The sequence below is a fragment of the Lissotriton vulgaris genome, chromosome 6 (genome assembly GCF_964263255.1).
Source record: "Lissotriton vulgaris chromosome 6, aLisVul1.2, whole genome shotgun sequence".
Lineage (NCBI taxonomy): Eukaryota > Metazoa > Chordata > Amphibia > Caudata > Salamandridae > Lissotriton > Lissotriton vulgaris.
This window is the reverse complement of record NC_141694.1, coordinates 1,637,681,226-1,637,753,314: the sequence shown is the minus strand read 5'-3', so window position 1 is coordinate 1,637,753,314 and position 72,089 is coordinate 1,637,681,226.

The following is a 72,089-nucleotide window of genomic DNA, read 5'->3' as shown; positions in this document are numbered from 1 at the left end:
TTTGTCTGGCACTCAAGGGGAGGAGATCAAAAAACTTTCTAAGGCTTCTGATGATACCAAAACATGTACCTGCTACTTCCTTGGCCTGCTGATCGAAAGTAAGGGCGCTGTTAAATTTTATTCCAAGATTTCGGGCAGCAATGATAGTGTTGGGAGGGGGTTCTGCTTTTTCGGGCCACCAGTCTTGGGGCGTGAAGAGGTTATTGGGGCCGAAAGGGATGATCTCAGTTTTGGAAGAGTTACATTTAAGATGATTAAGAGACATCCATTTGAAGGTTGCTGACAGGCAGTCTTTAAGGACTTGCTCTGCGTTGGTATGATTTTTGTCGAGAGTCAGAACAAGCTGAGTGTCGTCGGCATTAGCGACAGTACTAATGTTAAAAGATGTTATTACTTTAAGCAAGGGAACCATATACAGGTTAAATAAAGTAGGGCTCAAGCTCGAGCCCTGAGGAACTCCTGTTTTTATCAGCTTTTCTTCTGAGGAGTAATCGCCCAGCCTGACAATCTGACGCCTATTGGCAAAATAGTTTTTAAACCACTCGAACACGGTTCCTGCTATGCCAGCATTTGTAAGGCGATGTAAAAGGATAGCATGGGATACCGTGTCGAAAGCCGCAGAGAGATCTAAAAGGATCAGGACAGCCAGTTTGCCCTGATCCAAGGCAGCACGTATAGTTTCAGTAGATGATAAGAGCGCCGATTCTGTGGAATGATGTGTCCTGAAACCTGCTTGACAAGGATGGAGTATGTCATTGTTTTCCAGGAATGCCATCAGTTGTTTGTTGGCAAAAGTTTCCGTGATTTTGCAGATGGCGGGAAGTAAAGAAATGGGGCGTAGATTAGATAAGATGGTGTGTTAAACCCAGCTCCCTCCACCCTTAGTCTCACATTCCCCCCAAAAAACGAAGTACATCAGAGGTTGGAGATTGGAAGGGGAGGGTCGCGAGTTGTTCCTAGCCTTCCTGTTCCACTCGTCACTTCCAGATTCAGTTTCACACAGCATATTCATCTCAGAGGGCTTTTGTCTCTATTAACAGCACTGTGAGGAAGGAAGAGCTGTGAGTCTGTGTCTCAGCAGGCATCCAGACACTGCCACCCAGTGTCTATTTTTTTCTGGGGCACAGACACACAGTTCTGTGCGCTAGCAAGCAACCAGATGCTGTTTTCTTTTATTAGGCTATTAAACATCAACTTTGTGTCTGGGTCCTTTCTGGGAACAGATACACAATTCCATGCCTCGTCGAGGAGCCAGGGGCTGTTTGGACTTGATCTTAGCCTAAGGAACTATTCAAACAACATCTGGCTCTTTGCTGGGGTACAGGTACACAGGTTTGTGCCCCAGCTAGGATCTAGATATTTTGTGGATTTGTCCTACTCTTCTTTTGTTTTCATTTTACGTCTCAGCTACATTGACTCACCTATTGATACTATTGATACAAAACAAATGCTCAGAGTTGACTGTGGGTAAGCTTTTTGTTTGTTATTGAATGGCTAAATTGTCTATCTTAGTTGTCTGCTCTTGATTCCATGACTTTCCACTCATATCTTTTGGTTGTCCTGCCTAGGGCCATTTTAGTTTCAGTGTTCTGACTGGTTTTGTTGTATCCTTCCATTGCTTATTTCAGTATTTGGTATTGAGCACTCCATGGGAGTACATGCATCCCCTTGCTGTCTGCCCTTGCTATTTCTTATGCTTCCCTCGCTGTCCCTGTGCACTATCTTTTCACTTCTCCCCTTGCTGATGCTCCCTGCTCTGCTCTCCAGCCATCTCCAAATCTTGCAATATATTTATTTACTTATTTTTACAGGGGCTCGACAGCAAAGCACTCATGGGACACTTTTTTTTAGTTGAGCGCACACTCCTTTTTCACTTTTAAAACATTTTAATTTGCTGTGTTAACATGCCCATCCACCATGTCAGAAAGGTATTTTAAAAATAGCTGCCTTGTGTAATCAAACCTGCACAAAAATGTCACGATGCATATGTTCTCTTTATGTATGCATACATGTGCATGAACAGTCATCGTCAAATGATTTTCTTTAATAGAAAACCTATTTTATTGCCAACCATGCATGTACATCCATCTTGATGCATGCATTTGCATGCCATTGTCAGAAAGCATTAGCAAATTCAATTACTTGGAGTTTCTAGAGACCTCTTGGCTTAGGCATAGTGAAGAATGCCTGGTCTTCAAGTAACCCAGTGGTTCCTGTGTTTAGGAGATATTTATAGCGACTACGCTTCTTCCTAGGGCAGGCTTGGGCTCAGTTTGACATCTGTAAGAATTCTCTGATGTGATCTACCCTGAAAGACACTTCAGGATCTATTTACAATAAAAAACAGAAATATACAGGCAGAGATCATCGCTTTCACCTAAGTGTACATTTCTGTTTTTCTCTAATCACAAACAACCCATGGACTACACCTGGAAACCTATGTCAGGCAGAGGCTTCCAGGTGTGCTTTTGGGAACCTGAAGAGATTTTTTGAGATGGCTCTTATTCCCTCTGTGTGAAGTTCTCGACAACGAAGAACTCTACGCAGTTGGAACTAGCCTCCTGTGCAAATGTACTTTTTTCTGGAGAAAGCAGCTCTTCCCCGGCACAACCCCCAAATATAAGGGCTATCCATTTCCCATTACATTCTTGACTGGGTGTTATTCCAGCCCTTGGCTGGAGTAAATCTCTAGCCAATGCCAGGGTGGAAAGAGGCAGAGAACAGTTTGGGAATGCCGATGTGTGACTTTCTCTGTGCCCGTGGCTGCTCTGGGTTTGCTCAGCTTAGGCCTCAGCTGATATGGCCGAGGCTGCAACGCTACTGCTCTACGCTGCTGTAGGAAACTTGTTCTGCTGCTTCACATAATTTACTTGCACCGCTGCCTGGGGTACCCCTGCATATGAGTGGGAATCCTACACTCCTTAGTCTAACGGTGCAAGAGGAAAGTTTTGCTGCTGCCTGCCCCAATCAGTTGCTGGTTCCGTTGGGCTTGTACTCTTATTTTCATTTCTCAGTAGGTTACCACTGCTGCTCACAATGCCCTTGTTCTGTTAGTACAGCAAAGCTTGCCCTGCTGATCAGTGGTGGCTGCTCGGGATCCGAAGTTGCGGGTGAGAGGGGAAAATACAAAAATAAGCACATTCAAAAAAATAAATATAAATTATACAACTTTACTTACCTGCCACCGCAGTCGCCTCATTGCTCCTTTCCCGATTCTCGACTCCAGGGCTGTTGCACACTGCACAGGCTCCCAGATGCCAATCCTAATCCTGCTCTCATCATGAGAGAAGAGTTTGGATTGGTCTGAGATGGACAGTGCCTGGAGCTTGTGGCTTTTCTCCCCCCAGCTGTACCACACAGCCGGGTGGATGAATGCTAAGTGCGCATTGTGGTTTGGCAGGCCTAGGACGGACGGCCAAATTGTCATGCACACTTAGTAGTGCCCATCACCGCTCCTCCCCACTGTTGCAAATAGATTGCATGGCCCCACCTTATGAACCGGCTCACTGGCAGCCTAGCCTGCAGGAGGTAAGAAGAAAAATAAAATGATAATAAAATTGGTTTATTATCATTTTATTTTTCATATATTTAAATGTGCTGTCACCTAGTTGGGCGTCGCTCTTCCACCATAATGGAGGAGCCGCCCCTGCGGGCTCATGCACATGTCCTGCGTGGGGATTGGTGACGTTACAACGCAGGCTATTACAACGCCTGCTGTTACAACGCGGTTTTTACATCGCATACCATTACAACGCATAGTGCTTTTAAGCGCTGGATAGTGAATTATTTAATTTACTATTCCAACTCCAGTCCCCGTGGATAGTAGGGAAGGTGTTGGATAGTAAATTAAATATATTCCCTATCCTAGAGCGCCCCCCAGCGCAATGCGTTGTAATGGTTTGCGTTGTAATGGTTGCGTTGTAATGGTAGTGCGTTGTAATGAATGCGTTGTAAGTGATGTTTCCCCCTGTGTGGACAGTGCTGTTGAATGAGTTAAGTTTTTCCAAGTGTTGTACTGCAGTTCTGATACCAATGCCATACCAGTTTCAAAACGCAGTGAAGTGATGCACTGCTGATGCCTCTGCGGATCCTGTGCAGGAAAAACTTGCCCTGTTGATGGCAAAGTGATACCTGGGGGCAGATTTACAATAACTGTTGCATCCCTGCAGATCAGCAGGAATGCGCCAGTTATGTTGCGTGACGGTAGGAACCCCTTGCGCCACCATGGATGCGCCGTGATGCAAGGAGAGACAGATGCGTGACGCATCTGTCAGCATATAGGTGACACAGTGCTGGAGTCGGGTCGCAAGCGCGACGCAACTCCAGCAATGCTCAGGGGCTACGTCACCCCTTACGCCAGCTACAGGCAGGCATAAGATTTTGACGCAGCAAGGACGTAAAAGTGACTCTGTGAAATCTTGTAGATTTCACTGCGTCACTTTTATGAGGCTTCCTTGCAACAGAACGCCCACCCTGCATACATTAAACCTGATACAGATATAATGTAGCGCAGGGCTTTACAACATGACGCATCTCACTAGATGCGTCATGTTGTAAATCTGTTGATTAGTGGCGCATGGTTTACCATGCCGCTGCGTCACAAAAGTGAAACAACAGTGTCATAAAAATGTCGCAACAGGCTTGTAAATCTGCCCCCAGGTCCGCGTAGGAAGGAATAAATCAGCTGTGATTCTTTCTGGTTCCTGTTCTGTGTGCGAAGGAAGCCTGGCTTGCTGCATGATCAATTATTTCATAGAGAGAGGAACAGGGACTGATACAACGAATCAAAGCTGCCCACATAGGGCTGATAGCCAAGAAAGGCTTAAGAGCCACTACAATGTTGGTCTATGGACCATTGTGTGCATACCCTCATAATGACTGTCCTGGTCATCCATCACCTGTGCTACACGCTTCATTAGCCAGTCCTTCACCTTTCACCTGCCCATTCGTGACTTTGCAAACACCTTGCAGTACACACCTATGGGAATGCAGCTTAAAGTGATACCTCTTGTCTGCTTCCTGTGTGGATTTGTTCCCCTTTAGTGTTCTCTATGTGTCTGAATGTGTGCAGTAGGTACCTGAAGTGTTGTCGCAGCAGGTGTGCACTAACTAACAGATGGATAATCCTATTCGTTAAACTTGTGTGTGCAACCTAACCGAATCAAGATACTTGCATGCACTCTGTAGATAGGCATGGCCACGTAAAACATAACCAAAACACACAGCAACTATTAGAATTCTACTATGTATTTCCTATGCTCACATTTACTCACCATCTAAAAATATTTCACTAATTTCATCTCTTGCCGACACATAAGTGCATCTCTCTACATGCACATACTTATCTCGTACTATTTATACTTTTCTGACTAAACACAAATAAAAGACAGATTGTCTTAGGCTGTTTCATTGACAGGTGTTACACAATGTAACACAATTTATTAGGAAGGAAAGGGTGAACAGGGGGACAAGCGAGCGGTGCAGTGTTAGCCTTTGCACTTTGCCATGACATTGAGTGAGCATGGGAAATCTTCCTCTGCATTATTGTATATTTGATGTCTGACCCTGAATTGCCCTTTGTGACAGCTCAAAACACATTTATATCAACTTCTGTTCCCATCTGGAAATGTATGTTTTGGTTTAGTTTGGTTGCTTGACTTTCAGAAAGAATGGTGTTTAGGATGCATTTGGGAAGGGATTAGTTGTCAGCTTCAGGCATGTCAGCAATGGCGATGCAGGAGAACAGTTTGACAATTCCGTGAAAAAAGATTCTCACATTGGATAATCTCGGAGGCCGTTTACCCACTCACATTTTATTTTCTAAACCACATCGAACAGGAAAGTCCATTTTCAATATTTGAAAAGTCATAATAATCCTAAATATACATTTTGAGACATTATAAACACTATATTTTCGTTATTATAATATGCATTAGTGTTGCTAATAATATAAAAAATATTGAGTTCACGTAAATGAGTTAATGGTAGTTGACTGTGGCTATAAATTATATGTAAAAAATAGTTCATTGTCAAACCCAGTAGACTTTGGTGAATAATAACAGAAATCAGCAAACAATGATTTCTGTGATATGGAGCAAGCTGCAGGTACTGCAAATGACACAGCCAATTCATCCACAGAGTAGCTGACAGTAGTTTATGAATCGAGGAAAATTACTATAGAAATGACTGCTTAAATATCAGATGGGAAATTGAGCATAAGAGTAAACTCAAAAGATACATAAACACAAAATCACAATCTCCCACTCCCTTACACAAAGAAAAGGCACAAGTTATGAATTAGCTTACGCCTATCAAAAGGCCAAACATACAGCATTTGCAGACAAACACAACATAAGCCAAGGAATGAACAAATCGATGCTTGAGGTCATCACCAAGTTGAGAAGTGATCTACCCTGGTTCTGTTGCACGTTGTGTACTGTATGCCAAGTATCGAGACACTTATGAAGAACCCGATTAACCAACTTACTTAAATGAGTTAATGGTAGTTGACTGTGGCTATAAAGTATATGGAAAAAATAGTTCATTGTCAAACCCAGTAGACTTTGGTGAATAATAACAGAAATCAGCAAACAATGATTTCTGTGATATGGAGCAAGCTGCAGGTACTGCAAATGACACAGCCGATTCAGCCACAAAGTAGCTGACAGTAGTTTATGAATCAAGGAAAATTACTATAGAAGTGACTGCTTAAATATCAGATGGGAAATTGAGCATAAGAGTAAACTCAAAAGATATATAAACACAAAATCACAATCTCCCACTCCCACTCTCTTACACAAAGAAAAGGCACAAGTTATGAATTAACTTATGCCTATCAAAAGGCCAAACATACTGCATTTGCAGACAAACACAACATAAGCCAAGGAATGAACAAATTGATGCTTGAGGTCATCACCAAGTTGAGAAGTGATCTACCCTGGTTCTGTTGCACGTTGTGTACTGTATGCCAAGTATCGAGACACTTATGAAGAACCCGATTAACCCACTTACTGGGTCTCATGGCGGGGGAACAGCCCAAGCCTTCCATGCCCTTCAAACGTAGTAAAAGAAGACACAGGAGCCTTCGTCTGAGTCCCAAGCTCGTCAGAAACAAGACAGAGGAGGCTGCTGCTTTACTCTGCAGCTTACAAGCCTTTTATACTTTTTCATCTCAGTCTTTTGGCTGTTAGTTCATTGTTCAATCAGGGCAGTGTTTGCAGTTGATAACCAGATCCAGATGACGTTTGTAGATGGTGACCTGGTCAAGGCTTGGTACACAAATCATTGTTCACTCGGCTTGATCAAGGCTCAGTCTTTCAGGTCATTGTTTAATCACCTTGATCAAAGCCCGGTCTTTCAGGTCATTGTTTAATCACCCTGATCAAGGCCCAGCAGTCAGATCATTGTCCAGATAACCTGATCACAGTGCCAAGGATGTTTACCAGGCTGAGAGCAGGAGATGGAAAACAAATCATTTACGCAGGGTGTGAGTGTCTCGTGGCTTTCTGGTAAACTGCAAAGAACAGGGGGGGGTTGGGTGTGTGACAGTTCCTGGGCAGAAGTCCTGGCTGTAAGATGGTTTTTGTCGTGTCAGTTAGAATTTCCTAAGGCATCAGCAGAAACGACCAGGTGGGTCGTGTGGAAGTGTTTGACATGAGATGGCAATGAAAAAGCAATGGAGTACAAAGGATGCCGATAGGAAGAACACTTTTCCTCAGACCCTCCTTTTGCCATTGAGTGGCAAATACTTTAAGAAATGTAGACTAACATATTGTTTCTGGATTCGGGTATTTTGGACTGCAGCCATTGTGCTAAGCCAGGGACCTCTAGTGGCTGTCTGTGATTGGCGGTTGCTTCACTGGGTGCAGGTGCCAAGGAGTCCTATGGCGTACCTTAGTCTGACACACCAGCACTACTCCCAGCCAGGAACATCACAGCCCTGCAGCCTATAGGCACTTGGCGAAGTCAAGGGCAAGCCTTCCCTCGAGGGTGCAAGTAGTATCGGTCGGAAGTCGGGACAGTATGGTTGGGAAACAATTATTCTTGGTGTTGAGCAGAGTTAAGGAAGGGTTTCACCCTTCCTTTCAGTATGCTGTCAATCTCTGCTTCCGTAGATGTAAAATGTAGTCTGGCATCGCTGAATGGGACAAACATCGGGACTGTTTCTGTTTCTGAGTCTCCTTGTCCTTCCCTCACCCACTGATCATAGGGGAGGGGCAGAGGCACATGCCTGCAGTGTGACAAATGTACCCAAATCATCCGACCTTCTACTTTCACTGTGGTGCGGGTGGCCAGAAATACCTGACGGGGCTGTGTCCAGCGGGGCTCGAGGCTCTTAGTCCGTTGAAAATTGTTCACCAAGACCCAATCCCCAGGTTGGATGATGTGTCCTGGGCCCTCGATTTTGTCAGGTATGGCCTCATGCACCTGGTGATAAAGAGTACGAAAGGTATTAGTCAGACTGTACAAATAATCAGTTAATACAGGGTATTCAATGTCAGCCAGTTTCTTAGGCCGTGGGACACCCCATACATTGGCAGGCCTCCCGAACACAATTTCCTGGGGGGATAGCCCTATTCTGGTGTGGGCTGTTGTTCTTGTGGACAGTAGGGCTAAGGGCAGAGCATCAACCTAAGTGACACCTGCATCGGCTACTATTTTGGCCATTTTAGTTTTTAGGATGCCATTGTAAACCTCCACTAGACCTGCTGACTGAAGGTGGTTAGCTGAATAAAATGTTTTGTTTTATACCCAATGCTGTACAGACATATTCCATAATTTGAGCCGTAAAGTGGGTCCTGTTGTTTCTCCAGACCAAGCGGGGCAAACCGAATCGTGGGAAGTACTCTTTTAACACCTTGGCTGCTTGGCTTATTCCTTGCTGTGCTGGACCATAATAGAAAAGGGTGTGGTCATGACGAGCTCAGCTCATCATGAGCACACGAGCACCATGCCTCATGACGAGCTGAGCTCGTCATGAGCACGGAAGGGGTTAATAGCACTTTGGCGGTAGTGATAGCGGTACAGTCTTTGATGGGGTAGGCCTCCACCCATCAGCTAAAGGTATAGACCACCACTAGGGCATATTTCAAATTGTTACATCGGTCCATCTGGATGTAATCCATTTGGAGGACTTCAAAAGGGAAGGTAGGAGGAGAGAATCCTCCCTTAGGAGTAACTGTGCCTTTTCCTGGGTTATACATTAGGCAAATCATGCATGTTTTAACCCGCTTGTCAGCATATGATGGGATCTTAGAGTTGTACCATGTAGGTTCCAACAGTTAACATATCCCTTTTGCACTGATGTGAGCAGGACCATGGGCTATCGTAACTACTGGTAGCACGTGACTGTCAGGTAACATCCATTGTCTTTCCATAGTCGTACGGGCCCAAAAACCATCAATTCCCTCCTTTGTTAATTGCTCCTTTCACGCCCTTAGTTCCTCAGGAGTAGTATGGGACTGAATATCAATCACACTCTGTACTGTGTTTTCCACCATGCCCTCGTCTGCCACCCTCCTAGTGGGACCTCCTACATACATTCCTTCCCTTTTCCTAAGAGCTGTTTTGCCGTCTGATCAGCCAGGGCATTGCCTTTCCCAACATCATCAGTCACTTTCTTTTGTGCCTTACATTTTATAATGGCCACCTTTCTGGGGAGTGTCAGGGAGTCTAACATTCATTGAATTAGGGGGCCATGTTGAATCTTGGTCCCATGGGAAATAAGGAAATTCCTTTCTTTCCATAACCTCCCAAAGTTGTGGGCCTCCCCGAAGGAATATTGGCTGTCAGTATAAATATTTACCGTCATCCCTTTGCTTAACTCACAAGCTCTAGTGAGAGCCACTAATTCTGCTGCTTGAGCTGAGCACTGCGGAATCTGAGGTGTTTCTACTACTCGCCCTAATGTCGTGAGGGAGTAGGCGGCTGAGGTGTTACCATCTGACCCTCTGAGACATTTTCCGTCCACATAAAGTGTACCTTCTGGTTCTGCTATCAGGGTGTCCTGTAAGTCAACCCGTACCTTCGTCTCCTCCTCTGTCCTTAATATGCAGTCATGTGGGTCTAGGCGGGCATCCTGAGTATCCAGTGGGAGTACTGTGGCGGGGTTTAGTACAGTGCATCTTTTGATGTTAATGTGGCTGGCAAAGAGTGTCAGTTCATATCCTGTGAGTCATGCGCTAGTGAGGTACTGTGTCTTGGTGTTATTAAGGAGGGTATCTACAGAATGGGGGACCATCAGAGTCAGGGGGAGTTCATGACATTCCCCACACTCTGACGGACCATGAGGGTGGCCGCAGCGGTCGCCCGTAGGCATCCTGGGAGAGCCCTTGCAACAGGATCTAAGGTGGCAGAAAAATAGGCACATGGCCGATGGTGACCTCCAAAAATCTGGGTCAAGACAGCGCATGCACAGCCGTCTGTCTCATGTACAACAAGAAAAAATTGTTTGGTATAATCAGGAGTACAGAGGACTGGAGCAGTACACAGAGCCTTTTTTTAAACTTGGAAGGACTGTGCATGCTCTCTAGTCCATGGAAAGGAACTGTCTGATATGTCTTTAGTGGTGAGGGCAGGAAGAAGTTTGACCATGGCCGAAAAATTGGAAATCCACTGTCTACAGTAGTAGGTTAAGCCTATGAAGGCTCGCACCTGCTTTTGTGTTCGTGGAGTCGTCATAGCATTGATAATGGCTACACGATCAGCGGTGAGCTGCCTTCCCTCCTTTGAGAGGAGATGACCTAAATAGGTCACCTTCTCTTGAAAAAATTAAAACTTTTTTAAAGAGACTTTGTGATTATGGTTTGCAAGGTGGCGTAACAAACAGAGGGTAGCTTCTTTACGTGCTGGGGCAGAATTTGCAGAAATGAGGAGGTCATCTACATATTGTAATAGTGTGGAATTATCATGGAGTTCCAAGGAATCTAGCTGACTTTTTAGAGCTTGACTATAGATACTGGGGGTCTCGGTGAAACCTCGACGGCTGCGGCAGAATCTAAAGCTTCACCCACCAAGGGAGAAACCCAGAAAATATCTGCTGTCAGGATGTATAGGAATGCTGAAAAAAGCATTCTTCAGGTCTATGACAGAAACGTGCGTGGCGTCAGAAGGGACCATCGTTAACAGGGCTGTAATGTCAGGGACAACAGGATATTGGGAGTTTGTTATTTTGTTAAGGGCTCTCAGGTCAATCACAAATCTGTATATTTTAGGGGAGAGAGCATCTCCATTGGTCTTTTTAAGAACAGAAATAATGGGACTGTTACAGATATTGCCACGTGTCTCCTCCACTACGCCCTTGTCCATTAATTCAGATATTATTGTTAAAAGGGCAATTTCTCCTTCCGCGGGCAGTCGATACTGCCCGAGACGGGGGAGAAGTGCACCTGGCTGGATGCGAAACACATGAGGGGATATGGTGAGACACCCTACATCAGTATCTGATGATGCCCAGAGGGAGGAAGGTAAAGACTGCAACTCTGGTGGGAGGGGACCTGATAGATACATATAGGAAGCTGTGGTGGGAGAAATTGTTAGGGATACACCTTGGGGACTACATGATATGGTCGCATACAGAACTTTCAGTAAATCCATGCCTAACAAGTTTTCACTGCAACCTGTAGTAAGGACCAAGGGAGCATCAACATGTGCAGGGCCAATATCGAGAGGAATGGGTTCAGAGACAGGGCTGGTCACAGGTGTTCCTGAAAAACCCACGGAGACATTCATATTGCCAGAAAGGGGTACCTCCTGGACTAACAGACGTGCAATAGAAGACCTGGTGGCCCCAGTATCCAAAAGAAAATTCTGGTCATTCCCCACAACTGACATTTGAACAGACGGGCCCGTTTGATCCACTGGAATTTGCACTCTGGTAATATTCCTTTCCTGGCTGTCCTATGCTTGATAGGACCCTGTCTCATCAACTTCATCATAATCATCATTGTAATAAGTGTGTGTTGCTTTGTACACATCAAACCTATTGGCCGGGCGCTGCCGATGGGAGCATCATCCCTGGGCCTGCGTTTTTTATCCTGTGGATGGGGCGGGCCATGATCCCTAGTAGGCCTCCCCTCCCTGGGAGCGTGAGGCCGAGTCTTCCCCGATCGGATGTTTTCAGCTAACACGGGACACTCATCTATCCAATGGCCGTACCCCTTACAATAAGCACACTGATCTGTTTGGAGGGCTCCCGTACGTTGAGGGCTAGAGGGGGTAGACTGGCGAACCCTCGGAGGGGGTAGGGGTTGAGGTCTGAAATTCCTGTGGGCATCGGGACCTCGGGGAGAGTAAGCCCGCTGCAGAAGTGCCTTGGTCTTAAGATCCCTAACCTTCTTACTTTCCTTGTCTTTATCTTCATTCTCTCTATTATCGTGATATTGTGCCATAGGCAAGATACCAGTCATAGTTTGGGCAGACCACGTACTTTCAACTTTCCTAAGCCTGGCGGAGATCTCAGGAAGCAAGTTGCTGACAAACTTATCAACAAATACTGGGCCAGAACCTGGAGTCCGGGGATCCAAACCACTATGTCCCTTGTGTTCTGTCACACAACAGGTAAAGAAGTCAGCGACATTCTCATCTTTTCGCTGCCTCAGGCGTTTGCTTTATCCCAGTTAATGACAGTGTCCGGCAAAAGTGTTTTCATTAACGTCATTATTTTTACCGGGCAAAGTCAGGATGACAGCTTCTGGTTTAGTCCGATTTACCTCCCAACGCTACCTCACGATCAGTATGTCGAACTTTGTCCCAAATTTCAGTGGGGACAACTGTACCAAAAAGTAAATCTATATCCTCAAGAACGAGAGTACATGCAGATATAATCTGACCTAATTCTCTGTATAAGGCAGCCGGATTCTTCCGGGGATCTGGTAATTGTCCTTTTAGCTGCATTACTTCTGACCTTTTCCAAGGAACATGAACCCAAAGCCTGCGCCAGTGTGCCTCAACAACCACTCGGCCATTATTTTGGGCATCTGTAAGTGCGTTAACAAAGACAGGGGCCGCCTCTCCCATTGACATAGCTGTTTCTAGAGGAATGTTGGGAAAAGCAGTCATATCACAGTAAGCTATTAAAGCAGACATAGTGTTGAACATCCCCTCTCCCTGAACATCGCCTCTTTTTATTTGCGACCTAAGGTCCATTATTCCGGTGGGTGTCTGCATAAGCGCATTCTCAAACCTTTGCATGACCAGGGTGCACAGGTATTCAGCCCAGGTGGTCTGTTCCATAATCATCCACTGGGAAAAGGTGGACCATATTTCTTTAAAGGCATAAATATAACTGTTACTTATCCAACATTCACACTGTTGCCTCTGTAGGTCATTTTCTCGAAGGAACGAAAAGCTGACTGCAGAGCGCAAGGAGGCCTGTCGGGGTGAATTCCACAATTTATAAAAATCCTGCTTAACTGTAGACCACGGGGAAGCAGGAAAAGGGTGTGTAGGGGTAAAGCTATAGGGGTTGGGTGGATGGAGACTTGTTGTCATTCCCGCAGCTACGACAGGGTTAGCGGGCGTGGTCGGTGTCATAGGAAAAATCAGGAGGGATGGTGTTACAGGGAGAACAGTAAGAGGGGTAGTGGGGGCAGGAGTGGGCGGTGGCGGGGGGACATGCGGGATGTTAGGCGTCAGGGCTGGGTACATTGGGGCATATGCAGGAGTGCTTTCTAGCATGGTATCAAGCAAGGAATCACCTTCTTCTCCACTTTCCATATGGCCCTTTCCTTTCTCCTCACAAGCTGGATAATATTTTTGTACCAGGGCCCCATGCTCCCTATCGGCTATTTCTACTGATTTTGTCATTTGATTTTGTAAATTTTCTCTGGCGTGGTCGGCAATTGACATACGTTCTTGTTTTCTTTCTTGAGCCTTCTGCTTTCTAGCTCTCTGCTGTATCCCTTTCCTCCAAAATCGGACAAATTCAAACATTGACAGGCGCGTTTTTCTTTTCATTAATTGTTCCTCTAAGTTGGCGAGAACTTGGGAATTAAAGGAGCCATAAAGTGGCCACTGTAATTCCGCGTTACTTTGTTTCGTATATATTTCCCAGAATGAGGAAAACATTGTGGCAGAAGGGCCATGTTTAACATACATCGTATGGCCAGGGGTCCCCTTCTGGAGGAAGCGGACAAGCCGCCTCCAGCTGGGAGTCCTGCGTACACATACAACAACATAATCTCTTGAACTTACTACAGACTGGCATGCTTGAAAACAGATAACAGACACCAGCGGGTTTTAAAACTCACCTATCTTGCTTGGCTTTTGCAAAGGTCAGTAACAGCAGAATCATACAGAACAGACACCAGTGGGTTTTAAAAACTCACCTCACTTGCTTGGCTTTGGCAAAAGTCAATAAAAGCTTGGCTTTTGCGAAAGTCAATAACAGAATTATACAGAGTTGGTGGGTGAACAGTCCACCCTTACCTTACAGGGGTAGTTGTCTTCTGCAGACGTAGGGCTGTATCCTGCTCCAGAAATTATTTGCTAGGGGACTCCAGTGAGAACGCGGTCATGTGGCCCAGAACGGGTGGGGAAGAACAGCGGGCGAGTCGTTCAGCTTACCGGATTGCAAGAATCACTATGGTAGGGTACCTCCGTCGGAGTCTCGCTGTGCACCTCCTCACTTCCACCGGGCCTGACCTTCGTGCTCGTGGAGTCCCTGTTTAGGCGCCATTTAAAGAAACGGATTAACCATTTACTGGGTCTTGGCGGCGGGGGAATGGCCCAAGCCTTCCATACCCTTCATACGTAGTAAAAGGAGACACAGGAGCCTTCGTCTACAGGAGGAACCCAGATTTATTCAAATAGCCCGGGCTATGGAACAGAGTCCCAAGCACGTCAGAAACAAGACAGAGGAGGCTGCTGCTTTACCCCGCAGCTTACAAGCCTTTTATACTTTTTCATCTCAGTCTTTTGGCTGTTAGTTCATTGTTCAATCAGGGCAGTGTTTGCAGTTGATAACCAGATCCAGACAACGTTTGTAGATGGTGACCTGGTCAAGGCTTGGTACACAAATCATTGTTCACTCAGCTTGATCAAGGCTCAGTCTTTCAGGTCGTTGTTTAATCACCTTGATCAAAGCCCGGTCTTTCAGGTCATTGTATAATCACCCTGATCAAGGCCCAGCAGTCAGACCATTGTCCAGATAACCTGATCACGGTGTCAAGGATGTTTACCAGGCTGGGAGCAGGAGATGGAAAACAAATCATTTACACAGGGTGTGAGTGTCTCATGGCTTTCTGGTAAGCTGCAAAGAACAGGGGGGTTGGGTGTGTGACAGTTCCTGGGCAGAAGTGCAGGCTGCAAGATGGTTTTTTCGTGCCAGTTAGAATTTCCTCAGGCATCAACAGAAACGACCAGGTGGGTCGTGTAGAAGTGTTTGACACGAGATGGCAATGAAAAAGCAATGGAGTCCCGGTACAAATGATGCAGATCAGAAGAACACCTTTCCTCACTTATTACAATGATAAATATGCTATACAATGTTTTGACAGTGAGAAAATCTTTAAATAAACACCTAGCTATTGTCAACTATTTTTTTTCTTCACTTGGAATCCTACCCTCTAAGAAGTAATGTTTCTGTTAATATTTTAAGGGTATTGACCTGAATGGTTTATGCAGAGAGTTAATCTAAGTGCTAAGGAAATGTTCTTTGTCTCCACACCATAGGAAGCAGTACTATGTTATATTTCCTACTTCCTATAGAGTGATTGATAGATAGAACTCTTAGTAAATCACTAATCTGTGTCATGCAGTGGAGATGGGTCTGGGTAACTGTTCTACTTTTCAAAAAGTGTCAGTGTTGGTGAGAAGATAGCCACCGTTCACAGCCTGAGATAGGTAAGTCCTAATGTGCTTATCAAAAACTGCAAAATCACAATAGACATTATCTTAGAACCTGCCAAGGTAAATGTTCAAGGTTGGCTGACCACCTTCATTGCCAAAAATAAGAAGAATTCAAAGTCAATCAAAGTAAAATGAGCCATAGTGGAAGTTTTATTTAATGACATATCCTCTCCTCCCACTTTATCATATATGAGAATGAAGCTGCAAATAAATGGAAATGAAGCTGTAGGAAACGGGGTTTCGCTGCAGTAACCACCCACTTTTTGGCTCGTATCTGGTTCAACTTTGACTGAAAGTGTGTTTGTTTCCTGCTAACCAGGTCCCCATCACCAGTTTTCTTTCCTTAAACTGTACTTTTGTTCCACAATTTGCACCCCTTTAGGATCCATACAAGGCCGTAGTGAATGGAACCCCTGGTACCTAGGGCATTGAACCTAGAGAAGGTCCCTAAGGGCTACAGCACAAATTGTGCCACCCTAATGGACCCCTCAGCATGCTCATGCAAACTGCCATTGTAGCGTGCGTGTCTTGATGCAGGGAAAACCGAAGAGTTGGCAATGCACACATCCCTGTGTGCCATGCCTACCCAGCACTGCATCATGTGGTATTGGTACATCACCCCTACAGCAGGCCTACCAGCCATTATGGAGGGTGCACCATAACCATGTGGTGGCATATCTGCAGGAGTGGATGTGTCGCAGTGGCATCTAAGTTCACCTTTAGAAGCCACCAGTGCACAGGAAAGCTATTCTGAGTACATAGTCTGGTTACTGGGTATTACAAGTATCCACGCTAAATTATGGCTTCATTGTACCTTAAGGTGTTTGATACAAAACAAATTGTCTTAATAAACCCACATTTATTAATAAATGCACCCAGGCAGCACCTTAGAGGTGCCCTCTAAAAACCTATGGACTACTAGTGTGTCAACTGACTGGTCTCGACCAGCCAAACACCATAGACAGGTTTCTGACCTCCTCAGGTGAGAGCCAATACTCTCGGAGACCAGGAACAAAGCCTGCTCTAGGAGGAGATGCTCACACCTTCACGCAGGATGTGTATTATAGGGCGGGAAGCTTCAAAGGCCCTGCCGCCTTTGGTATGCGAACCAGGCCTCTCCAGATAGTGGAGATGCCCAGCCCCCGTCCTAACCCCACTTTTTGGTGGCAAGGCAGGCGGGAAAGTTAGTATGATTAGGGGGTGTGTCCACATTTTTGTTGTGTGGCATTTTGTTGCGGTGGTGATGTGTTCTGTTGTACTTTTGTGATGCTGTGGTTCTGTGCTATATTATTGCATTATGATTTTGTTTTGTTGTACTGCACTTTTGTTGCTCTCTGTTTCAAATATTTAGTTGTAATGTGCCATCTATGATTTATTTGTGGTGTAATGTTGTTTTGTATACTGTTTCTATTCTGCTACGTCTGTTGTTTACTAAATACGCTATCTAATGCTGCTACATTTCTTGCCAAAAGCTGCACGTCTTGAAAGTGATAAAATAGAGCTACTCCAGATCTTCAACCACCTAAGACTCTAGTCAGTCTGTCAGTCAGTCAGTCAGTCAGTGGCAGACTGTGGACTACGTCGCAAAATGGCGAGCACTACAAGAGCTAACATTATGCCTGTGCCTCAGTTCTGGCCGGACTGGTTTCTTAAGTATTTGAAGAAGGCCAGCAGCACTATTTTACCACCTTAGACAGGGGTAAATGGTTGCTTGTCACAGGACCTTTAAAGCATGCGTTGCTTCTGGCTGGAAATATAGCAGTGCATGTTGATATATCTAAGGCAACATAGCATAACACAATACCGTACGCAATTAAAACATGGCACAACATATGGCAACAAATAACTTAAGCAGATGCAACACTATACCCGTAGTACAGCACAACTAAATCACATTATAGTAATGGAACAGAAAAACACAGCAGCAAAAAAACAACAGAATACACCCTCACTACAACAAAATTGCATACATTAAACGTACACAAATGTTCTTGTCACATTTTACCATCTCCAGAATAGGAGAAGTGTGTGGAGCAAGCATGTCCTTAAATTACCACCAAGGGCATGAAATAGGTCAGCAAAATAGGTTTTGTGATCTGACTCCCTGTCCTAAGGTAGCGCACCAGGGGCCTCATTTATGAGAAATGACGCATCGCTGCGTGAAAGCAGCGATGCGTCACTTCTCAGTGGGCACTCCTTGCGACATTCCTGATGCGTCATATTTAATGTATGACGCATCATGTCGCTAGGAGTTACAGATACATCAGTATTTCTGACGTATCTGTATGGCGCAAAAGTGACGCATTGCTGGAGTGTGTCATAAAAGTGACGCAACTCCAGCAATGCGTCCTTTTACATGGGGCAAGCCCCATGTGAAAGGGCCTGCGTCAGTCTTACGCCTGCTGTGAGGCAGGCGCAAGATTTTGACGCAACAGCATCCTAAAAGTGATGCAGTGATATCTCATAGATTTCACTGTGTCACTTTTACGACCCTTCCTTGCGTCAATACGCCCCCCTTGCACACATTATACCTGGTGCAGGTATAATGTGGCGCAGGGGTTTACAAAGTGATGCATCTACCTAGATGCGTCACTTTGTAAATATGCCGCAACAAGGCGCATTTTTTACGCTGCTGGTGCGTCACAAAAAGTGACGCACCAGCGGCGTAAAAGTGAGGCACAGCCTCATAAATGAGGCCCCAGTTGTGCGATTTACGTGATACAGCACGTGCACTTTACCAACTAACTGCCGCCTTCTCTATTGTTCATAGAATTGATATGCATAAATGAACTGAAATCAGTTGCATTTTGATTCTTGCGCAGTAATGAATGTTTTTAGTACAACTGATAAGAAAATCCATTATTTATTACTCATGTGGGCCTCTTCGTTTCTTAAAATGAGGCTGGTTATGACTAATGTATTAATCGGAAAGGAACCACAGGATGTAAATGTTTGAGAAAACGTTCAAGAGAACACAGCAGCCCCCGGAGTGGACTTAATCTACAATGCGAGGCTTGCATCATGTGCGCAGCTTTTCTAAAGTGAACTATGATAATATCACATCTTGTGACGCACATGTTTCGTAAAATACCATTCCATGCTGCTGTTTGTGTGTTTTTAATTTAATTAGTAGACAAAATATGTGGCTTCTTATCTTATCAGTCGACAGCCATGAATGATATGTTATCTTCAAAAATGTTTGCCAGATATATTACTGTGCTGATAGCAAGCTTGTATAGAAAATGCATTGCAGCCTCCTTAAGATTTGAACTTAATTTACCCTCTCTCTAAAAGAAACATTCTGAATAGGATGAATTCTGAAATCAGGGAATGCCGTATCCCATAACAACCTGTGAAATACTGTATGATACCAAGTTTGTGGATAATATTTTGTGGAATACCGAGGCAGCCGGGTAGTAGCATATTTAGCTGGACTGTACCTTGTGGGGCAATTTAAAAATGCCTAAACCAATTGCTAAATCTAGCAGAATAGTTTTATATAAACGAACCACAATTATGGACGTAAAACCAATCATGGGCGAAAAATGTTACAGTAATGAAAAATAGGCAAAAATGTTTTGCTAGCCTACGTGCAAGTTGCAATTCGGTTTGCAAAGAATTCAAAATGCTCACCCAGTGTGGACTAGAGAACCAGGGGGCATATCACCAAGCAATAGCGATAACGCTATTGCTTGGTTAGCGAGAAACAATTATCGCTGAGCTGCGGGAAATAATGCATGAATATCGCTGAAAAGTCAGCGATATTCAGGCATTACCGAGCTAATGCTCTTAGCCATGTTATCCACCTCCCATTGGATAACATGGCTAAGAACTGCTCAGGGGCAGGTGTTAGCTTTTGGAGATATTCGTGCTTAGCGCGAATATCTCCAAAAGTTGTTAATAGGAGATAGCGATGTTAGCGACTGTTTCCAGTCGCTAACATCTTGGAACGCCCACTTTGCATGTCATTAGTGATAAATATCGCTGACATGCAAAGCGGGGCCCAAGATGGTCGCTATCTCCTACTAGCTGTCGCTAACTGGTGTTAGCGACAGCTAGGTAATAGGGAGATAATTGTATCTCCGCTTTCTTGGCTTTTAAAGCCAAAAAAGCGGAGATAAACCCCCTTGATAATATGCCCCCAGGTGTAGGTCTGTAGGGTCACATGTACAAAGCATTTTGCTTCGGAAACGGCGGATAGGGCCGTTTTCGCCCATAAAAATGCTTTTACATAAGTACAAAATACAAATTGCGATTAAGTAACATTTTACCGAATCGCAATTTGTGTTTGCGATTCGTTATTTGGAAAGGGCATGTTTAGGGCGTTGCTTCCAAATACCGAATCTGAATGACATGTAGGAATGTTTTGTGACAGAATTACAGTTGCAAAACAATCATATTTTACTGTCTGCTTGAAGGATTGGTAACCCATTTGCCAAGTGACTCCTTCCCTTTTGAGGATAGAACACAAATATTTTTTTAAGAGCACGATCATAGACCACTGCCTACTCTTAAAAAATGAAATTGCGAAGTTTTTTCGCTTCTTAAGTGCATCCAGTTTTCCTTTAAGGAAAATAGGCTGCATTTGAAGAAGGAAAAAGATTGCTGTATTAAAAAGCAATCACAGACATATTGGTCTACCGAATTCAGCAGGCCACCATCCCTTTGATGGCTGCAATTCCTAATGGATCGCAAATTGTGATCCACCTCATTAATATGCATGAGGTAGGTCTATTTGTGAACTGTTAGGAATCACCAATGAAACTCAAAAGCAATTCATACATAAAGAATACCGATTCGGGCTGAGAGGGCGAAAAGAAAAGTGATCAGTATCTTTGGTATTTTTTTCGTTTCGTTGAGGGTGCAGTTTGACTCCTCATTTTTAACCTCTCTACCTGCCACAAGGAAGGATCACAGAACGCTGCTTACGGAGGGCGCATTGTCACTTGACTTGCTCAGGAAGGGTCGTGCCGCTGGTGGGAGCTTCTCCGCAATCGGTGGACAGCCTGCACGCTCCCAGCGTGCACCAGACTCCAGGGCTACCTGTTGGCTTCACCGGGGGACTGCGAGGACCAGCAGCCCCTACATCTAACAGCTGGTGCCTCTTCCCCCGGAGGCCACGCCCCCCTCAGACGCCTACTTACCTTTCGCGACACCCGCTTCGCGGGTGCCGCTCATTTTTAACCTCTCTACCTGCCACAAGGAAGGATCACAGAACGCTGCTTACGGAGGGCGCATTGTCACTTGACTTGCTCAGGAAGGGTCGTGCCGCTGGTGGGAGCTTCTCCGCAATCGGCGGACAGCCTGCACGCTCCCAGCGTGCACCAGGCTCCAGGGCTACCTGTTGGCTTCACCGGGGGACTGCGAGGACCAGCAGCCCCTACATCTAACAGCTGGTGCCTCTTCCCCCGGAGGCCACGCCCCCTAACTGGCTCACTATAAACTGACTAGCCCCAAACGCGACGCGGGACGCGTGCGGGGAGAAGCGCGGGCGAAGCCCGGGCCAAGGGCGGGCCCGTTTAAGCCCGTTCAAGACCGGGCAGGACTGGGCCACCCTATTTGCAGTCTGTGCTTTAATATCCTTTAATATCCTGCCATTGTCATTTCATCTATTAAGGATCTGTTAACTTATTGCAATTGGCCTTAGAAAATTCATTGTATCTCACTATTGTAACAATTCCTACGGCACAATGTCCCCGAGAACCACTAGAAATACAGTTAAAAAGCAGGCTCAATCTGCTGGTGAGATCATTGGGCCAATTGACCAATTTATAACTAAAGCTAACGATGCTATTGAGCAGGGCATTATCCTACTAGACCGGAGGATTTCACAGGACTTGATGATAGCCAGACGCTCTTCGATGGGCCTACTGGCCACTGCAAAAACCTCCTTACGTCCTGTTGATCTACCTCCTCCAGTGACAGTGCATGCAGAAACGCACACTGTTCCCTGCACAGTGGACCTCTCTGCATCTTTAGACTTGTCTGAATCCCATCTCTCCCTTGAAAAATCTCCCGCCATTTTTGTCACTCAACTAGATAACACCCCTTCTTCCCCATTGGCAAGGGGTATACGAGAAGGAGCAATTCCCAAAAAATTAAAGAAGAAGACAACCACTAAACCCCACCTTTTCACCATTCCTCCTGCTACAACTATCCCTGTAACTCCTCTTGCCTCTAATCTACCCCCGCAAATCCCTAACCCTTCATCCCTCCACCAATCTCCTTCACTGTCAAATGTACAAATAGTGGATTCTATCTCTGCTAACCCGAATATCAGCTGCACTAGTTCAAGTAGCAACGACAGCGAAGGAGATATGGTAAATGATAACCTTACAACTAATGCATCTAGTAGTGACAGCCTACTGCTCACCAGAATCGGTGATTTATTTAAATCTCACTTGGAACCCATAGAAAAGGCCCTACACATGGTTCAGACTCAACTTACCCAACTGTCCCTTGTACTATCCCAAAGTAAAGGAAACAAGAAGGATTCCAATTTGGCGAAAGGCAGGTCCACTACTTCAAACACTCCAAACGCTAAAGCGTCAAAACCTGGAACCTCTGCGCAGAACCCCAATTCCAACAAACAAAAAGTCCCTGAGAAGCCTATTCAAAATTATTCCTTAGTATCTACAAACAAGCCGCAACCACTTCCTAAATCCTCTAACCCTTTACCACCCCGCCCCGTAACCAATCCTAAACCAACAGCACCCTCCCTACCAAACCCTCCTTCTTCCCTTCCCACCTCTACAGCCCCCACTCCCGCTCTTGCCCAATCCAATAACGCTACTGGATTCAACACCATTCCTAATAATCGTAAGAGAAGGACTCCCCCTATCCATCTCCCACCTGAGGCCTCTCCATATGTAGTAATAATGACTGGGGTTCCGGAACTCCCCCCAAACCAAGATGAACCGGTTTGGTCTCTAAAAAATAAAGTAATATTCTGGTTGTCCAACAATAGGCCGCTTCCAATCTTTATGGACAACAGAGTTACTACAGTGCGCAGAGTGCCTTGGTTAGGCAACCTACCAAAAAACACACAGGGCGACTGTATTATAGTAAATTTTGAAGATCCAAACACAGTTGAGCATATTTGCTCCTGGGGTGATCAAATCTCTACTGAAGGGATAGCTACCCATAATCTGTCGTATTTCTATCCCCCCAATACACGACGTAACGCGGGTCCTCCGTGGTCCTGGACGAGGGTAGGAAACTGGGGTGGAATCAGAGACCGAGACCAGTGGTCGGGGTATGGCTTTAGCAACCCACCACCTGGCCACTTTAGCAATTGGAGAGGTCCACCACTATCCAATCAATACGATTGCCTGGATATGGTGGACTGACTACCATCTCGACCCATAACAGACAGCAGTTACAACAGCGTCTTTCCCAACCCAAAAGACCCCTGTAAGAGCATTCGGACGGCTGGCTCCCTCTCGCCATCTTTGTATGGTACCCAGCTCGAGTCTTGCCCTCCCCAGCACACCCTGACCCAACAGCAGTCATCTTCTCCCCACCAGGTCGCGTGTCACACCACGTCAGCTACCCCAGCAGACCCGCTTCCAAACCTACAATCTATTACTCCTCAACTCAGTGAGCCTAAACCTAACCTTCCTCCTTCTGTCATAACCACTCAGTCCCCGTCCCAACTCCCACACTCCTCAGCTGAACCTCAGCCTCCAAACTCTACTTTTTCATCAACCCAGGACCTTCCAATTTTATACTGGAACGTAGCTGGCTTAAGATCGAAAATCCATCTTCAGTCCTGGGTGGAAGTAACCAATAAATTTAAGTTAATCTGCCTAGAAGAAACTTGGGCAATTGACCCTATTCATATCCAGGGTTTTAAAACATTTCACCTTCCTTCCTTACCGTCCACTCATGGTAGATCCAAGGGCGGCTTAGCCATCTATGTTTCCAACTTAATTCCCTTTACGATCATGGAAGTTCCGTTAGTCTCGTCAATTTCTCAAATCCTCAAAATTGTTCCAGACAATAACTCCTGTTATTATCTCATCAATATGTATAATAACTCTTCACCCAGCGACTGTGTAAAATCTCTGTCGGAAATTACTTTGTATTTACAAGACCAAAAAGCTATGAATCAACAGTTATATTGTCATATTGTGTGGGGTGGGGATTTCAATGTGTATTTGTGTAACAACTATAACAAAGGTATTTGCGGGCTTTTAGATGAGCACGATGTCCCTCTGGCCCACTTCACCCACAGTACAGTGGGTCATGCACTAAACACTTGTATTTTTGCACTAGAACTTGAATTCGCGAACATTTTAGTGAGTCCTGCTGTAGAGTTCAAGACGACTTTTCACGGTAGAGGAGCCACCACAATCATCGATTTTATTTTATGCTCCCAATCCCTAAACAACCGACTGAAGCAATTTACAACTGGCACCGACCCCTCAAGCGACCACTACTCAAATAGCATAACCATAGTATTAAATACTCCATCCTCAGCCTGCCCAAAAACAAGTCTCTTAGCGCAGCACTCCCTGGAGATGAGTAAAATTAACGGTTATACTGTTAAGTGGTCGACGACCAACCCCACAGAGATCACCAGTAAGATCATCCAAAAAACCCTTCCTTTAATCCACCACTGTCTGGAGACGTCATCTTCTCCCCAGTTGATCCTCTCCAGCTTTGTCAAAATATTAGAAGTCATCAGACAAGAGCTTACTCGTCCACATAGGACTCACGACAATGATAAGGACTCCAGAGGGTGGTTTGACTCCCGTTGCCGTAAAGCGCAGCGTGCACTGAAAAATGCTCTACACAATCAGACCAGGGACCAGCCCCAAATCGCCTCCTTAAGGAAAAACTATAAGATGGCACAGCAATCCCGTAAACGGGAAATAAAAAATTATCTCTGGGCCCAACTACATCAGAGCACTCTAACCAAGGACTCCACCATGTTTTGGAGAACAGTTAAGGCCCCTTTCCTAGCTGATGAAACCGCGACACAGCATCTAGATGTGGCAGTACCCGCTGATAAATGGGTAGCACACTACTCGCAGATCTTCGGGGACAACCCCTTGACAATCGAGGCTCCCAGACCAGATGCGGAAGCTCCCACTAGCAATAACATCTTCCCTATTGACCTCCACTTCGATCTAGTGGAGGTAATTACAGCACTGACTTCCTCAAAGACCGGTAAAGCGCCCGGTCCAGACGGGGTCCCCTTAGACATATTTGTGAGCAACATAGATCTTGGGTCTCCAATTGTCACACAGGTCATGTCTGCAGTTACCCAGATCGGCCTCATTGATTCTTGGTCTACCTCTGTGCTCCTGCCCATTTTCAAAAAGGGAGATCGGGACAACCCAGCCTGCTACAGGCCCATCTCCCTTTTGGATTCCCTAGGCAAGGTTGCCGGCAGACTAATCCTGGAGCGATTAAGGGACTGGGCCACAGAGAATAAGATCCTAACTGACTTACAGTTTGGGTTCCAGGAGGGCCTGGGCACTGTGGAACAGGCCTTAAACCTGACTTTACTTATAGGCAAATACGCTGGGGCCAAAGGCGGTAAACTTCATCTAGTCTATGTGGACTTGAGTTCCGCATTTGATTGCGTAATTCATTCCAAGTTATGGGCGATCCTGAAAAATCTGGGCATAGATCTTGCACTGCTGAATTTTCTCCGAGAGCTATACTCGGACGCAAAAGCCTGTGTGAGATACGGTATCAAAGGGGAGCTTACTGAATCCTTTAACATCGAAAAAGGCGTAAGGCAGGGATGCGTCCTTGCTCCATTCCTATTTAACATCTATACTAATGGACTGGAGCAAGCGATGCTAGCTGACAGCAAAGATCTCCCCTGCATAAGCTCCCGCCCTATCCCTGCATTACTGTATGCAGACGATTCAGTCATCCTAGCAAGGACACCTAATCAACTTCAGACCCAACTAGAAAAATACTGCGAATTTATGTCTTCTCTTGGTCTCAAAGTCAATAAGTCCAAGACTTTCGTTATGAATATCGGTAAGAGAGCCCAAAAATGTAAATCTCTCTTTATTGAGAAGACCAGATTAGAAACTGCCAACACCTATCCCTACCTAGGTATCCTTATTGATAATCATCTGTCCTGGAAACCTGCCATATCCAGCAAAAAATTGCAGTTTCAACGCACAACATCAGCACTGACCTCATTCTCTAGGAAACTGGGCAAGCCCGCTCCTACTGTGCTTTTGAAGATCTACCAAGCTAAATGCATGAGTGTGGCTACATACGGGGCTGGAGTCTGGGGCTATGTGTCTGCAGATGAGCTTCAAATCATAGAAAACTACTTTCTGAAATACATATTAGCCCTCCCCCGTAGTGCTCCTACTTACGGTACCCATGTGGAACTCGGCTGGGAGTATCTGACTGACATCATTAGATACCAGCCGATTCTACTATGGCATCGTATATGGACCCAGGAGCAATGTCATCTAACTAGGTCACTAATATCTGACTGTCTCACTCTGTCCCATTGGAAAAAGATTCCTTGGCTGTTATATGTTTCAAAATTTTTGACAGATTTGAACCACCCTGCATATTTCACTGACCCTGAATCTCTATTGGACATATCTAGGAAATCTTTGAAAAAGCTATGTGCTGACCACTTAAGCGAACTTCGTCTGTGTTCTGAACTTGTCAAAAAGTCAAATGTACATTTAACGATGGTCCAATCTTCTTATGGCATTCAACCTTATTTGTCTTTTTTTCTGTCAAATTATGAGAGGTATGTTTTAACTAGATTTCGGTTTGATGTATTTTATCGCCTTGTCTCACTGCCTGTGCCCTTAGACTGGTCACGGGAATTAACAAACTGCCCCTGTGACGGTCTTACTCGCCAGTCAACTCTGCATGTAACCTTTTTCTGCGGTTTCTATAAATCCCCGCGGAAACGATGGCTGGTTCCATTGCTCCGGCACTTAGGACTGAGAAGATGCAGACCGGCCCTTTTGGCACTTCAATACTTAGACACCCCGTACGTTGCCAAAACTGTAGCCTGCTTTCTCAAAGCCTGCTTGAAAACTCATTCCCAACTATTGGCAACTGTTTCCTAAGATTTTACTGACTACTGTGTTATTATTCTTGTATATAGAGTGTTAGTGGTTACCTGTAAAATGCCTGCCTTCCTTAGCAGCCAATGAGCAAACTGAATTTTTATAATGTTGTAATGTTTTAATTGTACTTTTTATGATTGTAAATTCAATCGAAATAAAGTTATCTTTTGACTTTTGAATACCGATTTCCTAACTGCAATTCAGAGAGAATCACAATTAGGAAATTGTTATTTCTAATATTGATACATCTGGTCCATAGTCTTTACCCCACAGTATTTACCCACATAAGGTAAAGGGAGGTAAGGGTGATTTAAGGGTTATGGGGGTGGGTTGAGGAAAGGGTGAAATTCTTACATTGCCCCTTGCATGTGGTGGGCTGGACGCACCAGACATGACACTCTTTGCTTTATGCACACAAGCGCAATTCTTGCACTACTGTAATCACCCCACCAAATTCTAGCCCAATGTTGCAATTGAAAAGGACAGCGCTACTCCATGGCAACTAACTACTGTCTTGTGTGTCCCTTACAAAGCACCCAGAGGTGTGATAAACACAGTGGAATGTTTAAGGTGGCCATGCAAGGGGCTTTCACAACTTTATGCCCCATCAATCCTAATACACTATAGCCTCATGATGCCCCCACTCTAGGATACAGGGGCACCGCAGAGAGTAAAGCTTTTACATCTCAATGCTTTTTCTGACCTGTAGCCAAAACACACATTCCTTCAGACACCTTCCTCTTATGCCATAAACCCTGTCAACGTGTCAGATCTCCTGCTAGGTTCACTGACACAACATCGATGCCACAAATATTGATGTAAAAAATATTGAATAAAAAATCTACACTACAAAAGTATTGACTCCCTATACATAAACAGGTAAGTGCAAAAATAATGACAAAAAAAATTGTTTAAAAAAATATAGATGTACAAAATATCGATGTATATATGTATATGAAACATATTAATATTTATTACATATATTAAACATTAAAATTTATTTATTTGAATAGTGTAAAATTATATAAAAATTGTATATATATCAATAATTGAAAATATAAGACAACAAATATTTTATAATGAATTAAAACTTTAACCTTATTAAAAAATAATTAGTGCCAGATTCAAATTTCGTTCGGAAAGCAAACCGAATGACTCATGTCCAGAATGCTTTCTGTACGACTCATGCCAGGGGAGTCCGACCGACCAAGTACGATGCGTTTGAATGCATCCAGATATGATTCGGTCGGACTCCCATTGACTTCAGTGGGAGCATGTGTACCTAACACGTACACAGGCTCACATTGAAGAAAGGGGTGACTGGGGAAAATCGTGCACCCTGTGGCGGTCACCCCTTGGTGCCTGCCACACTGTGCATGGTCTGAAAGAGGGTCAAATGGGTACCCCCACAGGCATGATTCAGAGGGACCTGGGTGTAAAGAGGCCTGCTATGGGGCCCCCAAATACCGATTATGGCAGCCTTTTTGATCCGGGCACAACGAATCGTAAATGCTGTCTGAATCGTTCATCGTACTTGCTTTCTTGGAAAGCCTACTCCATAGAGCTGTATGATTCGGCTCCTGCAGGCTCTATCTCTCCGGATGCCTTCAGATTTGGTCAACGCTAAGGGTTCCCAGATATCGTACTTGGTCGTTCGGTATTGAGAACGAGTCGGTCAGAAACAAGTGTTCCGGATCGGTTTAGGTAAAACCAAATCTGATTCGGAGCCCTTACGACTGAGATCGGAATCGGGCCCTTAAACTTAAATTTCCCAATACTGTCAGTGCAACAGTAGGAAAAGTGTTGGATGGCGCAGAGGTAAAAATTCTTATTCCCACTCCAATGAGTGCAACAGCAGGGTAAGTGTTGGATAGTGGAGGGAAATTTACTATTCCAACTACATAGCGGGGTAAAATGTACTATTCCCACTGCAGTGAATGCAACAGTAGAAAACGTGTTGGATATCCGAGGGGTACAAATTACTATTCCAACTCCACTGAGTGCATCAGTAGGGAAAGTATTGGTTAGCAGAGGGGTAAAAATTACTATTCCCGCTCCAGTGAGTGCAACAGGAGGCAAAGTGTTAGATAGTGGAGGGATAACATTTACTATTCCCACTCCAGTGAGTGCAACAGTAGAGAACGTGCTGGATAGTGGAGGAATAAAACATACTATTCCCACTCCAGTGAGTGCATCAGTAAAGAAAGTATTGGTTAGCAGAGGGGTAAAAACTTACTATTCCCACTCCAATGAGTGCAACAGTAGTGAAACTGTTGGATAGCGGAGGGGTAAAAATTAATATTACCTCTCCCGTGAATGTAACAGTAGGGTAAGTATTGGATAGTGTAGGGAATACATTTACTATTCCAACTCCAGTGAGTGCAACAGTAGGGAAAGTGTTGGATAGCGGAGAGGTACAAATTATTATTCCCACTTCAATAAGTCGAACAGTATGGAAAGTGTTGGATAGCGAAAGGGTAAACATTTGTATTCCAACTCCAATGAGTGCAACAGTAGTGTAAGTGTTGGATAGCAGAGGGAGCCTGGGCATGTGGCTTGACAGCTCCCTTTGTTTCAACCACTAAGCTCTCTGCGACATATTTTGTCCTAATGAGAATGCTACGAAAGATCCTCCCCTGCTCCCTTTCCAGGTGAGAAGCATTATGGTGCAAGCCCTCATACTGTCCCACATGGATTATGGGAATGCACAGTATCTGGGCGTCCCTCAGTCCACCTTTCAGAAACTACAAGTGATCCAGAACTGTGCGGGTCGTCAACTTCTCCAGATTCCTCGAAGACATTCAGCCAAACCGGCACTAAGGAATCTTCACTGGCTCCCAATCCGGGCTAGGATACAGTTCAAGGCCATGTGCTTGGCTCACAGAGCCATCTGGAAATCTGGTCCAGCCATCATCCAGTCCCTGGTCACCCCGTACCAACCTCTTAGAAATCTTCGGTCTAGCTACGATTTTCTTGCTACCCCAAGGAAAGTACGAAGATCTAGATGGGGTGGACACTCTTTCTCCTTTAATGCTTCAAATCATTAAATTTACTATTCCAACTCCAGTCAGCGCAACAGTAGGGAGAGTATTGCATAGTGGAGGGGTAAAATGTACTATTCCCACTCCATTGAGTGCAACAGTAGAGAATGTTTTGGATAGGGAAGGGGTACAAATTACTATTCTAACTCCTGTGAGTGCATCAGTAGGGAAAGTATTGGTTAGCAGAGGGGTAAAAACTTACTATTCCCGCTCCAGTGAGTGCAACTGGAGGCAAAGTGTTAGATAGTGGAGGGATAATATTTACTATTCCCACTCCAGTGAGTGCAACAGTAGAGAACGTGCTGGATAGTGGAGAAATAAAACTTACTATTCCCACTCCAATGAGTGCAACAGTAGTGAAACTGTTGGATAGCGGAGGGGTAAAAATTAATATTACCACTCCCGTGAATGTAACAGTAGGGTAAGTATTGGATAGTGGAGGGAATACATTTACTATTCCAACTCCAGTGAGTGCAACAGTAGGGAAAGTGTTGGATAGCGGAGAGGTACAAATTATTACTCCCACTTCAATAAGTACAACAGTATGGAAAGTGTTGGATAGCGAAAGGGTAAACATTTGTATTCCAACTCCAATGAGTGCAATAGTAGTGTAAGTGTTGGATAGCAGAGGGAGCCTGGGCATGTGGCTTGACAGCTCTCTTTGTTTCAACCACTAAGCTCTCTGCGACATATTTTGTCCTAATGAGAATGCTACTAAAGATCCCCCCCTGCTCCCTTTCCAGGTGAGAAGCATTATGGTGCAAGGCCTCATACTGTCCCACATGGATTATGGGAATGCACGGTATCTGGGCGCCCCTCAGTCCACCTTTCAGAAACTACAAGTGATCCAGAACTGTGCGGGTCGTCAACTTCTCCAGATTCCTCGAAGACATTCAGCGAAACCGGCACTAAGGAATCTTCACTGGCTCCCAATCCGGGCTAGGATACAGTTCAAGGCCATGTGCTTAGCTCACAGAGCCATCTGGAAATCTGGTCCAGCCATCATCCAGTCCCTGGTCACCCCGTACTAACCTCTTAGAAATCTTCGGTCTAGCTACGATTTTCTTGCTACCCCAAGGAAAGTACGAAGATCTAGATGGGGTGGACACTCTTTCTCCTTTAATGCTTCAAATCATTAAATTTACTATTCCAACTCCAGTCAGCGCAACAGTAGGGAGAGTATTGCATAGTGGAGGGGTAAAATGTACTATTCCCACTCCAGTGAGTGCAACTGAAGAGAATGTTTTGGATAGCGGAGGAGTAACAATTACTATTCCAACTCCAGTGAGTGCAATAATAGAGAAATTGTTGGATAGTGGAGGGGTACAAATTACTGTTCCCACTCCAGTGAGTGCATCAGTAGGGAAAGTATTGGTTAGCATAGGGGGGAAAATTACAATTCCCACTCCAGTCAGCGCAACAGTAGGGAAAGTGTTGGATAGCGGAGGGGTAAAATGTACTATTCCCACTCCAGTGAATGCAACAGGAGAGAACGTACTGGATAGCGGAGGAGTAAAAATTACTATTCCCACTCCAGTGAGTGCTTCAGTAGGGAAAGTATTGGTTAGCGAAGGGGTAGAAATTACTATTCCCAGTCCAATGAGTACAACATTAGGGAAAGTGTTGGATAGCAAAGGGGTAACAATTACTATTCCCACTCCAGTGAATGCAACAGTAGGGTAAGTATTGGATAGTGGAGGGAATACATTTACTATTCGAACTCCAGTGAGTGCAACAGTAGGGAAAGTGTTGGATAGCGGAGAGGTACAAATTATTATTCCCACTTCAATAAGTACAACAGTAGGGAAAGTGTTGGATAGCGAAAGGGTAAAAATTAGTACTCCAACTCCAATGAGTGCAACAGTAGTGTAAGTGTTGGATAGCAGAGGGATTACATTTACTATTCCAACTCTAGTGAGTGCAACAGTAGAGAAAGTATTGGATAGTGGAGGGGTAAAATGTACTATTCCCACTCCAGGGAGTGCAACAGTAGAGAATGTTTTGGATAGGGGAGGGGTAGAAATTACTATTCCAACTCCTGTGAGGGCATCAGTAGGGAAAGTATTGGTTATCAGAGGGGTAAAAATTACTATTTTCACTCCAGTGAGTGCATCAGTAGGGAAAGTATTGGTTAGTAGAGGGGCACAAGTTACTATTCCCACTGCAGTGAGTGCAACAGTAGTGTAAGTATTGGATAGTGGGGGGATTAAATGTACTATTCCAACTCCGGTGAGTGCAACAGTAGTGAAAATGTTGGATAGTGGCGGCGTACAAGTTACTATTCCCAGTCCAATGAGTACAACAGTAGGGAAAGTGTTAGATAGCGAAGGGGTAAAAATTACTATTCCCAGTCCAGTGAATGCAACAGTAGGGTAAGTATTGGATAGTGGAGGGATTACATTTACTATTCCAACTTCAGTGAGAGCAACAGTAGGGAAAGTGTGGGATAGTGGAGAGGTAAACATTATTATTCCCACACCAATAAGTATAACAGTAGGGAAAGTGTTGGATAGCGAAAGGGTAAAAATTTGTATTCCAACTCCAATGAGTACAACAGTAGTATAAGTGTTGGATAACAGAGGGATTACATTTTCTATTCGAACTCCAGCGAGTGCAACAGTAGAGAAAGTATTGGATAGCAGAGGGGTAAAATTACTATTCCAACTCCAGTGAGTGCAACAAAAGAGAAAGTGGTGGATAGTGGAGGGGTAAAAATTACTATTCCCACTCCAGTGAGTGCATCAGTAGGGAAAGTATTGGTTAGCGGAGGGGTAAAAATTACTATTCCCACTCCAGTAAGTGCAACAGTAGCGTAAGTATTGGATAGTGAAGGGATTAAATTTACTATTCCAACTCCAGTCAGTGCAACAGTAGGGAAAGTGTTGGATAGCGGAGGGGTGTAAAAATTACTAATCCCACTCCAATAACTGCAACAGTACGGAAAGTGTCGGATAGCGGAGGAGTAAATATTATTATTCCCACTCCAATGAGTACAACAGTAGGAAAAGTGTTGGATTGCGGAGAAGTAAACATTACTATTCCTACTCCAGGGAGTTCAACAGTAGAGTAAGTGTTGGATAGCAGGGGCATTATATTTACTATTCCAACTTCAGTAAGGCAACAGTAGGGAAAGTGTTGAATAGGGGACGGGTAAAAATTAATATTCTCACTCCAGTGAGTGCAACAGTAGGGAAAGTATTGGATAGCGAAGGGGTAAAAAATGGTAGATAGCAGAGGGATAACATTATTTACATTATTATTTACACTCCAGTCAGTTAAAAAATAAAACACAAAATAAATATTTTAAAATTAAAAAAGAATATAAAAAGAAATACCTAAAAAAATATAAAAATATGTAAAAAATTAAAATACCAATATATTTAATATAAAAAAAGAAAACATATTATAATATTAATTACATATAACAAATACCGACAAATATTATATAAAATAAAATAAAAAAGACATTTCAAAAAAAGAAATTATTTTGAACTAGAAAATGTTTACAAACAAAAACATTAATTACTGCATAAATGTATTTATTGTATTTATTACCCTATAACACCACACAAATTACAGCACACTTCTAAAAAAGTTTTAAAAATGCACTTCCATAATTAACATAATTAATTATCGGTTAAAAAAATATTAATATTAAAAAAAAGAAAACAAATATAAATGAATTAACTACCCACACTTTAACCCTATAATCACCACAACACACACCTAAATGAAACTGTAAAATATTAAACTACACAATTAAAGAGTTTTTAAATTAAAAACTATTACTATTAAACAACTAATTATAAAGTCGGTAAATTGTATTTAACACCCACCCTTTACCCCTTTAAAAGTAAAAACAACACACACAAAAATAAACAATCACCCAAAATAAATATCAAATAATTAACATTAATTAACAACTTTATATTAATTAATCACAAATTAGGTCCTGCTTTTTACACCTATAAACACTACAACTCACACCTAAAACTATTTACACAATTGCTATAATTATTTTTAAATTAATTTAATAAATATAAATTATAAAAAAACAATAAAAAAATGAATTACTTACCACCCTTTACCCCTATAATCCTAAAAACACACACCTATAATTAATTACACAACAATCATAATTAATTGCCAATTAATTAATTAATATTAGTTAACAACAAATTATTGATTCATCAATAAAAAAATACTTTCCACCCTTAACACCTATAAACATCAAAATGCACACCTAAAATTAATTAGACAATTACTATAATTAATTACCAATTAATAAATTACTTTACACATTTAACAGTATAATATCTCAATTAAATAAATAAAAAATAATCATCAATGTAATATAATTAAGTTACTTTCCACCCTATACCCCTATAAACTCACAACCCGCTATGGAACTAAAAAATGCAAAATTCAAATAAAAAAAATGTAACAACTATTAAACATTCAACACATACGTTAAAAAATATAAACAATTCTTATACCAAAAAAAATACATCACATACATTTAAAATATATACTAAAATACATAACATTAATTAATAAATCAATATTTTTAACAGCTATATTTTAGCAAACATTATTAAAAACTTCGGTATTTTTAAAATCTATATTACTTACCTTAAGTCGATATTCTTTACCAAGATATTTTTGCTGCCTACATTTCTCACTTACAATATTTATGACTCAATATTTATGCCAGTTGATATTAAAAAATCGAAATAATGTGTGCACATCCTCCTGTTATACTATCAATTCAGAGCCACGTGCCATACTAGGAATACCAATTTCCCAACACAACCACAGACACTATCTGCATTAGAACACATGCTCAAAACAACTTCAGCCCGCAAATTGATAATGAGACTGTACTCTGTGGTACAGCAGACCTCACAGACATTATCCCTCCATACCAGAAAACTATGGGACACAGACATATGCCCAGAACTCACAGATGCACACTGGGCATTCTGCTGTGGGCAGATGGAAGGGCTGTCACCAAATTACAGACTCAGGCTGAAACATTTTAAAGTTCTACACCGGCTGCATCACACTCCACTGCAATTACATAAACTGGGATTGATTGACACCCATTATTGCCTCAGATGCAACGCACCTGGTGCAGAATTTCTTCATTTGGCGTGGAACTGTCCCAGGATAGCGGCCTACTGTAGCGCAGTTTTTCTAACAATCCAGGCTATAGTTCAAATACACATTTAGTGCACATCACTGATAGGTCTACTGTGTTACATAAGGGATGTTCCACTAGACCAGGGGTCTCCAAACCGGTCCTGGAGGGCCGGATCCGTGCCAGATTTTTGCACTAGACAGCCACAAACTTGTGGCTATGATTCTTCTTTTAGCTAAGCGAAGAGTGGCTGTGACTTGGGGAAGACTTGGCACAGAAAGAGAAGGATTGGCTTCAAGATGCTGCCTATTGGTCCGACCGGTTATCGCACTTCTGGGGCATTATGCTGCAAAGCCCCCTCCTAAAGATATTTGGGAAGCCCTGCTCAGTTAGCTGAGATCCAAAGAGGACACAGGCTCAGCATCATCACTGACTCACCCCCCAGGCTGAGTTAACACACTGTGCATGGGTACCTGTCTACTAACAATGATAACCTGTACATCTGTATGTTTAAAGGTTCTTTATACCATTACACATAACCGGTGTCCAAGGTTAGAGCTATATTACCCATACATGTGATGTCAAAATTCGGATCCCTTATATACAGTGATTGTTCACGCAATGGCAGCTGTTCTATTGTCGGCCCTTAAAACATTAGACGTTGATTTGCTAATTGCAATTATGTTTTCTTTTTCCTTTTAAGCTGCAATTTTTCTCTTTTCATTTTCTCTAATAGACCTGGTTGGATATGTACGGATGTACTGTTTCAAATTGTTGTAAATATGGCCATACAGGCTAATGTTTGTTATTATATATAAATGCCAATAAAAAAATTTTAAATGTAGAGCACGGGAAATGCTGGATTAAAGTGAATTGGAGTAAGAGGAGAGGGAAAGGTCATCCAGTTCTCTAATCTAGTTACCTCGTTCCATACCTTATGTGTAGTCCGTGTAGGGGTGCTCAGGTACGCATTTGGAAATCGGTCTACTTTTGGTTTCCATAGTGGATCCCAGATTAATTTCCAGACTACAGTTTTGTCCATGTGGAGCCAGTGTTTATCTGACTCGCGGGAGGACCACTCTGGCATTACTCTTAGCTGTGCAGCCTTGTAATAAAGTTAAAATCAGGTAATGCTAGGCCCCCCAGAATTTAGGTAACCGTAATGACTTGTAGGAAAGGCGGGCTCTCACCTTTTGCATATTAAGTGAATCACAAAGGAGCGCAGGGCCGAAAAATAATTCTGGTCTACTTCTACTTGATGTCCCTGAAATAAATAGAGCAGTTTCAACCGAACCGTCATTTTAATGGCATGTATTCTTCCTACAGCGAATCCTTAAGGGGTGAGTAATGGAGGTTGCACCTCAAATGTTTCCTCCAAAAAATCAACAACACAAACAAGGTCACTTGAGGGATTTTTTAGGTCATCACAGATCTGTCTGCGGGATGGATTGGTAATTTATTCAAGTGTGATTTGATCAGTTTAATGTGAAACCCTGCCACTCCTTCAAAACTGCACAGTTTTTCAAGGGTAGCTGTGAGGAAGTTGTGAGGTGAAGCCAGGGACATCAGGATACCACCTGCAAAAAGTGAAATTGTTTTGCTCTTTTGCAGCAAATTGGTTTCCCTGGATCTGAGGGTTCTGACATATCATCGCTGGCAGTGGCTTGATGCCCAAAGCAAACAACAGGGGGAAAGGGGACATCCCGGCCGGGTCCCCCTCCCGAGGGGAAACAACATGGAGCTAACCCCATTGACCAAGAACCTTGCTGTGGGTGCCTTGTAGTTGGCCTTAATCATAGTCAGGAATCTTTCACAGAGGTCAAACTTCCTCAGAGTGTGGAAGAGAAAGAGCCAGTCCAACCGATCGAAGGCTTTCTCAGCTAGCGCTAAGAGAATAACCAGTACTGACTTTTTGGAGACTTTTTTGATCAGGTGGACTACCCTTCTGATGTTGTCGGGCGTTTGCCAGCCCTTAATAAATCCAGATTGATCCGTGTGAATCAAGTCTCGGAGTAGATCGCCCAGTTGGGTGTCCAGGATTTCGGAGTATAATTTAGCGTTGAGGTTTAGCAATGCGATTGGGCAGTAGGAGCTACACTGACTCAGGTCTTTGTCTTGTTTGGGTATGAGAGATACCAGTGCCTCACTCATGGATGCGGTGACCGCGCCTGTGTCGGCCATTTAGTTGAACAGGGAAACCAAGTGGGGGACTGGGTCTGTCATTAATGTTTTGTAGAATTGGGCTATTAGCCCATCTGGCCGTGGTGATTTGTGACATTTAAAGTTTGTTATTGCTTTGCGAACTTCATCATTTGAGATGGGGTTACCTAGTAAGTCGTCTTGGGCATCTGGGACCTGGGGCAGGGTCAGGCTATGCAAATAATCAAATTGCTCAGTTACATCTGTTTCATCCACAGTGTATAAAGATTGGTAGTGCTTTTCGAAGACCTGGGCCTTCTCTGTGTTACAGGTGATAATCCTGTCTCATTCACTGCAAATGTCTCCTATATATTCTTTCTCATTTTTTACCCACAGTTGTCTTGCCAAGTGAGAGCCTACTTTCTTACCTTGCTTGTATGTCGTGCAATGGAGGTGGAGAAGGATAAGCTCCACCCTTTTGTTATAAATCGTGTTTAATCTTTCCCTGAGTGCATTGACCTTTTTCTGGTGGAGGAGGGTAGGGCTGCCCTTATAAAGGCGCTCCGTGGTCTGAAGCTCTGCCTCCAGTGTCTGTCTTTCCTTAGTTTATTGAAGGAGGAGTTTAACGCTCTGATACTCCCCTGAGGCGGAAAGCCGGGGGATTAGGCTGGGAGTCTGTGTTTTTAAAAATTAATGTGTTTTTTGCTGATTTTAATCTGCAGTCACCAGATTTGTTTATTTACTTGGACGACTCATTTTGAGCTCACTTACCCGATTGCTAGCACCCCTGTCACCTGCGCAGCCGACTAGGCGCTGATGCGGAAGGTGCCACGGGGAAGCGCCATCTTGGGGGCATTGGCAGGTCTGCAGACTAGTTGTCCGCAGCCTCCTGCCCTCCCGGGTACTTAAAACGCACTCGAAACACCGCTCTCATCTCTGATACTCCCCTGAGGCGGAAAGCCGGGGGATTAGGCTGGGAGTCTGTGTTTTAAAAAATTAATGTGTATTTCGCTGATTTTAATCGGCAGTCACCAGATTTGTTTATTTACTTGGACCACTCATTTTGGGCTCACTTACCCGATTGCTAGCACCCCTGTCACCCGCGCAGCCGACTAAGCGCTGACGCAGAAGGTGCCACGAGGAAGCGCCATCTTGGGGGGATTCAGAAAAAGGGGTGGTGATAGACAGAGTATCTGAATTTAACAGAACACTCATACCCAGTCTACAGATCAGGGCTTGATCCATCACCGTTTTTTAGCTCACTGCACCATCCCAGCTCAGAACCTGGCTATATGCAAATTAGTCTGTCCCTGGCCCAGTGCATCATGGGAACAGGGCAGACCAAACTACCAAGCCAATTCTTATACTGGGAAGGAAACAAGCTTCTGGGGACCGGTTTCTGGCATTACAGCCGTCTTCGGCCCGGCTTGCTTTAATCCTGATGGTGCAATGAGCAAGGGACTCACATCTGAGTATACCCTTCCACGCTTATGGTGGACAAAACGATTCAGAAAAGGGGGTGGTGATGGACAGAGTATCTGAATTAAACAGAACACTCATACCCAGTCAACAGATCAGGGCTTGATCCATCACCGTTTTTTAGCTCACTGCACCATCCCAGCTCAGAACCTGGCTATATGCAAATTAGTCTGTCCCTGGCCCAGTGCATCATGGGAACAGGGCAGACCAAACTACCAAGCCAATTCTTATACTGGGAAGGCAACAAGCTTCTGGGGACCGGTTTCTGGCATTACAGCCGTCTTCTGCCCGGCTTGCTTGAATCCTGATGGTGCAATGAGCAAGGGACTCACATCTGAGTATACCCTTCCACGCTTATGGTGGACAAAACGATTCAGAAAAGGGGGTGGTGATGGACAGAGTATCTGAATTAAACAGAACACTCATACCCAGTCAACAGATCAGGGCTTGATTCATCACCGTTTTTTAGCTCACTGCACCATCCCAGCTCAGAACCTGGCTATAAGCAAATTAGTCTGTCCCTGGCCCAGTGCATCATGGGAACAGGGCAGACCAAACTACCAAGCCAATTCTTATACTGGGAAGGAAACAAGCTTCCGGGGACCGGTTTCTGGCATTACAGCCGTCTTCGGCCCGGCTTGCTTGAATCCTGATGGTGCAATGAGCAAGGGACTCACATCTGAGTTCTGAGCTGGGATGGTGCAGTGAGCTAAATAACGGTGATGGATCAAGCCCTGATCTTTGGACTGGGTAAGAGTCGCCTGCTTAATTCAGACACTCTGTTCATCACCACCCCCTTTTCTGAATCGTTTTTGGCCACTATAGGTGTGACAGGGTATACTCAGACATGAGTCCCTTGCTCACTGCACCATCAGGATTCAAGCAAGCCGGGCCGACGACGGCTGAAATGCCAGAAACCGGTCCCCGGAAGCTTGTCTCCTTTCTGATGAAGAATTGGCTTGGTAGTATGGTCTGCCCTGTTCCCATGATGCACTGGGCCAGGGAGAGACTAATTTGCATATAGCCAGGTTTTGAGCTGGGATGGTGCAGTGAGCTAAATAACGGTGATGGATCAAGCCCTGATCTTTGGACTGGGTAAGAGTGGTCTGCTTAATTCAGACACTCTGTTCATCACCACCCCCTTTTCTGAATCATCTTGGGGGGATTGGCAGGTCTGTGGACTAGTTGTCAGCAGCCTCCCACCCTCCTCCCGGCCACTTAAATGGCCACGGGGTTACATCCGCGCCGGACCCACGCCCAGCGCCACTACCCCTGGCCGACGAGCTATAGGACCCCAGCCTTGTCTGGTCTACAGCTGAGACCAGCTGCTGACTTTGAAAGCCAGAGGTAGGAAGGAGAACTGCATTAGTCTGAGGCTAGACAAGGATATGCATGCAGGTTTCCGGTGCTGCCCGGCGTGTCAGTCCGGTCTCCCAACGACCAGTTAGGGCCTACACCAGCATCCCCCATCCTAAAGGGGAGGGGGGAGCAATACTAACTGTCTCTTGATTAATGCGAGATTCTTGGTAAAGCATAGTGTAGAGTGCGCTGAGATGATCCAGGATAAAGAGATAAACATCGCCTTTATCACTGAGACCTGGACTGATGCTGTGCCTGGGCCTGATTTAGTGAAAGCTATCCCACCAAAATATCTTAGCTTCGTACTGGATAGACCTGGTAAAAGGGGTGGTGGTCTGGCGATCATCTACCATGCTTCCATCATAGGGTCTTTTCAGCCGGTGGCATCTGAGACTTGCGAGGCCCTGGGATTTAAGCTTACGCTGTCTAAACATCAATCCCTTAAGGGTTGCCTCCTCTATAGACCACCTGGTGCAAAGTCCCAGTTTCTCAAAACGGTGGGCAGTATTCTGGAGGAAGCCTTATGCGCCAAATCTTTTATAGCCCTGGGAGACTTTAATTTCCACCTAGAGGGCAGCTTAGACCCGGATACTCTAGCACTATATGAGGTGAAGCATGGGGTGGGACTTACTCAGGTGATTATAGGGGTAACGCATCTTGCAGGACACACTTTGGATGGGGTCTTTACGAACGTTCCGGATTTGAGGTTTGTTAAAACTGAACCCATAGCGTGGACTGACCATGCCGCTGTGCTGTTTAACATCTTGAGCCCTTCGCTGCATTACGGTAAAACAGGATAGGAAAGTAGCCAGAACGTGTAGAGCCTGGAAAAAAGTGGATGGCAAGGCTCTGGAGGACCTGTTGGAATCTTCTAGGACCGCTCTGCCAGCGGACATGAATAGACCTTCCGCCATGTACACGGATTGGATTGATCAGGCATGTAGCATATTAGCCCCGCCAAAAAAATGCCGCCCCACCCGCACAGTTCCATCAGCTCCTTGGTTCACTGATGAGCTCAGAGATTGCTAGTTTTTTTTAAAACTTTGTTTATTATTTCCAAAAGAAATACAAAAATAAAGGTAAACATACATGTCTAGAATATAATGATGAGTCATCGGGTGTCGCTCTAGTCACTTATACAGAATACAGAAGATTTCGAGCACACTCAAATGTCATTCTTTGGACAGAACAAAAGTACTCAGTAGGACATCACATCAATTGCAACCCTCCAAGGCAGCCCAGCTCGCAATGATCCCAACAGGATTTGTACACCACCAGACTCCCCGAGCAACCTGTAGACATGGACAAAAGAATCCGAGGCATCGTATCATGTGTTATACCAACAGGTGTCCAAGCCCGGGGCTCCCCCCGTCCTTCACCCAATCCCCTCCGGAACCGCCACATGAGTAGGGGTAGGTTGACCTCCCTCAATGGCGTCAGCGATATATGAGCGGTACGGGCCCCAAATGTCTACGGGTCTGGAAGTAGAGGCAACCATGGTGGAGTATTACGCACTATTAGCGTTGCAGTGCGCCATGCTCCGGAGCCAGGAACTGTGTAACGGGGGACGTCGGTCACATCAACGTAGGGCCACCTCACGTTTAGCCAACAAAAAGCTCAGCGCAGCTCACGCCCTGTGGGCGCTGCAGCTCTAAATTGGGTATCGTTACTTGCGTAGTGAAAGATTCTGAAAGCGACTGACACTGTGTTTATTTCCCATAAGCGTCCGATATTGACTAGCGCTGTGCTTGTGTGCTTACGCTGTATTTTTTGACCATAAGCTTCCGATACTGACTAGCGCTGTACTTGTGTGCTGGCGCTGTGTTTATTTCCTACGAGCGTCTGACATTGACTAGCGCTGTGCGTGATCACCAACAGCTGTAAGATTGTGGAATTGACTAGCGCTGTGCGTGATCACCAACAGCTGTAAGATTGTGGAATTGACTAGCGCTGTGCTCTTTAACTGTGTTCCCCCTGTATAGCACTGTGTTAGCTCGCTTGGCAGCTCGTTCTTTGAGTAGATTGCAAACCGACCTGCTGGTCCATTTGCTGCCCCTGCCTCACTTTCACTTTCACCCTCCATTTTGTTTGTTGCAGTTCCCTGGCCCGCCCCTCCTCCCCGCTACCGCCTCCCAGCTGCTGCCCCTCCCACGCTCCGCCCCCTTCAACATCCATTTATGACCAATGCCTCCACGCGCAGCGTCCACGCGCTACGGCCTCGCCGAAGGTGCGCCAAAGGTAAGCCCGTCTACGCCCGTCCGCGCCTGGACCGCGCCCAGCGCCATACCCCCTGGCCCTCGCATTGCCCAGCCCTTCCGCATTACCTACGATGCCTCCACCCTCCTAGCCCTTAACACCGGCCGCTCCCCCAACTGCGTCCAAGCCGCTCCTGGACACACCCATGGACCTTTCTCATGCAACTCCTGCAAATTCATCGGCACCGACTACACCTCCGCTACGATCACACCACAGATTCCTGACCCCAACCACCTACAATGCATCTTGCTCAACACCCGATCGGTCCACAGGCACGCCATTGACCTACGGAATCTACTAGACACCATCTCTCCGGACGTCGCCTTCCTAACAGAAACATGGATGAACGCCTCTTCCGCCCCAGACATCACCATTGCCATCCCAGAAGATTATAAGATCATACGCAAGGACCGTACCGGCCACACAGGAGGAGGAATAGCTATCGTCCATAAGAAATCCATCCACATCTCAACCAGCTCTGACGTCAATCTCGCCAACTCTGAACACCTTCACTTCCAGATCCACATCGACCCCAAGACCACACTCAGAGGCACCCTCCTTTACAGACCTCCAGGACCCCGCGCACAATTTAGTGAGGACATCACGGACTTCATCACTCCACACGCGCTCCCCTCCAAAGATTACATCCTTCTGGGAGACCTCAATTTTCACCTTGAAAAGAACAACGACCACAACTCCACCACCCTTTTGGACAACCTCGCCAACCTCGGACTTAAACAACTGGTCACTTCCCCCACCCACATCGCAGGTCACACACTCGACCCTATCTTCACCTCCAGCAATCATATCTCCTTCAGCCACACTACGGCTCTCCTCTGGACTGACCACAGCTGCGTTCACTTTACCTACAACAAGCCCAAATCCAACAACCACCCCCAACCAACTCTGCAAAGAAACTGGAACAAAATCACCATCGACCAGATCTCCTCATCGCTTCTTCTAAACCCCCCAGCCCACTCCTCAAACCCCGACCAAGCCGCCACCAACCTCACCCTATGGTTATCCAACAGCGCCGACATCCTAGCACCACTGAAAAAACGACAAAGCAAACTTGGCAGCAAGAAGGCCTCCTGGTTCAACGATGATCTTAAGAAATCCAAGAAACTCTGCCGCTCCCTTGAGAAGGCCTGGAAAAAAGACCCAACCACCAGCACCAAGGACGCCTTCAAAAACGCCACCCGCATACACCACCAACTGATCCGAAAGGCCAAGAAAACCGCCTTCAAGGACCGACTAGATAACAACGCCCACAACAGCAAGGAACTTTTCCACATCGTCAAGGAATTTACCAATCCCTCGGCCAACTCTAACGACATCACCCCCTCTCAAGCCCTCTGCGACTCCCTAGCCTCATTCTTCCACAACAAAATTGCAGACATCCACAACAGCTTCGACAACCAACCCGGAGACCAACCCACCCAACCATCTGCTGGACCTTCACCCCCCTCGAACATCCTTAATGACTGGAACCCAATCTCCACTGAGGACACCATCCGCCTGATGAACTCCATCCACTCAGGATCCCCCACAGACCCATGCCCTCACCACATCTTCAACAAAGCAGACTCCATCATAGCACCGCACCTCCGAGACGTCATCAACTGCTCCCTCAACTCCGCCACCTTCCCGGAAAGCTGGAAACACGCTGAACTCAGCGCCCTTCTGAAAAAACCCACAGCGGACCCCACCGAACTCAAAAACTACCGCCCCATCTCGCTCCTTCCATTCCCGGCCAAAGTCATTGAGAAAGCTGTCAACAACCAGCTCGCCGCCTTCCTCGAAGCCAACAAATCCCTCGACTCCTCACAGTCCGGCTTCCGAGCAAAACACAGCACGGAGACCGCCCTCATCGCAGCAACAGACGACATTCGAACTCTACTGGACAATGGAGACACAGTCGCCCTTATCCTCCTCGACCTCTCCGCAGCCTTCGACACAGTCTGCCATAGCACCCTTCTACAGCGCCTCAGAAACATCGGAATCCAAGGAAAAGCACTAGAATGGATCACCTCGTTCCTCACCGGAAGAACCCAGAGAGTCCGCCTTCCACCATTCAAGTCAGAGGCCACTGAAGTCATCTGTGGCGTACCACAAGGATCTTCACTCAGCCCCACCCTTTTCAACGTTTACATGAGCCCCCTCGCGGCCATCGCCCGCCAACACAACCTCAACATCATCTCCTACGCGGATGACACTCAACTGATCCTATCACTCACCAATGACCCCAGCACCGCCAAAACTAACCTACACGAAGGAATGAAAGAAGTAGCCGAATGGATGAAACACAGCCGTCTGAAACTGAACTCAGATAAAACAGAAGTCCTCATCTTAGGTACCTCCCCCTCTGCATGGGACGACTCTTGGTGGCCAGAAGCCCTTGGAAAAGCACCCATCCCGACAGACCACGCACGGAACCTGGGCGTCATCCTGGATTCCTCACTTTCGATGAACAGACAAGTCAACGCCGTCTCTTCATCCTGCTTCAACATTCTTCGCATGCTCAAAAAAACATTTCGTTGGATCCCCACCGAAACTAGGAAAACGGTCACCCACGCTCTGGTCACGAGCCGACTGGACTATGGAAACACCCTCTACGCCGGTACTACCGCTAAACTCCAGTAAAAACTCCAACGAATCCAAAACGCCTCAGCCAGGCTCATATTAGACATCCCGCGTAAAGAACATATCTCTGGTCACCTGAAAAGCCTCCACTGGCTTCCCGTCAATAAGAGGATCACTTTCCGGCTCCTAACCCACGCACACAGGGCACTCTACGAAATCGGACCAGAATGCCTCAACGCACGACTGTCCTTCTACACCCCCTCCCGCCAGCTACGATCATCCAACCAAGCCCTTGCCACTGTACCTCGCATCAACAAAACCACCATGGGAGGTAGATCCTTCTCCTACCTCGCAGCTAAAACCTGGAACTCACTTCCCACTTACCTTCGCCTTACCCAGAACCACCTAGAATTCAGAAAGCAACTTAAAACGTGGATATTTGACAAGTAATTCCCCTCCCCTCCTCAAGCGCCTTGAGACCCTCTGGGTATGTAGCGCGCTATACAAATTCTCTGACTTGACTTGACTTGACTTGTTTTCGGAAATTCGGTCACATACCCCAAAAGGGCAATCTCTGGGATGGGAACCAGATTTAGGTGTATCATGTCGCTCAGTGATTTGTGTACCCAGGACCAATAATCGTGTAGCTCAGGATAGGACCATGAAAGGTGGGCAAAGTCCGCTGATGGTCCACCGCACTTGGGGCAAGCGTGGGATCTTGATGGGTCTATTCTATGCAGTCGCGCCGGAGTGAAGTGCAGTCTACGTAAGAATTTAAAATGCAGAAGTTTATGTTTACTATTGAGAGAGATGTCTTTTGTCGCTTTACAGCACCACTTCCGCTGATCATCCGAAATGGTGTAGCCCAAATCCGTTTCCCAAGCAGCCCGTACTACTTGTCTGGTGAAGGGAGAAGGTCACAGCACATATGATATAACTTAGATACTAAATGAGTGCCTGATGGGTGTTGGACAAGAAAGGTGAGGGGAGTAGAGATTGCAAGTTAGTCTGCAAGAAGCTTGAGCGGAACTGCCAGACAAATTACCATGAGAAGGATAAAGCCATAATTAAATCCAGCCAAAGAACTTACAAAGACATGATAAGGAAGGCTAAGTGCTCATATTTTACTGATCGTATCGAGGGGGCTAGGAACTCACCTAGGGAACTCTTTGATACAGTCTCTAGCCTGGCCACTCCCAAGTCATTGATCGTTCCACCGAGCTTGGAACTCTGTGAGGGCCTAGCTAAGTTCTTTCTAAACAAAGTGGAACTAATTTTCACTGCACTTGAACCTCAAGTCGGACAGAGTCTATGGTATGGCTCTCACAGAAACCCCGTCACCAACCTACAGGAGGTAAAACTCTCTGGGTTTGGTCCAGTGTGCTGCGAAGACATCAAAAGATTGCTGTACTCAACGAAATCAGGATCGCCCTACGATCCCTGCCCGGCGTCAGTGGCAAAACTAGCAGCTACTCCGATAGCCAATTCCTTTGCTAATCTTTTCAACCATATGTTTGAAATTGGCGATTTTCCCACATGCTGGAAACGGGCATCCATTGTCCCATTGCTTAAGAAAGCCTCTCTGGATATCGCCGATTCCAGCAGCTATCGGCCCATTGCCAGGCTGCCGCTGCCAGCCAAACTTATTGAGAAGGTTATGAACTCCCAGCTCTGCACATTTTTGTGATCCTCTCAGGGCCTGGATAAAGCTCACCATGGTTTCAGGGAAAGACATAGCACCGAGACCGCCCTGATTAAATCCACGGTGGAGATCAGGAAGGCAATGGATGCGAGGGGCCATGCGGCCCTGGTCCTCCTCGACCTATCGGCGGCCTTTGATACGGTCCACCATAGCATGCTGGTTGACCGATTAGAGGACTGCGGGATTCAGGGGAAAGCATTAAGCATCCTGAAGGCCTTCCTTGTGAATAGGGTCCAGGTGGTGGCCATGGGAGATTTTGAGTCAAGACCTTTCGAACTCCCAGGGGGGGTCCCTCAGGGATCCTCCCTAAGCCCCACTTTATTTCATATTTATGTATCTTCTCTGGCCCCGGTGATCCTGTCTTACGGGTTTGATCTAACATTGTATGCAGACAATACCCAGATTGTTGTATCGCTGCTCCCAGGAAGAGAAAAAGTTGTAGCAGCTAGGTTTCAGGACTGTATGACAGCAGTCAGCACTTGGATGGCAAAAAATTGCCTAAAATTGAACTCCTCCAAAACTCTTTGGTTCGAATGTCAACTTCTTGAGTCCCAGGTGGTGGTCGGAAGAAATGGGACCTCCTCCTTCCCCTGTAGCTAAGGTTAAGAGTTCTCATTGATGACCAACTTTCCTTTAAACTACAAGTAAAGGCGCTGACTTCCTCTATCCATTGGACCTTGAAAATCATTAGGAAGATCCTCCATTTCTTACCGGTGGGATGCAAAAAGACGGTAGTGTCGGCATTAGTGCTCTCCCGCCTTGACTATTGCAATGGTCTACTCCTGGAGGCCCAACAGGGGCTGCTTAATAAATTACAGGTCCTGCAAAATGCTGCTGCCCGTCTCATTGCTGGACTGCCCAAGTTTGCATCGGTTTCCCGGGAACTGGAGAAGTTGCACTGGCTCCCTGTGCGGAAACGGATTATGTTCAAATCATTGTGCATAGTCTACAAGGCGGTACATGGACAGGGTCCATTGTTTCTCCAGCAGCAGTTCCAATGGTACAAGCCAGGCAGACAACTTAGGTCGGCTAGCTTGGGGCTGATTAAGACAGCCTGCATCAGGAAGGCACGCTGGGGGGGTAGAAGCTTCATTAGAGGGGCGTCGAACGCCTGGAATGCCTTACCCCTGGCCCTAAAACAAAGTACGAACCTGCTGGCATTCCGGAAAAATCTAAAAACATGGCTCTTCACGCTCTAGACGGGAGGCTTGAAACGTAGGGAGTATCGCATCAGCGCCAGTGCACCGGTTGGTAACAGTGCACTTTATAAATGATATAAATAAATAGACTATGAATAACGCTATGAATTACCCTTGGAGCACCGCCTTAAAGGTGATCCAATTATTCAATGGAGAGGTGTCTTTTGGAATGTTCTCATGAAAGTAGTTGTTTATGGCCTTTCTCAGGGTGTCGCACATAAGTCTATCGTGAATTAAGGATCCTGGGAAAAACCACCTCTTGTATTTTGGGGGCGGGGCTCTCAATATAGGCATAAGAACACTGGTGCATTATCGGAGAGCACTATTAGGTAGAACGTGGCTGTTTGTATGGCCTGGCGTAAGGTATTTCTTACAAAAACGTAGTCTAGATGGGACTAGCTTTTCTGTGAATGTGAGAAGAAGGTATAATCCCGATCATTGATCTTTCCCCTGGATTCAAGCAGCACGAGCGTGGAGACCACCGGCTAGCATCAGAGAAAGGCGATCTTATACATACCGATTCTCCTCTCGAATGTGATCAACCAAGAGGCTAGCATAAGGATATACCGTATGAAAATGAAAGAAGAAAACCTACGCAGCAAATGGTAAAAGACTACAATTAAGCCAGGAGAGTATTATAACAGGAGGACCGTTGGACAAGGTGAATAAGGAACTGTATATGAGCACCCCTTTGTAGAAGAGAAGAACCTACCGCAGGACCAGATCATATTCAGGGCATCATACTATCTGCGATGCAGATATCCACATTGTTTGATGAGGGTGTCCCACTAGAAGACTAAAGAACATATACATATCACAGATTGGATAGATTCTGTGTAAAGCTGACAGCTGGACCCAAGTCTACAACAAGATTCCCCAACATTCATCACCTATTATATATAGTTTTAAAGTAACCAAGTGTGCAAAGGCCCTGATGAAGAAGGATATTAATTACTAGATCCATTGAAACGTACGTCGGCCAAGAGTGTCTGACATCCCAGATTCCAGCACAACAATAGAGGGAAGATTGCACTTCCCATATCTATTTGTGCACATAGTGTTGGGCTGGGAGTAAGTATGATGGTGAGAGTGTGTAGTATGACTGTAGAGTAGCAGAGGATGGGTTATGTATGAAGGGGATCACGCACATTGCATTGACATGTTCAGCTATTGAAAGTAGAAATGGACATTTGAAATTAGACAGTATGATTAATTGATGTTTTTTAAAGTAAAACCTACTGTGAACTGTATCAATTCTGACAAGTGTATTTGAAAATATGTTTATAACTAAACACATGTGGATACAACTCATCTTTTGTACTAAGAAAAATATATCAATGAAAAAAAAGGTGAAAATCTAATGAAACTAATGTGTTGAGAAATATTTTTGGGAGTTTGCCCGAAACTCTATAAAGTTGTATTTAGAGTAAATGGTAAAGAGATATAGGTCAGGTAGGAGCTTGTTTTTGCGACAATAGTGTACAGAGTTCTTTCCCCCTGCTCCCAGACCTCATGTATTTATAGGGGGTGCCTCTATCACAGGGTATAATCCCGATCATCCAATGCAGTGTGCGCCAGGCATTCAATAGGTCTAATTGTCTGAAGCTTTTTTCCAAGATTTAGGGAAGCTACCTAATCAAGCGCTGTGGGTTTGTGCTATCTGTCCCCGAGTCCCAAGAGAGATTAAAGTCTCCCATGAATATTAATACACCTTCTGCAAAGTCCCCCTAAGCAGAAAGAAATGTGTGTAAGAACAAGGCTTGATTAGTGTTGGGTGCATATAGTGTAGCAAAAATACGATGACAACCCAGTATGTGAACCTTCACCATGACATTTCTACCTTCTTTATCTGTCTTGCAGCCCTCTGGTGTAAATCGTAAGGATGAGTGGGAAATTAGTGCCACTCCATTGTGTATAGAGCAGGGTTCCCCAAACCGGTCCTGGAGGGCCGGATCCATGCCAGATTTTTAAAATTACTACATGTATCTCAATGGGGATATCCAAAAAATCTGACATGGATCCGGCCCTCCAGGACCGGTTTGGGGACCCCTGGTATAGAGGATGCAGAGGATTTATATGTCATTGAGTAGGTTTTACATTTCAGGCGATGTTCCTCAGATCCTTTAAGATGGGTTTCTTGGAGCACTACCACATCGTGTCTTTTGTCGGTAATGTATTTCCACAATTTCTGACTCTTGGCAGGGGAGTTAGGCCCCATACATTCCAAGTCAAGGTTGTGAGAACCATAATCTAGGGAAAGTCAGAGATCTCTGCTATGAGATACACTTTTTAATATCCCTACCAAGTCCTGCCCGCTCCGTGCTCTCTTTTTGTGATCTCTCAAGAGTCTTCCCTTTGTTATCTTTACATTCCAGTCTTGGTTGCGCATAAATTCCCCCATGTACCAAACTAAAAGGAAATATATACCCCACAACACAAACAAAACACTGGGATCACAACTCACTGGACTTTGGACGCAGCTTTGACTCGTCTACCGGTTTGTGTCCCCGTCACGCTCCCCCTCTTTCCATGCTGTGTCTCTCACCCTCCCCTCCTCTTTCCCACCTTCACTCTCTGTCTACTTCCCCTGCTCCTACCCCCTCCCCTGAATCTCCCCCCTTGCCTGCTTCTTCCCTTACGTATATTTCCTTATTGTCTATCTCGACCTTACATGTAACTATGTTGCCATGCTCTAACAACTGTGTAACCTTTATAACGATGTACCCTGCAACTATGGTCTGATACTCATGTAAAGTGCTCTGATACCTCCGGGTCTAGCCAGCGCTATATAAAACCTTTAAAATAAAATAAAATAAATAAATAAATAAACAGTATTAACAGTACAATACCTTTCTTCATGCATCTTGGTACGAACCCTCTAAGGCAATCTTAGTAAGGTTGCTAAGAGAGCTAGTAATGTAGCATGTTGAAAAGACATAAGAAAGCAAAAGGAAAAAGAAGAAGAAAGAATCTGAGGATGCTGCGCCCAGTTTTGACCTTGTCATCACAGATGAAGCCCCTCCGATAGTTCAGTCCCATTGGGCATCAAGACCATCAGTTCAAAAAGCCTTATTTCTCCCCACTTCTAACTGGGGGGTCTTTCAAGAATTCCATGACCCCACTTTTGGGTATATAGAGCAGTCTCTTCAGTGTTTCTTGTGCGTCTTTTGACCTGATTGGGTCCGCCATTGTCTTTCTTCTTTGAGTCCCAGGGGGTAGCCTGCAGGTCTTCCATCTTCGCTTTCCGCTGCCTGCTCAGAATGAGACGAGAGCCCGAGAAACTGCGTTGCCTTCAGGAAATCAATGACATGATGGGTATTATTGTGGAATTTGAACATCAATCCAAAGAGACATGTCCATCTATATTTGATGTTTTCCTATTAAAGCTTATCAGTGATTGGCCTAAATTGTATACATCTCACTAGTGTAGCTGGGGCACTGTCCTGGAAAATGGAGCAGGACATTCCCTGGAAGAAGACCTCATTGGATTTTCGTGCAGCTTGAAGGATTGCTTCCTTCACCTTGAAGGAGTTCAGCTTGACCAGCAGATCTTTAGGATGGTGTTTTTCACCTGAAGTAAGGGGGCCATCCTGTGCAATCTTTCTTTCATTCTTCACTTTCAATTAGGTCTCACCAAGCAGCTCAGAGAAGAGGCCATGAGTAAAGGTCCCCAAGTCCGGTCCTTCCGCGCCTTCCTGCAGATTCTGAATCTGCACATTGTCCCTTTGCCACCTATTTTCGAGGTCATCACTTTTCATAATTGAGGTCTTCAGTAGGCCACGGAGAAGGTTGACCATGGTCTCCAAACGCTCTGTGAAGCCCTCCATGTCCTCCACTTTAGTTCCAGGTCCAAGGCCCTAGCGCTAACAGCGTCAACATGTTTGTCGTGCCCAGGACAGAGGCGCTAGGACCCTGGGGCTCAGGACAGAAGTAAGGGGACACCGGACACCACATCCGGTCAGGGGAGGGGACAGGGGACACTAACCAGCAGGACCTCGAGGCGAGAGGTCGGGTAACAGTTGTGCTGTGATGATAAAGAAGTAAAGAAGCTTTGGACTTACTGAGTGTGTCCTGTGTTTCCTGGGGCTGAGTAACACGACATCTGGCGAAGAAGGCGGCGACGATCCCATCGTGTGTGGCCATCGACGATCGATGAGGAATATTGGCCATTTTAAACCAGAAGCCCACCCTGGATCGCATCCTACCCACAAAGGACAACCGAAGAAAGAATTGCCCCAAAGAGAAGAATAGCGACGTGGGAGCCCATCCCGAACGCTGCAAACGAAGTCCACGAGTGCCGGTAAGACGCTGTTTACAAGCACAAAGTTTGAAGAATTGGCGCAAGCTCTCGCGAGAGTCTCGGCGGCCATTTTGAGATCAGGCGCGAGAGCCAATCAGAGCGAAGAATAGAGAGGCGGCCATTTTGAAGTCAGGCAGCATCACGATTGGCTACAAAATTGCGCGAGAATACCGGCGGCCATTTCGAGGTCAGGCAAATTGACCAATAAGGAAGAAGAAACAGCGCGGCAGCCATTTTAGCGCAAAAAAGCACCAAAAGTGCAAATTTAAGAGGCAAGATCGAGTAAAGGCATGAGAAAGGAAATAAACGGACAAAAGAAGGTATACAAATAACAAAAGAGAGGACAAATAAAGAAAAAGGAGTAAAAGAGAAAGGACAATAAGAAAACAAAAAGAAAGCACAAACATGAAAGGGTGCATAAAGAAAAAGGGGACAAACAAAGAAGGACTAAAAAGAGATTAAAGTGGCAAAGACAAAGAAGGACAAATAAGAGAAACAGGAAACAGCACCGATAGCAAAGAAAAGAAGACAAAAGATTAAAAAAAAGAGTGTCAAGAAGAACACGGGAAAGAAGAAATGGCAGACCCCAAACCAGAAAGGCAAAGTGCCCAATACAGAAGACCATTGCCTTTCAACCTATCTGAGCCACAAATAGGAATTAGATGGGAGAAGTGGATCAGACGTTTCAAGAGGTACATGAAAGCGACGGACGTAACGGAAGCAAAGAGACTAGGTTTACTGTTACATTTAGCAGGTGATGATGATGTTGAAGAACTTCTGGTGACACTGCCAACTAAGGAAACAACAACCTATGAGAAAAAAAAGAAATGTTTAACAGCCAAATATGACCCACAAAGAAATGTTGATTTCGAACGATATACGTTCGCAATCGCGTTTCAACAAATAGATGAAACGCTAGATGATTTTGCGACAAGACTGAGAAAACTTGTGACACATTGTGCAAGGATCCTAAAAGAACCGACGTCACTAGAGAATATCTTGTCACTGGCAAGAGCGGAGGCGAGAGCGACAGCACACGCAAAGGAAATGGAGCGAGGAAAGAACATCGAAATAGAGAACGCACACCACCTAACAAAAAACTATAGCGCAGGCCGTTGGAGAAAAGACCGGAATGAACAGACAGCGAGGAGATAGCCTGAAGGAACTTGCTACAGGTGTGGAATGGAATTTCCACATCGAGGCCCATGCCCAGCTTTTGGACAGACGTGCAGAAAATGCAACGGAAGGAATCACTACGCCAGCGTGTGTCAAGGAGTACAATTCAGAAATGACAGAGGAAGAACAGGAATGAGAAGTTACATAATAAGTAACAAAACATGTGTCGGCTGTCATCGGCTGTTTCAGTGACCATCACGATTCGGACGGCACTAGGACCAGGACCCCCAATGTGGCCGTCAACATATTTTTTCTTTTTGTAGTGCCCAAAAAAGTTTCGGTACACATGTTAATTGGTTATGAATAGCACCATTGAACCTTTGTATACAGTTTGTGTTTCCTTGAAAATCCTATTGTTACAAATGTGAATAGCAATACTGTATCCAATATCACAAAACACTGTCAAGTGAAGCAATATTAAATATAACAAGACTAAACATTCAATTTTTGGATGTTCTCTTCTTTTGATTCTGAAACATGCATCAATGATGTCCCTTTATGTATGAGCTGTTCTTTTTGTAATACAATTGAGATACATTTGGCAGGAACAGAATTCTTACAATAAACAAAATACACACAAAATATCACCATTGGTGATAACGAAAAATAGTAGAGTGCCGAGGTACTATCTATCCATAAAAAAGTTTTATACTAGCACAGCACACAGCACCTGTGCCATTTGTAGGTGCTGTAAATAACGGGTATTCCTATTTCCAAATTTATGGTGCTTAATTTGCCAGCTTTAGAAGGATGTATGCCTAGCACGAATTTCAACCCTTGGCATTCAGATCACTGCAGATGGACATGATGAACCTTAACCCACTGATCCACCTGGCTAGCTTTGATGCATATCTAATTCAGCAGCTTGGACTGGCTGGACTAGGCAGCCCTCTGCTGATAAGTATCCAGAAATATTGCATCATGCCATAGAAAGTGCCAGGCAAATACAAGCTTGCCTTTAGTCTATTAAAATGTAAATGCCAATTACCAAAACCTTCCACAGGAGGTGTTGTGAGCTGGGAGAAACGCAGGCGTTATCTACACATGTAGTGCCACTACTCAGCTAAGACTCCTATCCCCCTTCATGCTGCCACGTGCCTTGGAAACAGAAAGTTAGAGAACTAGTCTTACTTTTATTTACCTTTGTGGTTCAGGGAAATAGAAGAAGAGCTGCAACGAACCTGAAAAAGTGAAAGATTACTGTATTAACTGTCCTTCTATTTGAATGCTCATACAAAATAAAGGACTATACACCTTATTAATATTTCCATTTAGTGTATCAGAATGTAGGCCTTAGGGGCTGATTACGACTTTGGTGGTTTTACCGCCAGCCCGACCCGAAGGTCAAAACATGAGCACCAGTTACATTTCACAAGGGCACATTCACACTGAAGGCAGTTTTCCCCGGATGTATGACATTACAACGCATGCTTTTACCATGCATGCTTTTACATCACAACTTTTACAACGCATGCCTTTACAACGCATAGTGTTGAGGGGTGCTGGATAGTGAATAGTTTAATTTACTATTCCAACTCCAGTCCCCGTGGATAGTAGGGAAGGTGTTGGATAGTAAATTAAATCTATTCCCTATCCTAGAGCGCCCCCCAGCGCAATGCGTTGTAATGGTTTGCGTTGTAAAAGTTGCGATGTAAAAGCACTGCGTGGTAAAAGTTGCGTTGTAAAGGATGTTTCACGATTTCCCCTCATTACCTGTCTTTCTGCAGACTCTTGCATGGTGGTGTCCCCAGGAAAAGGTCGGCAGAAAGGCAGGTCATAATTCGCATGGTAGGAAAAATGCCTGCACCACCTCAATGGGCCACCTCTACCTCTCCCGCCGTAGGAGTGCTGATATTGGCGGAGGCAGAGCTCTGGGGGCAGTGTCCCACTCACTTCATAATCAGGGAGTCAGACTGCCAAGGACGTTTATTCCCCTCTCTTTCTCTTGTCTGTAAACACTCTAAGGAGGGACTGGAAAGCCATCTCATTTTCAGAATCTGAGTTTCCTGCTCATCTAATGCCTGAAACATGCCTGGAAGACTGTTTTCTTTCAATCAGGATCGGCAGTCCAGAGCTCCCATCTACCTATTCAGCATTTCATGAACTGCCAGCTAAAACAGTACTCCTGTATATTTATAGCTTGATCCCAAGCCTTGCTCTGCATTTTGAGGACACTTGGGTAGGACAGAAATTCCTTTCCTGCTTCGTGATGCTATGGTGCTCTTGTAGACCCACTGTTTACATCCAGGACAAAACGACTAGGATGCAATTCCACTTCATATCTGGTGGCTGTTTTAATATATTGAGCTGCCATACCTGAACTGGGATGTTCCAGATACACTCACATAGCAGTAATCTTTCATCTCTACAGGAGCCCTTTGGTGCTCATCTCACCAATAGCAGCTTCAAGGTTCTCCAATATGCTGATGATGCACAACTCTACCCAAAAGTCTCTGCTACTACAAACAACCTATGCCTCAAACAATGCCTGCATATCATCCAAACCTGGATGTTCTGCACATACCTGAAGCTTAACCCAACTAAGGGGGCGATTACGATCTGACCAGGAAGGCTTCCAAACGGGTTCCGGAAGGAGCAAATCCGATTTGGAGCCTACCTTTCCGACCGAATCGTCCCCCATTCCAAATGACCAAGTACGATGTGAAGATCTCGTCCGCGTCAACCGATTTATTTCCTAACCCGATCTGGTGAGTCCAATTCGTTCACAGCCGAATCGTGCCACGCAATAGAGCCAGCTTCTGAATGAGTGATTACGATGCCCAATTCGGACAGCCGTATCGACTCAGTTTTGCCAAGATGAAAGGGCTGTGGGAATCGGACGTCGGAGGGATGTAGTAGGCCCCCGTCACCAGGGGCCCTCTGATTTGGTCCTGTGGGGGTACCCTTAGATCCCCCCTTTCCTTGCATGCACAATGTGGTGGGCACCATGGTCTACTTGCCACAGGGTGTATGCTTTTCCCCACCCACCACTTTTTGCTATGGGAGCCTGTGTACACATTCGGTATACACGCGAGTTCGCAGGAGGGCCGACCAAACAGTCAGGGCCCACAGCTTGGGCAAGCCACTCCTCCCCGACCTACTCACCAGCCTGCCCCCAACCAGGCATACCTTCTGCTTTCTCGCAGTGCCATTTTATGTCTCTGCTTCTCGCACTGTGAGAAAGCAATGGGGTGATGTTCCTCTGCCCTAATGGAGGAGCCGCCCCTGCCCTATGGAAATACCACAAGTATCCAAGACTTCACAGGTTGGAGGACCGAATGGGGCTGTTTTAGGTGTGGAGCAATGCCATGGTGCTAATCATAATTATTGTAGGATGCAGTACGCCATTTGTAGGCACCATTGTATCTTTTCATTGTTTAGCAAAATACATGTCACAAACAATGTTGTAGCTGTGCGGTAAAACATTTTTTAAAACACCACTGAGTTCACCAAAGGAACCCTTAAAAGAGGACAACGCTACTGATTCTTGGCAGCAGAAAATGCTCTATGTATTAAACTTATCAGCATATCAGTATACATGTTCATTAAAATACAGTACAGATTCTAATTCCAATGTGAATTCAAAATTACATTACAGGATTCACACTTAGACCCTGATTACAATATTGGGCGGTCGGACCATCTACCACATTCACAGCAGTCAGGGGACCGTCCGCCAAGCAATCAACGTCGACGCCCTATTACGATAGGACTGCCAGGCTGGCAGTCGGAAAGTGTTCTTTAACACTGCAACTTGTGCTTTGGCCCAGGAATACGGATGAAGTACAAGCCACAGTGTTAAAGAGCACTTTGCGCACATTCATGCTGTGTGCCATGCACAATATGGTGCATGGCACAAAGTGCATGGATGTGCATGGCAGCACTACATGTACCCCCAGGGCTACTTTGCAGTGGCCCGTGAGGAATGGGGCCTTGTTTGCAGCCCCCAAAGTCTCTTTCCGACAGCCTTTTCATGGCAGTGGTACAGCCATGAAATGGCTGTCTGAAGGTGACATTGTAATAAAGATGGCAGTGCCGGTCTCTGCACCATCGTCATTAGGGATTGCGCTTCTGATCACCGCCCTATTGGGATCATGATGCCGCAGTCGACTGAAGGGCTGACAGTTGGGCAGACCGCCATTGATGGCCTTTCGGTGGCGGTCCGCCCGGCATTGAAATTAGGCCCATAATCTCAGTTATACACATCCAACTATAATTCTACCAGTAAAAACCACAAGAATCGCTACAACACATTATCCACTGTAAACAAGGCTGTTGAACTTCAAACTGACTTGGATATATTTGGGAAGCACATGAGAACTTTATATAATATTCATGCTGATGTTTAAGCTTTCATAAATACTACAATCTTCCTCATTACAAGGCCAATGTAAAAACAGTACATGAGCAACTATAGTTGTGTGCAAACATCCAGAGAAAATAATGACCTGTTCAGCACAATCTATTTTTTTTAAATATATATATTTAAGCATTTATTTGTTTAATTATAAATGTACTCATCAAGTGAAAAACTATTACTTGGAGGAACCATGTCTCTAGGACAAGACACAAAACAGCAAGAATACACAAAAGGAAAGATACCGAGATTTGGGCACGCCAGTAATGCCCATCATGGTTTGAGTATTCTGTAGTTTTTTAATCTTGAACTCTGCAAGCCAAAGATAGAAAATATCAAAGAAGGTACTATAAGCTGCAATAGTGTCAGCATCCCCTTTTTAAAAAGTTGTTGTGACTGCGACTTCACCACAGATATGTGAGCAAAGCCAAAAATGTTTCTTGAGTTTTGAAATCATTTTAATGTCACAGGAACTGGCCAGCAAAATCTCAAGAGGATATTTTTAAACATTGGTTTATAAGCTGCTAATCTCTAATGCCTTGAAGTGTGAATTAAAAGACGTCTTAAGAATGTTGCTTTTGTGGACTTACATTTGCTTGTTGGCAGAGTTGCTTCCTTATTTCAAAGGTGGTGTTTTTCTGATGATCGGTTGACACCATGTTGCACAAGGCACCGCGCTGTAGCGCATACATGTCAATTATTTGAATCCTGGAGAATTGACATAAAACTTTTGCCAGTCTCTCCTTACAGATGTGAGTATAGAATAACATTCACATTTGTGGAACTAAATATAGTACCTTAGCAAAACTGTAGTGGCGACCACCATCTTTCATTCAATGCTACCTACCACCTGATGTGTGAAGCTTCTCTGTTAAATTGGCATCATAGCATGATGTTCCTGAAAAGTTTGCTCAGCTTAGAAAGTTTCCATTTCTGTATCAATATTAAGGTAGACTTAATACCATCTGTTATGTTACATTATGTTATGTTATGTTGTGCTGTGTTATGCAATGTTATGTTATGCTACGCAATGTTATTTATGTATTGTTATGTTATGTTCTGATAAGTTACATGATGTTACATTGTATTATGTTGCATTATGTTATGCTACACTATGTTATGTTATGTTATGTATTGTTATGTGACTTTTATAACACACACTATCATCATTGGGCCTCTAGCGATATAACTAGATTAGCAGCAAGCTCACTATGATCTCATTTCACAGTTACAAGACAAAGGCTTAACATGTATGGAAGCGATTGCTGATAAAAGCCAGGGGAATTTCTATATAAAGCCTTATAAATAATGCATCAAACCAGGGGAATTTCTGTAGAAAGCCTTATGAATAATGCATCAGGTCCTAAATTGTATATCTTGCAAAATTGAAAGCCAGTGCCGAGCTGACATGAGAGCTGCACGAGAGCCCAGGGATCAGATAAGCCACAGTGTTTTGTATAATCTGGAAATTTTGTATGAAGATTTTTTTTAATTTGTATTAAATGTTTTGCATTTACACAATATTAACACATAGATACTCTAGTGCTATTTGTAGAGAGAAATTATGTTTTTTCACAACCAGATAGTGTTCAGTTTAGATTGAATATATCTACTCTAGGCATGAATTTCAAAATATCTAACACTGTTTGCTATCTTGCTTTGTGATATATGAACCTTTTATTTCTAGACAAGCTGAAATTCTAATTATCGAAGGCAATGGACTTTTCAGCACTACCACACTGCCGACATCAAGCAGACAATAACACCTCAGCACGCAACCTCCACCGAAGGATCTCCAACTGCGCCGACACTCTGGCACCTTTCAAGAAGGCACCCGGCAAGCAACACTCCAATAAAGCCTGCTGGTTCACCCCCACCCTCCAAGAGTCCAGACGCACCTGTAGATGACTCGAGAAGAGATGGAGGAGCAACAAAAATATAGAAACTCATGCAACCTTCAAAATCACCATCACTGCACAACACCTCTGAAGGACTGGGTTCTTTTGGGTTCTTTTGGACCCAGCGGTGCCAGGGCACAACACCTGAAACCTTCGTGGGTAACCTGCTCCGGCGTACAAGTCACAGAGACACGGGACACTTCCTTCGGCGTCAAAGAGTCAAGGTTTATTTACTGCAGGGAACACAGAAGTCACAGGAAGTACATCGAGTGTAGTTCGGGGAGACTGCTTCAAATTGTATTTGTGGATCGCTCCTTTTATACAGTTTTTACCCATAGGATAACATGATACACAATAGTTTACAACCTGGTTCCCACAAGTCGCTCTCAGAGGGGTCGCTTTGGTCACTTTGAAACACATAAGGTCCGGAACATAAGTGCGGAAACATTTGGCGGTTCCCAACTGTAAAAACCCATCTTCCCACCATTAGCAAATTCCAATCAGCAGTAAAGTAGATCGAAATAAGAACGAAGACAGGTGCAGAGGAAGACGGAGACAGTAGGGAGATCGGAAAGGGTGTAAAAAGGGGAGTGTCGAGAAGCACGAGATACAGGCATCAAAGGGACGTGCCTAATGAGATGCACGGCTGAGACAATAAGTCCGTGCGGCAAGATGAGCCTCAAGCGGCGTCATCTGCCTTACAGCAGCAACCCCCTCGTCATAAAGACACTTTCAAAGAACATGTGTCTTCCGCCATATCTTGGGAGTCCCAGGGTCGCGAAGCGGACAGCGTCCGTTCGCTGGCTACTTGAGGGCAAGAGACAAAATGGATGCCGTATCTAAGATGGAACCCGTGGGTACAGATGAAAAACCCACGTAACAAACGAACGGTTTAAGTTAGCACAGCGAAACTGCGCACACTTACTAAACTCGCCATTTGCGGTTCATAGATACTAGACTCGACCATATCCGTGCGAGTCGAAAACACCACTTACAATTGTCACGGAACCTCAGACGCTCCTTTTGCCCTCATGTAGGCAAGCACTAGTCGGAATCATATTCGATATTCATCAGACCATCAAGATGTCGTTGTAGCATAGCTCTGTCCGATCGAGTCCCCTTGGTAACAGATGGTTGTCTCATACACGTTGTAGCACAGAGGCCACATAAGGCAGGACCACACTGCACACAAAGGCAACACGTGAACAGGAACACTACCACAACCCCGATGATCGTCAGAATCTTCCAACCCCAAGTCGACACCAGGCCCCAAAACCAACCGAGTAGCGTCCAATCCCCTACATCCACGTGTATGGATTCGGAGATCTTGTGCAACTTCGAGATGGCTTGATAGACAGTAGGAGCATTATCTGGGATGAAAATGCAACAGCTCGAATGGATCACTTTACATACCCCACCGCGATCTGCCAAGACAACATCTAAAACCATACGGTTTTGTAATGTCATAAGTCTCTCCGCCTGAAGTTCTGTGGTGATATTACCAAGGGCACTGGCAGTAATATTAGCTGTCGATTCTACCACTCGAGTCAAATGTCTCAGGTTCCTACTATTAACCATAGGTCCCCAAAACGGGAGGAAACCCTTGAAAAAGTCTCCTGCCTCTTGACCGGCAGTATCCTCTTCGCTAATTACGCCTCGTACAACTCTAGTCTTATGATAATCGGCATCTACAGTAAACGTCGGAGGCAACAGATTTGCAACGAAACATGAGCCCATGAAGTCTGCGGGCAACCATGTGTATGCACGATCATGACAGATAAAGTATGTACCCTTGGCAGCCAGAAACACAGGGGACGGGGACATTGGCAGAACGTAACTTTCAGTGCAAGCACTTACTCCAAGTGAGGCTTGCGAGCCACGACCCACAAGACAAAGATTACCAGTGTGGGGTACGACCCATATTGGAGGCGAGCTTTTAAGCTGCTTTTCATTAGTGAACATACTATATTCCCCTCTACTTAGGACCCTATAGGCTTGTACCTCTTCTCTAGGAATAAGAAAAGGATCATGGATCTCATCTTCCATATCCTCTATAGCCATCGATAGCAGCCTCTGATACGAGGTAGGACCAAAGTTGGGGGAACGTTGTTCTTGCGTGGGGTGGGAACCCAGTGCGCTTCGAAACATTGTTTGGAATGCTCGAGCTGACCCTTGGGAACTATACGGTAACACCAGATATGGAATTCCCTTACCCGTAGTATGTGGCATCAACCCACACACCCAACAATTAGTAGTGTTAACCACTAACTGATGCTGATGGAGGAGCTGGATAAAGGAATTATTGCGGAATTCTACACGTCTAGCCTGTTCGTGTTCCGGTAACATATGAAAGGAATGAGGAGAAGCAGTAGAAGTAAGGTTAGGGTAAGGAGTAGGAGTAGGAGAAGCAAGGAAAACGTAAGACATAGTGTAATACACCCCACCCGCCAAAAATGCAGAAGCAGTCAAAAACAAAACAAACAATTGGGATACAAAACATTTAGTACGACTGAGTTTCTGCAGCTTGACTCTATACGCCTGAGCTCCTTCCAAATCATTCAGCTTCGAAAATGCCATTTCCCTACGACCGTCCGCAACGTTTCTTGACGCACTTCGTTCTGTGCAGCAATAGTCAATCCCCAGGAGTTCCTAGGAACCGACGGTCTTTAACCTAGCGTCAAGACCTACTGTCCAGAAGGAAGTACGCGCGCGGCCCTACGGCCCTCAATACACAATATGTATATATTATTTAGCACAATATTTCCCAGCTGTGGAAGGAAAAAGATACAAGGAAGAAGCTTGATATATATATATATATACAAAACAATTTTCAATGATACGAATGTTCAAAATTGATCATGGGAAACGAAGATATTGCAGTTATCAATTTCAGCAAAGCAAGCAAATTTTATTTGTCCTTAGTATGAGATCTCAAAGAATATCGATGTTTCCCGGGACGTGTCTGCTCTTCAAACAAAGGATCTGTTGAAGAGACAGCGTCCTGCTGATCAGTTCGTTGATCTGGTCTTGAGTCTTTTGCTGACAAATGTTCAACAGTGGCTTTCTGCTGCGCTGAGGGTTCTCCAACAAGCTGTGCGTCGCTAAAAGGTACAAACGCCGGCAATGTTTCTGTTTCTGTTGACGCGATGCCTTTCCTTATCCACGGGTCTGCCGGCAAAGGAATAGGGACTCGCTTACAATGGGTAGCATGTACCCAATTTTTCCGCCCCTCAAGACGAACGGCAGTCCTCGTGGCCAGGAGCACCTGGTAAGGTCCGGTAAAGCGGGGGTCCAGATTGTTTTTGCGTGAAAAATTTCGGGCAACCACCCAATCCCCGGGCTGGAGCTGGTGGCCTGGACCCTCCGTCTGCGTCGGCAAGGCGTCGTAAACCTGTTGATGAATTAACCTCAGTTTAGCAGTCAAGTCATGTAAGTAATCAATCAACATCGGAAACTCAAGATCAGAGAATACACCTGGCCTAGGAACCCCCCACACATTCGCAGGACGGCCGAACACTATTTCATAGGGACTAAGCCCTATTCGGGAGTGTACAGTCGCCCTAGTTGACAGTAATGCTAGAGGCAAAGCATCAGGCCACGAAAGTCCAGTCGTAGCCTGAATCTTCGCTAGTTTTAATTTAAGGGTGCCATTGTACCCTTCAACCAATCCAGCTGACTGGGGATGATTGGCGCTATGGAATTTCTGATTAATTCCAAGGCCCTTACACACACTCTTCATCACACTTCCAACAAACTCACTTCCGTTATCTGACCACACGACTCTAGGCATTCCATACCGAGGAAAGTATTCCTTCAGTAGGATTTTCGCAGTAGACAAAGCAGTATTGTCTTTGAGGGGATAGGCCTCAATCCATCGGGAGAATGCGCAAACCACAACCAAAACGTATTTCAGGTTATTGCATCGCTCCATATGGACGAAGTCCAATTGGATCACCTCAAAGGGATACGAAGGAGGAGCAAAACTGCCAGGAGGAGTTGGGGTTCCTTTGCCAGGATTGTACATTATACACACCATACAATTCTTCACCAAACGTTCAGCACACTTAGTAATTCCATCATTCTTCCACACATCAGCCAGCAACTTGCAAATACCTTTCGCGCTAATATGTGCTAACCCATGTGCCATTTGCACAACGGCCAGTACATACGCATCAGGCAACATCCATCTTTTCTGATCTGACAAATCAATCCAGCAACCATTCACATCCAACCTTCCCGTACTTTCTTTCCACTTCATTTTTTCAGTGTCGGTGGCCTCATTCTGAATTGCTTTCACACTCTCTATGGTATTTTCACACATACTCGATTCTGTAGGCCACCTAACCAAACTCGTCACATACATTCGAGTGCTAAGGTTCCGAGCAGTCTCCTTAGCAATCTCGTCTGCGAACGCATTACCACGACCAACATCATCCGTCACTTTACGATGCGCACTACACTTAACAATTGCAACCTGTGCAGGCAAAGTTAATGCATCCAAAAGATCGTTCACAAGCTGGCCATGCTGTATTTTCGTGCCATGCGACGTCAGGAAACCACGCTCTCGCCACAACCGTCCAAAACTATGCGCTACACCGAAAGCATACTGACTATCGGTGTACACATTCACACGTTTACCTTTTGCTAATACACATGCTCTAGTGAGAGCAATCAGCTCTGCAGCTTGGGCAGAATTCTGATTCAATCTTGCAGTCTCAACAACAGTATTCAATGTCACCACAGCATAAGCAGTAGTCACATCACCATTCGGCAACTTAAAACATGACCCATCCACATACAGGGTGCCATCCGGGTCTTCCAATGGGGTGTTTTTAAGGTCCACACGACCTTTTGTTTCCTCCTCTGTCCGCAAGTAACAGTCATGTTCTGTTACTGCATCTGACTCTGCACTAATTGGTAACAAAGTTGCCGGATTGAGGACATTACAACGTTTTATCTGAATGTGGCTTGCCAAGAGCGTCAATTCGTACCCAGACAACCTCGCACTCGTCAAGTGCTGAGTTTTCGTACGATTCAAAAGAGTATCGACTGCATGCGGAACCATCACCGTAAGCATATTATCCATGACCAATCCTGCTGATTGTCGGATGGAGACCGCAGCTGCCGCAGTTGCTCTCAAACAGCTCGGCAATGCTCTAGCTACTGGGTCTAAGGTCGAGGAAAAATATGCACATGGACGTTGCTTACCACCAAAAGGTTGCGTTAAAACACTCAAAGCACAACCTTCCCTCTCGTGAACATATAACGTGAACGGTTTACTGTAATCAGGGGTACCTAACACAGGAGCCGAACACAATGAATCACGTAATTCAGAAAAACTTTTCTGGCATTCTTCCGTCCATGGTAAAGGAGTCGAAACATCCTTGCACGTAAGAGCCACCAATGGTTTCGCTAGCAATGAAAAATTAGGAATCCACTGCCTACAGTACGACGTGATACCTAGAAAGGCACGCACATCTCTTTGGGTTTGTGGCACAGCCATGCGCGCAATCGCTGCAATTCTCTCTGGGGTCAATCTCCTTCCCTCCTTTGACAATAAGTGACCTAGGTAGGTTACTTCTTGACAACAATATTGGAGTTTAGAAGGTGACACCTTGTGATTCAACTCACAGAGATGTTGCAGCAACGACACTGTAGCGATTTTGCAGATGTCTTGAGTATCAGCAGCCACCAATAAGTCGTCGACGTATTGGATTAAAGCCGCACCAACCGGCAACCTAAACGCATCTAGTTGACCCTTCAAAGCTTGACTGTAAATCGATGGACTTTCACAGTAGCCCTGAGGAGCGCGTTTGAACCGGAAGCTACGTCCACCAAGAGAGAAACCGAAAAGGTCCCTACTCTCTTCGGCAATCGGGATGCTAAAAAATGCATTTTTCAAATCAATCACCGAAAACCATGAAGCAGTAGCTGGAATCAGAGTCAGTAGCGCCGTGATGTCAGGCACAACAGGGAATTGAGGAACCACAATCTTATTTACCTCCCGTAAATCGATAACAAAACGATAAACAGGCGGTTTGGTAGGATCAGTACGTTTAAGAATGGGCAGTACAGGACTATTGCACACGTTTCCCCGAGTTTCTTCAATGACATCTTTCTCGATCAAATCATAGATGATCGCTAACAAAGCTCGTTCACCATCAAGGGAGATACGGTATTGGGGAATACGTGGCAATCGCACATTAGATTTCAACTGAACAACATAAGGGGAGATATCAAGTAGGCCCACATCATTCGGACCCGTCGCCCACAAAGACGCAGGAAGAGAATCCAATTCCGGTGGAAGCTTATCGAGAGACAAGTACATGGGAGAGACTACTCTCTCTCCTAACGTAAGCTTTACACCCGCAGGAGAACAATACAAAGTTGCATACAAGCGTTTAAGCAAATCCAGACCCAAAAGATTTTCGCCACAACCAGTAGACAAAATCAATGGAGCTTCGAGCTCACGAGGCCCAATTTTAAGGGGCAAAGGGCGCGAAACTGGATTGCTAACGGGGGCGCCAGAGAATCCAACGGAAACATTTGTTAAGCCAGACAAAGGTGCGCCAGGGAGTTTCGAATGCATGATAGAACTTTTCGCTGCACCAGTGTCCAACAGAAAAGGCTCAACGACGCCCGATGTAGCAACTGCGACGTAAGGCCCTCTCTGATCAACCGGAACTGATACCACTCCCTCTCCTTGTCTTTGGCTGTCCTAGTAATTACTATCGTCAGTTCCCTGATCGACGTAATAATCGTCTACATTGTACTGCGCAGATCGTCCTTGCGATGATCCACGTTGATCGAAACAGTTATTAGAATTTGATGAATGGTCAGAGCGATCATTCTGAGCACCACGACCTCTACCACGTGATGCGTGCTGTGCACCACCACGGCCTCCTCCAGACGAATTACCACCACTACGGTCATTTAAAGCAGGACAATTGAATTTAATGTGTCCCTCCTGTCTACAATAAGCACATTGATTGTACCCTAACGAAGATCTTTGGAAAGAGGAATCATTACGCGGCTGCGATCGATTCGATTGCGACTGTGATCTATTCTGTTGAGGCGCATTCTGATTAGAACGCGGCGGATATGCTTGTTGTAACAACACTTTAGTTTTTAGCTCTTTCGTTTTTTTATCGGCACGGTCATTTTCCTCTTTTTCTCTATTTTCGTAATATTGTGCCGTAGCCAATATCTGAGCTGAGGTAGAAACAGCCCACGCACTTTCAGAATTCCTTAATTTATGGCTCAAGTCGGGCAATAAGTTTGACACAAACTTATCCACAAACAACCTCTGTCCACCCTCAGTACCCATATCCTGTCCACTATGATCAACGAATGTTTCCTCGAACCTCGTAAAGAAGTCTGAAACACTCTCATCTTTCTTCTGCTTACAGGCTGACAACTTGTCCCAATTTACCCTCATAGCTGGCATAAGCGTTTTCATTAATGTAATGATTCGCTGGGGAAGAAATTCAATCAACTGATCGGGTTTAGTAGCAGCCACTTGTCCCGCGTCTGCCGCTGTAATGGCAGCCCAATCACCACCTAATTCATTCGCATGATCTTGGTGACGAATCTTGGCCCATACCGGTTGCGGTACGACATTGCCAAACAACATGTCGATATCGGCCAGATTCATTATCGTAGCGTCTACGAGCTGCGACAATTCCTTGTAATATCCAGCAGGATTTTTGCGAGGATCAGGCAAAGTTTGTTTCACCTGAAGCACTTCCGATCGTTTCCATGGGAGGTGTATCCACACTCTCTGGAAATGCGCCGCCACTGGAGCATTAGCATTAGTATTATCAGCAGGTACCCAAACCGGCGGAACTTCACGCATAGGATATTGGCCAGACCCATCTCCTTTCTCAATGTCCTCAACGAACAATGCATGAGGAATAGGAGCGGGACGAAGAGATAGCAACCGCTCAATAGCGCGTCGGACATTAGTGTCGACTATCAGTCCAGTTGCGAACTGAAGCCGAAGTTCAGACAGGGCGGACAGCACTTCGTCAGGCGCAAAGGCCACTATCTGATCATGTAAGAACTTGCACATTTCATCAAACACATATCTCTGAGTTGGTATGTTGAATTGATCAAACGTTTCGAGGACAACACGAGGTGGATTTCTAACAGGGTTTATCATCCAACCCATCGCCATATTGTATAGCGCAACACGTTCTCTATTACCAGGAAGCTGGCTACGTCTCTGAGGACCATCAGAACCAGCAGACCCAAAAACAGGTCCGAGCGACTGGAAGAAGTTTGTCGCAAGGGGAGAATTACGATTACGAGTAGAGGGAGAAGAATAAGACACAGGACTAACAAGAGAAGGAGTAGAGACATTAGCAGCAACAGGGGTTAACAACACAGGAGCAGTAGCGTGAGCAGTAGCGGGAACAGGAGTATGTGGAAGCGGAGGAGCAGTAGGAATAGAACCAGGCAAAGGAGCAGGAACAGTCGGAAGAGCGGGTGCAGGTTGAGGAACAGGTGGAGGAATAACAGGTGGAAGAACAGGTACGGCAGGGACCACAGGAGCTGCGGTACCCTGTACGTACGGGGGTGGCGACTTCATAAGATAAGACATTAAAGAATCCTCAACTGCCTCTTCCTTCTTATCCGACTCCGTAGGCAAAGCAGGATAGCATTTGTCTATGGACATACGCTGTAATCTCTCAAACACTTCCTTATCCTTATCCTCCTTATCACGCTGAAACTGCTCAGCTTTCTTCACTATAGTAGCAACAGTATCTCGCTGACTACGTTTATTTTGTCTGATCTCTTTCTGTCGGGCTTCTTTGCGCCAGAACCGAAAGGCATCAAACATGGCCGGCCTAGACTTGCGTTCGAACAACTTTATTTCCAAATTATCTAAGATCGACGCTTCGAAGCTACCGTGAGGTGGCCAACGAAGATCGCCGTCTTTCTTTGTATATTTTATCCAATAATCGTTAAAAGCAATCGGGCCTAGCCCATGTTTGCTATATAAATCATAAGTAGGAGTTCCAACCGGAGGTATCGGACACGAGTCCTCCAGCAGGGAATCCGCACCACAAGGTCTAAAGCAACTGAACAAAGTACTACGACCAGGCATCTCGCACACTAGCCGAGTTTCACAAACTTCAAGGGTTACGGGATTTCGGGATTTACCAAGTCCCAGTAAAGAACAAAACCCTCGGTCTTTGGCGGCTGCAGTCGTCAAACAAATACAACAACAACAAAGTACGCTAGCAAAGTGTCACCGACAAAAACACTCACACAGCGTGTACAACAAAGACACCCGCTAAAGTGTCTACAACAAAAACACTCGCTAAAGTGTTTACAACAAAGACACTCGCTAAAGTGTCTACAACCAAGAACTCTGGGAGCGACCCACAAATACTTAACTCAAAGATCAATGGCGTCCTCAGGAAGGCCCGTCAATCGTCTCGCTATACCAAGGTCTACGCCAGGCGCCAAAACAGGTCTACAGTCAGGGCAGCAGTCCGTCGCAGCCGGTAGGAGGCGGGAATCTTCGCGGGAAAAGTCTTCGGGCCACTTATTTCGACAACAAGATCGATGAAGCGGGGTGCACCTTCCCTCGGAGATTTCACACGAAGTTCCTCACGATCGTCGGGCTTGGACCGGTACCACTGATGAAGCCCCACGTTGGGCGCCAACTGAAGGACTGGGTTCTTTTGGACCCAGCGGTGCCAGGGCACAACACCTGAAACCTTCGTGGGTAACCTGCTCCGGCGTACAAGTCACAGAGACACGGGACACTTCCTTCGGCGTCAAAGAGTCAAGGTTTATTTACTGCAGGGAACACAGAAGTCACAGGAAGTACATCGAGTGTAGTTCGGGGAGACTGCTTCAAATTGTATTTGTGGATCGCTCCTTTTATACAGTTTTTACCCATAGGATAACATGATACACAATAGTTTACAACCTGGTTCCCACAAGTCGCTCTCAGAGGGGTCGCTTTGGTCACTTTGAAACACATAAGGTCCGGAACATAAGTGCGGAAACATTTGGCGGTTCCCAACTGTAAAAACCCATCTTCCCACCATTAGCAAATTCCAATCAGCAGTAAAGTAGATCGAAATAAGAACGAAGACAGGTGCAGAGGAAGACGGAGACAGTAGGGAGATCGGAAAGGGTGTAAAAAGGGGAGTGTCGAGAAGCACGAGATACAGGCATCAAAGGGACGTGCCTAATGAGATGCACGGCTGAGACAATAAGTCCGTGCGGCAAGATGAGCCTCAAGCGGCGTCATCTGCCTTACAGCAGCAACCCCCTCGTCATAAAGACACTTTCAAAGAACATGTGTCTTCCGCCATATCTTGGGAGTCCCAGGGTCGCGAAGCGGACAGCGTCCGTTCGCTGGCTACTTGAGGGCAAGAGACAAAATGGATGCCGTATCTAAGATGGAACCCGTGGGTACAGATGAAAAACCCACGTAACAAACGAACGGTTTAAGTTAGCACAGCGAAACTGCGCACACTTACTAAACTCGCCATTTGCGGTTCATAGATACTAGACTCGACCATATCCGTGCGAGTCGAAAACACCACTTACAATTGTCACGGAACCTCACCTCCTCCTCAAAACCACTAAAAAATGGCCCTCTAAGATATAATCACCGCCAACACACACAACAGCAAAGAACTCTTTGTCATCGTCAAGGAGTTTGCCAGGCCCAACAGCGAGACCACATACGTTCCCCCTCCTAATACCTCTGCAACAAACTTGGCACCTTCTTCCACCACAAGATCAGGTGACAGTTTTGACACCTATGACCCTCCCACCACACCCGACACCACTGCATCCAACCACGCTGAAACCCCAACAGATCCTGCTCAACTGGACTCTGCTCACCACAGATGATACACTCAAGAACATGAAGAACATCCACTTTGGAGCTCCCTAGAACCCTTGCCTGCACCACATCTTACGGTTAGCAGCCACCCCATCGCCACCAAGCTTCACCGTACCATCAATTGCTCCATTCAGACCGCCACCTTCCCTGATAACTGGAAACACGCTGAGGTCACCACCGCTGAAGAAGCCATCCGCAGACCCGACAAACCTCACGAATTTCAGACCCATGTCCCTGCTACCCTTCTCAGCCAAGGTCATCGAGAAGGCCATCCACAAGCAACTTTCCGAGGTCATCGAAGGGAACCATGTCCTGGACATCTCCTAATCCGTCTTCCGAAGCAACCACAGCACCAAGACCGCACTTCTTGCTGCCACCGACGACATCCGCTCCTTCCTCGACTGGGACGAAAGCACAGCCCTCATCCCGCTGGACCTCTCAGCTGCCTTCGATTCAGTCTCCCACTGCACCCTTATCATGAGACTCCACCACGCCTGCATCCGTGATACGGCCCTGGACTGGATCCTTTCCCTTCATAACCAGCCAAACACAGCGAGTAAGACTTCCTTTGTTCCTCTCAGAACCCACAGAGATCAGCTGCAGAGTGCCCAGGGCTCCTTCAGGAGCCCCACCCTCTTCAATGTCTACATCACCCTCCTTGCTGCCATTGTCAGGAACCACAGACCCAACATCATCTCCTACGCCGTCGACACCCAGCTGATCCTCTCCCTCATCAATGAACCCACAGCCCCCAGAATCAACGTGCACTGTTGGATGAAGGCCGTTCCCACCTGGATGAAAGATAGTTGTCTCAAACTTAGCTCGGACAAGACTGAATTACTCATCTCTTGTTACCCACCCCCTCTGTTTGGGACGACTCCTGGTGGTCCGCCGCATTGGGACCCCCCTCACTCCCATTAGCCTTGCACGTAACCTCAGCATCATACTGGACTCCTACCTCACAATAAACATCCAGATCAATGCTGTACCCTCATCATGCTTCTACATGCTCCCCTTGCTTTCTACAGACTTACAGATGGATCCCCATTGAATCCGCCCAAGCACTCATCACCAGCAGACTCGACTACGGCAATGCACTCTAACCGGCACCACCCAGAATCTCCTCAGGAAATTACAGAACATTCAAAATGCCACAGCCAGACTGGTCGTCAACATCCCCTACCACAGCCACATCACTGAACACGTTTGAGAACAACATTGGCTCCCAGTCAACAGAAGATTCCCCTTCAAGCTCCTCACACATGCCTACAAAGCCCCCTACGACGTAGGACTAGCCTATCTGAGCCACCACGTCTCATTCCACCTAGGCGCCTACGCTCCACCCAACTGGCCCTGGACACCATCGCACCGATCAGAAAGACAAGAGCCGGAGGAGGATCCTGCTCCTACCTTGCCGCCTCCTGTCGCTGACCCAATTCAGGAAGGATTTCAAGACCTGGCTCATCGACTGAACACTTGCACCCAGACAAATCAGCAAATCCCCCTCCAGCCCTCAGCACCTTGAGATCCTTGAGGGTGAGTAGCCGCACTTAATAAACCCCTGATTGATTGATAGATTGATTGACTTTTTAACTTCTTTCCCGTGTGAAGAAATGTTTTATTTTCTTTGAGATTATTGTGGAATGTTTTAATGACTAGTATATTC